The sequence below is a fragment of the Sinocyclocheilus grahami genome, unplaced genomic scaffold (assembly GCF_001515645.1).
Source record: "Sinocyclocheilus grahami isolate Dianchi unplaced genomic scaffold, SAMN03320097.WGS_v1.1 scaffold34.1, whole genome shotgun sequence".
Taxonomy (NCBI): domain Eukaryota; kingdom Metazoa; phylum Chordata; class Actinopteri; order Cypriniformes; family Cyprinidae; genus Sinocyclocheilus; species Sinocyclocheilus grahami.
Window position 1 is genome coordinate 2,539,158 of NW_015505213.1, and position 71,619 is coordinate 2,610,776.

A 71,619-nucleotide genomic window follows, 5' to 3' on the forward strand; every position below is an offset into this window, starting at 1 on the left:
ATATCAAATTCACACTCAGACAAAATAGTCAATTCACTAAATACCTTATTTTATTTATATGCCTTAATATGATCGAAATAATTGTTCAAATGGTATTTAAGATAATTCCTCGTAATTTGTATCTTAACTGACATTACTTTGCTTTAAACGGGATTTTCTTGTTTACAGGGTGTTTTCAATTTTCGGGTGTTACACATTATCAACGCCTTATTTTTATTTTTTATTTTTTTTATTTTTTTTGTCTGGATCGTGGAAACGTTGTGCTCTTCATTTTTTAGGAGGTTCCATTTCTGAACGTTCATTTGGAATCTTTGTTTCGTCGTCTATATATACCCTGTAGAACCGAATGTGTGTTTACACAGCACATTCACAGATTCGGTTTTAGGGGAGTATATGAACGATGCAAAAACGTCTGCTTTCTATATAAAACCACACTGCATTTGCTAAATGCATAAACGACTCAACCACTTTTTGTCTTTTTTTTATTATTCTGTTTCGTTTAGTAGCTACTTGAATTAATGCACACTGTATGCAAAAAAAAAAAAAAAAACCGGTGCAGATTAAAATAGCTATTTTTGCCTTTCAAATATTTAGCTATTACGGTTAGGTTTTGTGATGCAAAATATGTTGTGATTTTGTCTAACATCCAGTAATATCCTAAATAATTAGAATATTACCAAGTCTTTAATGTGTGTTTGTATTGCATTTTGTTTCTTCAGCTCTCCTTTCTTCCCTTCCTTCCTTTTAGAGAGCAGGGTAAGATGCCCCGACCTGCTCATGCCTGGAAAAAAAAATATAGCAACACAATAAAATACGTGCACTTTCTGTACTGATAAGCTGAAATGTGACTTGCATATGTGTGTCAATGTTCTAAATGTATAATGAGCTGCAATAAAAAGAAAGTGTATAAATGTGTCAGTTTTGTTTCCAAATAAATACAATACAATAACATCAACAAAATATTACAATTCATTATCTCTGTTCTCATATCAACAGAGATATTAGCTAATAGCACTAATATTAGCTAATACCATAGGCCTACGTATAGTTTTAGGTTTAATGCGTCTATTTAAAAAAGATGAATATAGGCTAGACATATTGATTTTACAAGATTTAAAGTGCCCCTATTATGAATTTTTGAACATTACCTTTCATGCAGTGTGTTACACAGCTCTAAAGGAATGAAAACATCCTGCAAAATTTTAAATCTGAAAGTGCACCGTGTATAAAGTTATTGTATCTCAAAAGAAAGAGTTGACTCTGAATCACTGAAAAGAGTCGTTTTTGAAACCAATCCCAAGCCGTTTCATGTTGACGTCAACATGAAACATTAGCATATTGCCCGCCCACTTGTTGGTCTTTTCTCGTTGGTCTGAATGAAAATGCAAATTCATTCTTTGCCACTAGATGCAGCTTTTGGAGTTAAAATAGCGGCTTCCCCGGTAACGCTGTACACAAAGCAGCACTAAACACTGCTTTATCAGGCATTACAGGCATGATGAAATGAAAATGAGACCAATCGGACCAATCACCGCAGATCAGCATCACGCAAAGGAGAGGTTTGGAAAAATTAATCCTCGAGTGAATCGTTTGGGAGTCCTTGAGCAAGTAAGGTAAAAATAAATGCATATTATAAGACAATGAAAATGTTTTATGACCTTGCATGCATGTCAACCTGTTGTTGGGTACTCCCAAAAACAAATTAACTTTTATATAAACCCATAATAGGGGCACTTTAACATATTAACAAAGAGTATACATATTAACATAGATTATTAATACTATATTTATATTGATGAGCTGTAATAAATAGTGTCAATATCTGTACTTATTAGGATAATAATAGCCTAACATTTGAACAATTGAGATGCGGCTCACACACAGTGCAAGGCGTGCGCACATGATTTAGGCTACTGTCCGCGCCCAGTTCTAATGGCACCATAATGACCACTTGCAGACACCTGCTCCTCCACTATAAAATAAATCAGCACATAAATAACTATAAAATATATAGTGCCGGAATCAGTTGTATTGTGGTTATAACAAACTAAAATTAAAAAAAAGGGAAAAGAAAATGTTCTAAGAATAATGTTGCAAAAAGTAGCTTCTGCAGTGAAATGCCGCTTTCATATTACGCGATCGGAAGTGGAGGAACGTGATATTATGCCTGGAGTCAGTAATTAGGAAAGCTCAAAGTAATAAAGAAAGTGTAATTGCTGTATTTACCGATATTGAAAAGGTATATGATATGCTGTGGAGAAGGACGGACTTCTTATTAAACTTAATACATTAGGAATAAGTGGCAAGATGTATAATTTGGTATTAGATTTCCTGAATAGAAGAATAATAGAAGTTAAAGTAGGCACAGAATATTCTAGCACATAAATAACTATAAAATATATAGTGCCGGAATCAGTTGTATTGTGGTTATAACAAACTAAAATTAAAAAAAAAGGGAAAAGAAAATGTTCTAAGAATAATGTTGCAAAAAGTAGCTTCTGCAGTGAAATGCCGCTTTCATATTACGCGATCGGAAGTGGAGGAACGTGATATTATGCCTGGAGTCAGTAATTAGGAAAGCTCAAAGTAATAAAGAAAGTGTAATTGCTGTATTTACCGATATTGAAAAGGTATATGATATGCTGTGGAGAAGGACGGACTTCTTATTAAACTTAATACATTAGGAATAAGAGGCAAGATGTATAATTTGGTATTAGATTTCCTGAATAGAAGAATAACAGAAGTTAAAGTAGGCACAGAATATTCAAATAGATATACAGTGGAAAATGGTATCCCACAAGGCAGTGTATGTAGTCCAATATTATTTAATATTATGATTAATGCCATATTTGATCAGGTTGAAGGAAACATACGCAAGTCACTTTATGCAGATAATAGAGCACTCTGGGTTAGAGGTCGGAATATAGAATATTTAAGAAGGAAATGCAATATGAAATGTAGAACAGTGGACAAATAAATGGGGATTTAAATGATCAATCTCAAAATCACAAGTTATATGCTTTTCTAAACGTCCTAAAACAGTATTACTTAAACTATATGGGCAAGATCTTGAACAGGTTAAGGTTGTAAGATTCTTGGGAGTGTTTTTTGATGAGAAGTTGACCTGGTGTCAGCATATTGATAAAGTTAGGAATAAATGTAAAAAGGTTAATAATGTTTTAAGATGTCTATCAGGACAAAACTGGGGAGCAAGCAGGGGATCGCTCATTAACATCTATCAGGCTCTTTTAAGAGCAGCTAAGATTATGGTTGCCTAGCATATTATGTCAGCATCAGAATCAAACCTTAAAAACTTGATGTGGAACAGGCACTTCAGATTTGTACTAGAGCGTTTAAATCATCACCAGTATCTGCATTACAAGTTGAGACAGGAGAGATGCCTTTACGTATTAGGATGTTCAAGATCATGCTGGCGTATTGGATAAATCTACAAGGGCATAGCGGAGTAGGCTATCCCACAAAGGCCGTCTTACAAGATTGTTCAGAACATAGTAGAGCTAATTATTACAGTTTTGGATGGATAGGAAATGCAAAAGCACAAAACGCAAGCCTCAGCCAGCTATAAGTAAGCCCCATTGTGGCACTATCAACTGTACCACCTTGGAAATTCATAAAGCCATAAGCTGTCAACAAATGTTAAAAGAGAAATCTAAAATAATGCCACAGAGGATAATAATTCAAAACTATATGGACCTTTATCAAGACAAACTATTCATATTTACAAATGCATCAAAGCAGACAGAGACAGGCCGTATACTGGGGCTACTTTCTTCATTTCGAATTATGAAATAGCAGTTAAAAAAGAGCAGCCGATCATTTATTGGTGTACACAGTAGAGCTTTTAGCAATTTTATTGGCATTACAGTAGTTGGAAGGAAATAAACAGAACCAAAATGTAATCATAACTTCTGACAGCTTATCTAGTATTCAGTCTGGGAAAACATCATGTAGACAAGATATCATATACCAGAACTTGAACTTGCTTTTAATAGGCCTACTGTATGATAAAGGGCTGGATGTTTCCTTCCTTTGGGTTCCTGCTCATGTAGGGGTGGAAGGAAATGAGATTGTAGATATTCTGGCAAGAGGATCCATAAAGCATGAAACAGTTGATATACAAATACCGTTATGTAGAACAGAAATCAAAACCATTTTCAAGGGACATACAAACAAAAAATGGCAAGAATACTGGGACATAGAAACTGATACTGGACGACATCTGAATAACATACAAAAACACGTAGGCATAAGTACACTGTAAAAAATGACCGTGAATTTAACGGTAAAAGACTGTAAAAATGCTAGAGTTAAAACCTGTTAAATGGTTAACGGTAAATTCCCCTACTATATACAGTGAAAAACTGTATTAAACATTACATGTATTGGACATTAATTTTACGGTAGTATTTTTTGGAAGTGGAAAAAGACAGTATAATTTACAGTGAATAACCGTAAATTGACATTCCCAGAATTCCTTACGTTACATTTCAAATTTGATGTTTTTTGTTGAAATAACTATGTTTCTTCTTGTTTTTTTCTTATCAGTTTTGTATATTAGGTTTGTGTGTTACACCTAATGTTGTTAAATGAATGTTTATTGCATTAATTCAGTTTCATGTGTGTTACCATGATGGTGTTTAGTGTTTGTGTGAATAACACTGTGCACCTTCTATACATGTTATTAATTAAAAGCTGCTTGTGATGGGCTTTGCTTCATCGTGTGACTTTCTCATCACCACCTGCATTTGGTATTACAATTATTAGTGTATTACAAAGGTACAAAACAGATTTCAGTACTTCAATCGGTTGGTATATTAACATTATATCAGTTAATGAAATTACGGTATTTATCTGTAAATTTAAGTTAAAACCGTAAAACCAAAAATGTTGCTACCGCATTTTTTACGGTAAAATTCTGGCAACCACAGCTGCCGTTTTTTTACTGTAAATTTTACGGATTTTTTTTTACAGTGTAGTATTAAGCAGAGCAGGTATCCGAAAGATAATTACACGTCTTAGAATAGGTCATGCTGGTTTAAATTTTACATGACAGAGCCCCCACTTGCCTTTGCAACCACTGCAACACACAAGAGACATTAAAACATATTTTATTAGATTGTAAAAGGCAGAAGAAAGAAGTCAGTTAGAAACACAAGTTGGAAAACAAAACATGAAAACATGGAAATCTGCTAGAAAAAACAATGTCTAGGAAAATACATAGTATCCTAATGAATTACTTGAAAAATACTGGGATACGTGAAAGAATTTAATAGAAATATATAGGTAAAAAATAAATGATCGTTTCCTTCCTTTCTATCAAGCTACTGCCCACACTCCAGTCCAATAGGTGGCGGTAAATACACCTTTAAGTTGGTTTGCCAACCACCAATAAAATTAAAAGAAGAAGAAGAAGGAGGAGGACCGTGATTGGCTAGAAAGCAGGAAAAACTCCAGAGTGACGTCACTACACTGGGACAGGAGCTTGCTTTGCCCTTGTGTGGGAAATGAATGCCATTTCAGTTTTTCGATCAGTTGTTGTGCTTAGATTAAAGTAGATTTCCTCTGCGCCGCCATGTCTCTTGCTGCAGAGGCTATGTTGTTAAATGAATGTTTATTGCATTAATTCAGTTTCATGTGTGTTACCATGATGGTGTTTAGTGTTTGTGTGAATAACACTGTGCACCTTCTATACATGTTATTAATTAAAAGCTGCTTGTGATGGGCTTTGCTTCATCGTGTGACTTTCTCATCACCACCTGCATTTGGTATTACAATTATTAGTGTATTACAAAGGTACAAAACAGATTTCAGTACTTCAATCGGTTGGTATATTAACATTATATCAGTTAATGAAATTACGGTATTTATCTGTAAATTTAAGTTAAAACCGTAAAACCAAAAATGTTGCTACCGCATTTTTTACGGTAAAATTCTGGCAACCACAGCTGCCGTTTTTTTACTGTAAATTTTTTTTACAGTGTAGTATTAAGCAGAGCAGGTATCCGAAAGATAATTACACGTCTTAGAATAGGTCATGCTGGTTTAAATTTTACATGACAGAGCCCCCACTTGCCTTTGCAACCACTGCAACACACAAGAGACATTAAAACATATTTTATTAGATTGTAAAAGGCAGAAGAAAGAAGTCAGTTAGAAACACAAGTTGGAAAACAAAACATGAAAACATGGAAATCTGCTAGAAAAAACAATGTCTAGGAAAATACATAGTATCCTAATGAATTACTTGAAAAATACTGGGATACGTGAAAGAATTTAATAGAAATATATAGGTAAAAAATAAATGATCGTTTCCTTCCTTTCTATCAAGCTACTGCCCACACTCCAGTCCAATAGGTGGCGGTAAATACACCTTTAAGTTGGTTTGCCAACCACCAATAAAATTAAAAGAAGAAGAAGAAGGAGGAGGACCGTGATTGGCTAGAAAGCAGGAAAAACTCCAGAGTGACGTCACTACACTGGGACAGGAGCTTGCTTTGCCCTTGTGTGGGAAATGAATGCCATTTCAGTTTTTCGATCAGTTGTTGTGCTTAGATTAAAGTAGATTTCCTCTGCGCCGCCATGTCTCTTGCTGCAGAGGCTTTCGTCTCTCAGATTGCAGGTAATATTTTGGCTTGTGTGTAATGCAGCGAGTCCATATGGCTGTGTTAGTGTTTTGTGCTAGAGCTGGGCAGGTCAAGATGATAATAATCGGTATTTACCTTCAACACAGTCATTTCATTTCTCTGCATATTAGTAGAGTTAAGCCACTGCTTCTGTTTACGAGTCTTTTATTTGAGATGTTAGCAGATACAGTTCTTTTGTTTTCAGTGCTACTGTCAGGGTCAAAGATAAAGAAACCCATTAAATGTTTATTAATGTAATGTAAGCCCACATAGAGCGTAGATAGATATTTTAGGGTCAGAGTTTCTAAAAAATGGAAAGATACAGTATTATTTGTGAGATTTCATATCATGTCATTTTCTATTGCAGCTGCTGAGCCATGGCCTGAAAATGCAACTCTGTACCAACCTCTTAAGGGTAACCGATAAAAAAAAAAAAGAAGCTGTTTAGTAGTTATACACTTAGAATGAACTCTTTGCAACTGCAAAAGATGTCAAATGAAACACACATTAATATTCTTTTCTGGTTTTTTTTGCAGAGGATCAAATCTTGCTGTCAGATTCTGCATCCTCTCTGGCCGTTCAGGTGAAAAGTAGTGCCTTAATCACTTTGTCAATTTACACACTCACCAATTCACATTGCAACTTGAAGCCCACATATATATTTTTGTTAGTGAAGTTATTCTTGTTTTGCAGACTTTTCTGAGGATGTGTGGCCTGCCAGTGCTGGTGTCCTGCCGTGCCAATGCTGAATACATGTCACCTTCAGGTGAGCAACCAAACTCTTTACTTTACAGGCACTCATTTTCAGGTTTTTCTTTTATTTTTTTAATGCTTTACTTAGTCTTATCTTATGTTGGAAGGGTGGTGGTTAAGAGCTTCGGGCTTTGTCAGGATGAATGTATTAGTTAGAGTTTGTTTATATGTCTTGAAATGTCTCTTCTTCTCCTCTGTTCATTAGGGAAGGTTCCTTTCATCCACGTTGGAAATCAAGTTGTGTCAGAATTGGGGCTGATTGTTCAGTTCACAAAGGCAAAGGTATCACTCTCACTCTAAAAACTAATTCCACATGAATCCTACAATATTTGACTGTTGCTGTCCATAGGGTCATTCTCTGAGTGATTGGTTGGATGATGTCCAGAGGGCAGAGATGAAGGCTTACATGGAGTTGGTCAATAACATGCTGCTGACTGCAGAGGTACAGACCTGCACGCGTCGGTATGCAAAACCTTTCAAAAGTTTGGGGTCGGTACAATTTTGTTTTGAAGTATTTATGCTCACCAATGCTGCTTTTAGTTGGTTCAAATACAGTAAAAAGGTAATATTATGAAGTATGTTTTACAAAAACAACTCTGTTTGAATATATTTTAAAATATAATTTATTTGATATAAAAAACAATTTATTCCTGTGATGGTAAAGCTGAACATTTAACAGCCATTACTCCAGTCTTCAGTGTCAATTATCCTTTAGAAATCCTTCGAATGTACTATTAATATATTACTCTAATATACTAATATAATATAAAATACTATTATTATTATTACTAATATTATGTTGTTGTTGTGCTGCTTATGTTGTTGTGCTGCTTTCATTTATTTGAAATGGAATGTTACTTTGTAACAATTGTATATTTTGATCAATATGATGCATCCATGCTCAATAAAAGAAGATTAATTCATTAAAAAAAAAAAAAACACTTGCTGACCCCTAACCTTTGAATGGTAGCCATATGCACAAAATCTGATTGATACATTTGTATAAAAAAAGCTCAATTTCCAGCACATTTTGTATCTTTGCTTGTGGATTTCTCTAATTATATGTATTTTATCTTTACATAAATATTTTAAAAGTGATAAACTGTGCAGACTAGTGAAACTTTACCTGTTCTTTCTAGTTGTATATCCAGTGGTGTGATGACTATACTGCTACAGAGGTATGTGTCACGTGCAAGGATGTTCCCAAATCATATATAATATATCATATTAACAAAGATGACATCAGTGGCACTAAATGTCAGCATATAGATAGATAGATATATAAATATATAACATCATGTTAGATTTTTAATGGGAGTGTGTGTTTAGATCTCTAGGCCACGATACAGTAGTCCCTATTCTTGGCCCCTCAATCACATTCTGGCCTATCAGAAGCAGTGGGAGGTACAGAGGAAGATGACTGCGATTGGATGGTCTGGAAAGAGTCTGGAGCAGGTATTTTTTGTGTGCACATATATTAATTCAGTGTAATTCACTGTCCCAAGTCAGTTTGTGTGTTTTTCTTTCATCAATGTGCGGTACATAAAGTTTCGTGCGGATTTCCTCTTCTCAGGTGTATGAAGATGTGAGTCAGTGCTGTCAGGCCTTGTCACAGCGATTGGGAACACAGCCCTACTTTTTCAACAAACAGTACGTTTTGTGCACATACACTACAATACCAGAAGTTGAGCATCAGTGAGTTCTGAATGTCTGTACACATATAGACATGTAACATAACTCTGTTTTCATATGCTGTCTTCACTAATTGTTGTACTTTCAATGTCACAGGCCAACTGAACTAGATGCTCTAGTGTTTGGTCATCTTTTCACCATACTCACCACACAACTGACCAACGACGAGCTTGCCGAAAAGGTTAAATCCTACACCAACCTGCTTTCCTTCTGCCATCGTATTGAACAGGCTTACTTTAAGGAGCACGACCGAGAGAGCCAGTCGGGGTCCTTGCACCATTCCAAAGGCTCACTACCCTGAGCACCTCAATTTGCCCAACATTTCTCACTCCTCTGATCTGAAGTGATTGATCTGGCTGAAATGATTGATGTCTTTAATGTCCTATGTGCATTAAAAGATTGTTAGTTCTGTTGAGGCTAAACCATCTTTATAGATCAGTAGGATGGAGAAAGGGCCATTAAATCAAAGTTTGTGAATATTTCAAGTGTTCCCAACACAATTCCAAACTACTTCTTTGCCTGTTCACAATGCCATACCAGGAACCTGCCTGCTGCAACAGTAGAATTAGATCTCTTATATAAAAATGTAGTTGACGTAAATCTTTTTTTCCACTGTGTGATGCCTTTGTCTAAAATTATGTGTACATGGAAAGTGCCTACACTATGAAGTATAATAAACTTCAAGTTTAGACTCAAGTTTCTGTGTTAATGAGGAATTCTGTTCATAGGAAGTTCAAACGTGTTATAATATGTAAGATATGTTATTTAAACATTTTAATGTAGAGGCAGTCCTTTGATGCAGCTAAACACTAGCATAATGTTGCTGTGTTCTTTGAAATTTTTGTGAGAAAAAAATTATTCTGATTATTTTATTCTGCAGTTTACAAAGAGGTATGATATTATTTTGCAACCTCCACATTTATATATATTTCGTATAAACTTTTTGGAGTCACAAATGTTTTACTTGTATTAAAAATATAACATGTATATCAATGGATTGCGTATTATTCATATGCCCACTGAGATTTTATTGGAAATGTGCATAGGCTGTACATGGTAATCTAAAATATTTACACTACTGTTTAAAGGTTTGGGGTCACTAAGTTTCTTTGAAAGATATTAATTTTTATTCAGCAAGGATGCATTAAACTGATGAAAAGTTACATGAAAGGGATTTACCTAAGATTTCTATTTCAAATAGAAGCTTTTTATTCATCAAAGAATCCTGAAAATATACTGTATATATCACAGTGTCCACAAAAATATTAAACAGCACTTAATATTTAAGCTTTGAAAATAAGAAGGAATGCTTTTTGAGCAGCAAATCAGCATATTAGAATGATTTCTGAAGGATCATGTGACAGAAAATTCAGCACTGCCATCCCAGGAATAAATCATGTTTATTTTTAAATTTGAAAACGGATATTTCAAATTGTAATGATATTGCACAATATTACTGTTTTATTGTAGTTTTGAGTAAATAAATGGAACATGCATTGAAAAAGAATATATTGAATTTAACACAAAATGTGTTCTAAAGTGATTGGGACCATTTTATCACTTGGGGGGAAAAAGTATTAAAGGTGCTGTAAGTGATATTTGCCATTTTGCTGACTTCTGCCAGATTTGGCCATTGAATCAGACCGCTCCCTCTCTCCAAAAGCACATTCTCCTCTCACTGAGGGGTGTCTCACTTGTTATTTTATGAAACAGGACAGTGGTCACAAGCACACTCAATGCAGTCACTATCCTAGCAGAGGATCCACTCTCAGAAAAAAAGGTACAACAGCTGTCACTGGGGCGGTACCTTTTCAAAAGTTACACTTTTGGACCTTTTAGGTACTAATATGTACCTTTAAGGTACCATTATGGACTCTTTTGGTACAAAGGTGTGCCTTTTGAAAAGGTACCGCCCCAGTGACAACTTTTGTACCTTTTTTTCTGAGAGTGGATTGTGTGAGCTGTGGGTTACATGTGAGACAAGGCCATGCTAGAGACAATTGTGATATGTCAGAATGCCATTTTACGATAGTGGGGACATTACCTTCATGCTATTCCATGAAAAATCTAAACATTAACTCATCATATCGCAAATAAGCACACACCTCAAATGAATTACTATTGCTTTAACGTTTTTAATATTACTGATTAGATACTTGGTTATAATCCCTTATCTGGTATTAATGTTTACCTAAATATACCTAACAGATTGATTTGACAACTAGATACTTTTATGAAATTGTGTTTGTGCAAATATAATTGCCACTCACTTCACAGCCAAGACAAAACCTCTTTTCTTCTTTAATTTATAAAGCACATTTAAAATAAACAGGTTGAATCATACTGTAGTTACAATTTGGAAATAATACATGAGTAAATATATTAAAATATAGATCTAATCTTGTATGGAAGCTACCAACAACAGTTTAGGCAGCTGTCAATTATGTTAACTTTTAATCTTTTTTACACTTCATTTAAACCATCATTAAATGCTCACTATATCTTTCTAAGGTAGAAAGGCAACTCTATTAAGAATGTGCTGACTTATTTGTGATTTAATAAATTCAGTGGCTTTATAATTACCATACAGCCTCTTACAACTTACGGTTACCCAAATTTAATGTAACTTTGTCTGTAAACTTGCAAGAAAGAAAATTTATTCCATAATGAAACGCCAACCATGCACCAGTTCAGGCATGTCTGTGTGTGTCTTCCTGCATTGTGTACATAAGTACCTGTAAGTCAGGCAGTGACAACAGTTCACTAAAAGCCTGCTCTTGAGAAGGAGGCTTCTTAGACTTCTGAGAGAATAGCAGTGCAGACAGCAGAGGATTCTGGGTAACAGGTGAACGCTGAGTAAACTCAGTAGAATGCAATGTCTCTGAGAAGGGCACAGCCTAAAACATGGTGAAAATAGCTCTGTAAGCAACACGAAACAATAGAGAGTGTGTGGGTGTGCACACAGGTGTTCATTTGAGAGATTTATTAATATTAGGGATGCACACTGTTAATTTGTTTACATGTGTAGTTAATAAAATGGTCACCTGGGAGTTCACAGATGAAGGACTAGGCAAAAACTCTCCAGTTTCCTTGTCTAGTTTCTGTATCCTTTGCATTATCCTTTTAAGCTCTCTTTCTCTTGCTCTCATGATCTCCTCCTCTCTCTGCCGAAGACATCCATCAAAGACGTCTCGCTTCACCCCCAAATCGACATCCTGCCTCCATAAAATATCAATCAAATCCTAAACAGAAAGACATCATGTAAAACAGACAATTGACCATGTTTGTATGTGGCTGTGCACACTGGTATTACAATAAGAGCATGTTTGCATAAACTTTCAGTGAACTCTCACAATATCAGTCATGTTTTTGTGGCCGATTTGCATTCACATTCATTTGCTTGGCAGGTGCCTTCTTACCAAATACACCTGTAAACATTTCAGGTTGGTGTAGCATGGTATAACAATAAACACTATCAGGGCGGATCATTTTATTTTATGAATACAGTGAAACATGCTTTAATATCACCTTATCAGAACCAATGCACAAAACCAATTAAACTGAACAACATATTAGACAACTTATAAGCAAACTTCAGAGAAGGCCACCTAAAATGATAAAAAAGCAAAAACAACAAAAAATCAAAGAAAACTTGCATTTTTAAAAAGAATGTACAAGAAACTAACTTATTAAAAAATATATTTCTTTTAACTTAACCAGTAAATTACGAATGACTGAAAAAGTTAAGGGGCCTTTGAATATAGTTGTGGACAATGTGGGGCCTTGGAGTCAAAAAGGTTGAGAATCATTGATGTAAGATCACTTGTAATTACTTCTTTTGATATAATAAAAAGGTAATCAGTGCATTTATGAGCCCTGGTTGTATGGTCAGATGTTGTGCTGCCACTGAGGGAGTCTGAAATATGACACTAGACCAATAAAGTGCTTTGTGTCTCTGCTTTGTTTTCTACTTAAAGTAAATGTCAGTGACATCTACGGTGCACACTACAGATGTGGAACTGAAAATAGAAACATTTCAGTTCAGGTAAGTTCAATTCAGTTCAGATTAGATCAGTTCACATCAGACAAGTTAATTTCAGTGCAGATCAGATCAGTTCAGACAAGGGGTAAATGTTTGGCTGGTTGGCATGAATCCAGTTATGGCTTAGGCGTTGTGGACAATGTGGGGCCTTGGAGTCAAAAAGGTTGAGAATCATTGATGTAAGATCACTTGTAATTACTTCTTTTGATATGATAAAAAGGTAATCAGTGCATTTATGAGCCCTGGTTGTATGGTCAGATGTTGTGCTGCCACTGAGGGAGTCTGAAATATGACACTAGACCAATAAAGTGCTTTGTGTCTCTGCTTTGTTTTCTACTTAAAGTAAATGTCAGTGACATCTACGGTGCACACTACAGATGTGGAACTGAAAATAGAAACATTTCAGTTCAGGTAAGTTCAATTCAGTTCAGATTAGATCAGTTCACATCAGACAAGTTAATTTCAGTGCAGATCAGATCAGTTCAGACAAGGGGTAAATGTTTGGCTGGTTGGCATGAATCCAGTTATGGCTTAGGTGATTGGCTCAAAAAAAAAAAAAACCTGAATGAGCCCATGAGCAGAGATGGCAGAATCCAAACTGCGTACTTATGGGAGTAAAGCAGAACAACTGCTATTGAGATGAATGGGAATGCAGATAGCTTTCTTCAGGTACAACAGACCTTTGAGTTCAGTTCAGATCAATTAATTTCAGGTTAATTTAGAGTTTAATTTAAAGTTTTACTATCCAATACTGCAAAAAATATTTTAAATGTATACTTAATGTTGCTTATATGAAATACATTTTTGAAATTGATTTTATTGATATATTTAGTAACCTTCATATATCAAAATACATATCAAATTGTATTTCAGAAGCAATAGTAGCCTATGTTTAGGCTAAATACATGTTTGTGGAGTAGCCTACTGGATATCAAAATTAGATTTATGATGATTTAATAATGTTTAATTTTTGTATATAGCCTAGTGTATATATTCTTTGATTTTTATGTAAATGATATATGTTCACATGTGTTATAGACAATGTGAAAGTTTTAATGCTTTTTAAAAATGAAATGTATTTTCAAAAATATACAGAAAATGACCTCTCTCTCTCTCTCTCTCTCTCTCTCTCTCTCTCTCTCTATATATATATATATATATATATATACAGTATATATGTGTGTGTGTTGAAAATATATTTAGCCAATAATGACTCACAATATATTTGAAACATATTTTAGCAAATATATTTTTGGCTATTTTGAAATGTATTTAAAAAAAATTAAAATATATAGATTTTTGGGGTTGTTCAAAATAAATGTTGTTTCCCCCAGTGAGCAAACAAAATGTTACAGTGGCAAAGAAAAAAACAAAGTTGTTTAGTTCTAACATACTGTCATTTTTATGTACTGGTCTTCTCAGAGAATCACACACTAGGGAACAACAGGAGTCAGCTTGCCATTTACTGTGGTTTAAAGTCTAATTTGTAACCTATTCAACCTATTCATTAGTCATTTTAATTCATTATCAGTGATAAGATTTTGCCATTGGTGTTTACAAGGTGAGCTATTGAGCTGTGCACATTGTGATTAAAAATGTTTTCAAGCATATTTGACCATTTTCAGACCCTATAATCAGCATATGTCCATTCCAGCTTTGCTGTTTCCGTGTAAAAAGCGTGTGTGTTAACCTGAAGGCCATGACACTGCGGTCTTCTGAGTGAGCACACTTTATATGCTGGTACACAAACAAAACTTCTAAGCGGTGGTCACAGCATTTATAATGGAGTCAGTCATAAAGACCTTGAACTTGTTGCCCTCTCACTGAAGTCACGCAAGTAAATAAATGCTCTAGCTTACGTAGGAGGTTGTGAATTTACTTCACTGAGCAACCAAGTGAAAACAATTAATCAGATAATACAAAAAAATCAAGAATAACTGGGAGAAAGAAGGTATAAAGGTAAGCTGAGTGAAAGGTGAATACACACGCCTACAGCTGGGTGTGTGATGATGCAACTGTGTTAAAGTGTAGACAGGCTGATAGATCTTTGTGTGCATAAAAGAGAACTGATTTATGAATTAACTCTTCTCATTGGGGTAAATGGCAACCCACCCTGAAACAGTAGTGCAGTCTTGGGTGTGTCTGGATCAGGTGCACAAAGTGAAATGTTTATTTAACCAACCCAGTTACTTGAATTCATGACAGATGAGACTAATTTAATGTGGGTGGCCTCCCCCAATGTTACAGAGACCTTGGGCCCAAAGCTTTTCTGACTGTCCTCCACTCCCCACTTACAGCCCAATATTCAAATACAAAAAAGGATTCTTTTGCAATTCAAAAATACGCTCTAATTGCTTTTTTAAGAATATATATCTAATGTGCATATACATTTATTATATCGGCACATCAATATACACGGTCCCTATGCTAGACCTTCAAAATAACTTCACTACTTATTATGATAATACACTACAAATGGGGGTTGAAGTTGTTACACACTTTGGGGTTGTATTTAAAAAAAAATGTTTTAAAAGAAGTCGGACGCATTTATTTGATTTAAAAATATTTTTGTGAAAAATTATTACAGTTTAAAGTAACTTAATTTTTTTACAATTATATTTTAAAATGTATATATACATAATACATATATACACAGTACACATACATATATTATGTAAACAAAAACTTTTATTTTGGATGCGATTAATCGCTTGACAGCACTAATATATATATACACACACACACACACACACACACTGTCATTCAAATGTTTGGGACTGTAAGATTTTTTGTCTCTTATGCTCAACAAGGCTGTATCTATTTGATTAAAAATACAGAAAAACATTAATATTGTGAAATATTATTGAAATTTCTAATATTGATTTCCTATTTTAATATACTTTCAAATATAATTTATATCTGTGATGCAGTGATGAATTTTTATCAGCCATTACTCCAGCCTTCGGTGTCACATGATCCTTCAGAAATCATTCTAACATGCTGATTTATTATTAATGTTGAAACTGTTGTGCTACTTAATAATTTTTTGGAACCTGCGATACTTTTTCTTCGATTCTTGGATGAATAAAAAGTGAACAAAAACACCATTTATTCAAAATAAAAACATTTTCATCAAAATATAAGTCATCACATCCTCGCAGAATAAAATAATTAATTCTTAAAAAAAAGAAAGAAAAATGTACTGACCCCAAACTTTTGAATTGTGTACAGGTATATTGTAACACAAAATGTCTATTTTTAATAAACACTGTTCTTTTTTACTTTTATTCATCAAAGAATCCTTAGGATTCTATAGGACCATGTGACACTGAAGACTGGAGTAATGATGCTGAAAATTCAGCTTTGCATCACAGGAATAAATGATCTTTTAAAGTGTATTAAAATAGAAAACTCTTATTTTAAATTGCAATAATATTTCACAGAATTATAGTTTTTTTCTGTATTTCTGATCAAATAGATACAGCCTGGATGAGCTTCAGAAACGTCTTTAAAAAACATTAAAAAACGTTCTGATCCCATACTTTTGAACTGCAGGGTATATACACACACTGCTTCAAGATGATGACAGTAAAGATAACAAAAATAATAATACAAATAAATAAAGTCCAAACTGCATGTATAAAAAATCCCACAAAACAGTAATGTTTGATGGCTTTCTTTTATTTCTTTTGAACACTGCAACGCTTTAGTAAGTTTATCATTCTTAATAGCCTAGTCCTGTCCTTTCTTATTTTAATTTTTACCTGCATACATTTCGCAGGTAACTTTTAAGATCTCAGCAATTCTACAATAAGGCTGCTATTACACAAAAACATTATTACACAACTTCAAAAAAACAAATGAGCCCTTTTCCATCAGTTGCCCCAAATTTCATGGATGTATATATGGATTGAACCCAGTCCATGTTGTAAAGTTTGACAAAAAAACATATTTGGTTTCTTATCAAAGTACTGTTTTCTTAAACTTACCTCGTGTTGAAACTGAGCTGAAGGGTCGTCCATGTCTTTCAGTTGATGTTGAACGATTTGTCTGATGGAGGTCTAATACAAGTGTCAGCAAAGCATATTTCTGAATCAAATCTAACGACACGCGTGTGTAACTAACACCCCAAATACAGACGGGACTCGCCCACAATCTCCATCAGCCAATCAAACAGCAGATAACAAATTCAGGAACCATCCATCAGCCAATTAAACAGCAGAACACAAATATTATCATTGACCCGCCTACTAGAAAGCATCGACCAATAACAGCTTTCAACTCAACTAGACATGCCTTCATCACTTTACAACATACAGCCTTCTTTCCTCCTCAATAATCATGTTGATGAAACAGTTTGATCTCGAGAAAGATAACGAAAAAGCAAAGTTTAACTTCTTAAAACGTGAAATAAAGGCATAATAACTGCTGGTTTTCTTTTCGGAGTCTAGGCTACGTAAAAATATAATTTAATACAAGTTTAATGGCCAAGTGAGGTGTTTTTATTTTTATAATTGCTTTTTGTTGGAATATATTCATGTCTCGCTTCCCTGTTTCTGTATGTTTCTACAAGTTTTGTAATAAAAAAGCAAAAAAAAAGCAAAAAATAAAAAATAAAAATGGCCAAGTGAGGCCATTATGAGGATTTTGTTTTGATGAAATGTTCCCAACATTAAACATGCACAGTGTACAACGTAATAGGCTACATTATCAAATGAAATGCACATAATGTATTTAAACACAGCTTCAGATGAATCATGCATTGTCCGTCTTTCAAGAATGTCTTCCCCCTCAGTTTTCAACACGCCACGAAATGTGACAGGTAGCTGTGATTAGCGCCATGCCCACTCTCGACCTATGCCAAGGGTTCGAGCTCAGAGAAGATCTCTGATGAGCGCGTTCATGAGCACCCTACACGTTCACGTCTGGCAGCTCCACGTCGACATTCCTTTAGAGAGAGAGAGAGAGAGAGAGAGAGAGAGTCCAGCAATGCATTCAGTCTGCTTCAGCCAGGAGAGAGAGAGAGAAAGGGTCCAGCAATGCATTCAGTCTGCTTCAGCCAGGAGAGAGAGAGAGAAAGGGTCCAGCAATGCATTCAGACTGCTTCAGCCAGGAGAGCCACCGGTCAGCCGTGAGGTAAGCAGACACTTTACAGTCCAGAATGAAACTTTCATTAGTGGCTTTGGCCTCTGGTTTATGTTTTTGGAGGTGATGCATTAAACTCAGAAAAGCGTGCGCACTAAATTATACAGCTTTAGGCAGATCTTAAAGTGATGCCAAGCTTGAACTGTTTCACAGAGTAATTTGAGAAGTTTTGGATACAAAACCTGAGCAGAGAACCTGTGCAAAAACATGGATGACTGTTGTTTTAAACAACAGCTCTCAGCTCTTTACAAATTCACATGTAGGCTAGTATGTACTACATTGTTGATTCTTAAATATGCTTCTGAAAACGGAATTGGTGAATTGTTATAGCCTACATTGGGAGGAAAAAGTATATGTGTATGTTTTCATATATTGCACATATATACTTTTTTTTTCTTGTTTCAACATGCCAAAATAAACCTTTGCGGGTTGTATAAAATAAGACCTCCTATTACAGACTGTGTCAAATTAGGATTCTCCTAAATATTGTTGCAACAGTTTGAAGTTAATGCATGGAGACACGTCAGCTCATTCTAGAGAGTGGGCATAAATTCTAACACGTGTTTTACTTCCCAGGAACCTCAGGAGCTGATTGGTCCTCAGTGGGTAACCTTCTCAAGGCAACTGCCAGCGAACTGACTGAAGCCCAAATGATTGCAGTAAATGTTTGATACATTTTAAAGACAAATCTAGAATTCAAAAAGACTTATAGGCTTCATCTTCCAAAAGTTGCATACCCACACAAATTAGTATGAACATATGGACACGCTTATACAGAGAAACACACACATTCAACCGTGGCTCCTCGGGGAAAGTTCTGTGGTCCACTCTGGCTGTGTGAGTGTGTGGTCAGTGCATTACAGAACTTTGCTTTAGAAGCTCCACCCAACAAATCTCAATTGATCCCCGAGAAAATAAAGGCTTGGTTTTACGAGTTTCATGACTGGTTTAAGTGTATACTTTAACATAGATCAATATGCTTTTTTGTTAACATAATTTTCAGTATTTCAGATGTTGACATCAAATTGACTTTTTAACTGAATCCTTCCTAATTTAGAAATTATATAAAAATATTAACAGCTTAAAGAACAGTACACTCTAAAAAATGCTGGGTTGTTTCAACCCAATGTTGGGTCAAATATGGACTAACCCAACTGTTGGGTTAAATTTTGGTTACATTTTTAAATGAGCTTTTTAACCCAACAGTTGGGTTAGTCCATATTTGACCCAAGATTGGGTTGAAACAACCCAGCATTTTTTAGAGTGTATACCACAGAAGACATGCAGTCAACAATGAATGATATGTATTTATGATGATATCATCATAATTCAAATTACTGCCATGGTTAACAGCTTGCAGATTTGGGAACTTACTCAATCTTAAAAGTGTTTTGTTTTTCTTATTTACCCTGTCAAGCATATTTCACAAGTGTGAAAGCATGCAATTTTGTTTTCTTTGCTTGTAATATTCTGTTGGAACTCAAAATGGTTTATATTACTAAGTGTTCCTGGAACTAAAATGGTTTACGTAAATGTATATTTTGCGAAAGCCAGGCAGTCAGTCTCACAAATATACTGTCATTTGGTGAATTCATGGCACATAATGTATATAAAGAGGCTAACTTCTCACAGTTTTTAAGTGTATTGCATCAGAGAGACTAATCTGCTGACTATTCTGAATGTTATCCTTGAAGCCCATAAGTAAAATAAAGTGTTGCAGTTGTTAAGTTGTTAAAAAGTACAAATATTTCATGTAGTCTCTTAATTAACAAAGAATAATAACATCTTTATTAGCCAATCTGCATGCGAGTTTTGTAACTGTAACTCTTCTATTTTTCCCCCTGCATTTTTACACAAGAAAGAAAGAAAATGAAATATAGCTGACTGCTGCTCTCTAGTGTAGTTCTGTGGCAGCACCGTCCTCTGATCCCTCCCAGCTCATGTCTTATTCATATTCCTTATCTCAGTTCCTGTATCAGACACATTCACCTTGAGAATGTTGATGTAACTGACACAAAAGGGATAATAAATGTTTGCTTTATATGTTTATTACACTATTACACACACATTCACTAGACTATCCCTGTGTCCACAGCCTGCTCATAGATCGTATGTCAAACAAGAGAAGTGAAACGATGCTGTTGTGACCCAACACTTGCTCCATCTTCGATATACAAGATCTTTTTTTTAATGCTTTATTGTCAACAAGTAGCAAGTACAGTGCCATATCTCACTATATAACAAAAACATTACACATGACTCAACAAGAAGGAACAAGGAAAAAGAAAATGAAAGGAAAAAAATAAAAATAAATACAATAAAATAAATAAATAAAAGGGTACATAACAAGTTTACAGACAAATACATATTATACCGATATACAAGATCTGGCAGGGGTTCCTCTCAATGACAAACACAGACGGGCAGTGTACTTGCCCTATTTATGTCAAAGGCATAAATCAACAAGACATTCTAGTCGTAAAGCTTTAAATAAACAGGATTTAACAAATATATCCATATTAAATGTCACAGCATCGAAATTACATCTACCATAAACAAAAATGTTAATATATTTCATTGGCATATTGCAAAGCCATGGATTTCCAAATGTTTATTCAAACAACATTAATACAGAATATAGACCAATTTTAGACATAATGTCTTGCGTGTTTCAACAAACATGCATGTTGATTGTGCAACCTTTACGTTCAATTAAAAAGAGTGTTACAAAATGTCGTTGCGTAACTTTCGGTGTCCTGTAGGTGGCGGCAATTTCACTTGAAATGACACTGCTGATGACATTGAAACCGTTGCCGTTTTAATGACTCGGGCAAGTTTATTACATTTCTGTAATCTTCCAAATATATTAGGAACTTTCACATAAAAGTTTTTGTAGACCGGTGCACTTTCTGAGGGATCTCTGTTCGGACTTTGCTCTCTGATGAGTACTGGACGTATCTACGTTTAATGATCAAGTTCAATCAAAGCTGAGGCTGATAAGGTCTGTTAGGCCAGAGTCGCTACGCAATTACTTTATATGAGATCTTCCAAACTTTACCGATAACTTTTGTCTGAGATTTACTGGTGAAGCTATACCCTGCTGACCTTTGAACCCAGTTCACATATGACAATTAACCAACCAGTACAAGCTAAAGATGAAATCAGGTGTCTGTGCTTATATCCATGAATGATAGTTCTCAAGAATGATAGTAAATCCGTAATTTGGATGTAATGAATCTGAAAAACAGAGCACATAAAGCAATCTGAGTGCACTTAAGTGGTATTCAATTTGCAGTAATATCATTTTGTGTAATAATAATAATGTTATAATAACGTTATAATTAATCACTTATGGCAGCACGACAGAATTTCCTGACATGAAAGCTTCAGTATTGCTTGGAGGAACAATGCTTCCATTATCTTAAAGCCAAGAGCACCATTTATACTGAATTATGGCCATGATTTAAAAAAGAAGAAAAAAACAAAAAAGTACAACCTCCCTCAGCAGGAAAAGCAATTTCTAGGAAAATTCCAGGCAAATCATAATGAAAATATTCTTACTGCATCTTTTTTACCAAAAAATGGTCAGAATTTCTCGGAGGAAGAAGAGTATACCTCATGCTTTATACACTGTATTTAAAGGTCTCAAGTACATTGTCATCCGACTTCTCCTAAAGGGTCTGCTTGGTACATTGAGAACTGAAAGTCAAAAGGTAAAACTGAAGAAATTGTGAGCTATCGCTAAAGTGCACAAACAGAAACATCAGCAGGCAAATGCATTAGAACATGAATAGACGTGACAAAAATGCAGTTTTCACCGTTTTATTTGACAGATCAAATCCATCTGATACAATTAGTCGCCAATAAGCATGCTGCTTGTTCAGTCACTCATTGTGATCCAAATACTTTAAGGGTTCAGTACAATTTAATAATTTAATGTACAACAGCTCTTGTGAAACCAGGGGCCACAGATTTCATTCACTAAGTGGATAAACTTGGGATATTCAGTAACTCTGACTCATTTTTAAATTACTTGGATAAACAAAGAAGTGGAAATCTTCCCTGCTAAAATGAACTGGCATTAGATGCATGCCACATGTTAGAATGAATAATCCTGGCCACTTGATCTGTCACATTATTTGAATAGATATCGTTAAAGACATTCAAAGCCAAACAACAAACAATTAATTTAAATATTGCAGTCTCCTCGCTCTCCAACTGTATTATGATGTGGCTGACTTTAAGTATGCAATAAGGTCTGCCCTCTCGCCCTTCTTCTTGATCCCAGCAAAGATCATCTTTGTGCCTGGAATGTACTTCTTGGGATTCTCCAAATATTCCATCAAGGTGTCTTCACTCCAGACAATGCCTGTAAAGAGAAAGATGTGTTATATATTGTCATTACATCATATTGTGAACAGCAAACAAACTGTAACATCATCAGTAAGCCTTACCTTTGCTCTTATTGGCATCTGTGTAGGAATATCCCACTGCCTGACCGGTCTTGCGTCCAAAAAGACCCCAAAGATTTGGCCCCACTTTGTGCTTGCCTCCGTTTTCAACTGTGTGGCACTGGGCGCACTTCTGGACGAAAACCTTCTTTCCCTTATCAACGTCACCCATATTTACCTAGAAGTAAAGGAGAGGTGAAAACACTGCAGAAAGGCGTTTGAAGGGTGCGAGGTTTAAAGCACAGCGGACAGATCATCAGAAGGTCATTCAAGGATGGAGCATCTACATGCTTAAGCCATAAGCTTCAAGACATAAATCGACCAAATCAAGGTCTAAGAAAGCTTATAAGGTCAGTTCACCACCAATAGAGAAGTAAAGCATCGTTTCTTGGTTCCTAGGTAGATGGATTATGTTTCTCATGACATCCAATCTCTGTAAACTCGTATCTGTAAACATCTCGGCATTATGCTGTTCATCCGAGGATAACCTTAAATCGCCTTCATTAAAAGAAGCCTTAATCACTGAAGTATAGCTCGTTAGAACTAGCTTACCATTAATGAGAAGCTCGTGTGACAAAATCCTAAATTAACTTATCAACTGACTCTCAGATAAGCTATACATTTCTGAAGAACACAGCCGAAGTCGTAAACGGGCGTCAGATCCAAGTTGCGGACATCTGGCTAGCTTCCCATAACGTTCCCATTCACATTTCCCATTAATTACTGAATGTTTATTGCGGCTCAATTACCAAAAACGAGCCTTCCTGCTGTTACAATTACAAAAATACAGAGATTGTTATTAAACCCTATACATTCCTTCTTTGCCATACACTTGTTCTTGAAGAGTACCGGTAAGCTTACGCAACCTTACACCACCCTTCCTTAGAACCGCTTCAAAATCCTCCATTTCGTTTAAATACCACATCTGCGATCATCAACGAGGCGGACGCGATCGGTTTAATGGGGCTGATAATATTACCTTTCAGGCCGTGTCAGGAAGCTCCTTATCTTGCGAATGCGGTACTCTGTTCGTGCCGGTCGGCGGACCGATTCTGTATCAGGGCGAAAAAGAAAGGTCACTTCATTTTAGAGGCGCGAGAGGGCGCCTGTATTCGACGTCACAGTCATGCGCTGAGTGAGCCGTCACGTGTCTCTTCCCGACGAATCTGCTCGCGCTCTCGCAGCTGTTCTCCTGAAGAGCCATCTATGGAGTTGTGACAGTCAGTCAGTGCCTATAATCGGTTGACGTGTAAATGAGACGGATGGAGAAAACATGGCTTCTCGTCAAACTTACATTGTCAGAACTTATTCTCAGAAAATATTTTATTTTATACAGATTTTTTAAACGTCCTATATAATGATTCGTTAATTAATGAGAAACTATCTAAATTCGTTAAAAGGTGTGGTTACCCTGATAACAAGATTAATGAGCGTTTTTTATATCAGCATACAGTATACTGTTAATTAACACATTATATTTATGTTACGCATTGAAACAAGCCTCAAAGGTAGGCATTACTCAAGTGTAAGCCCTTTGTTTTAGGCAAGGGGAGGGAAGACAGTGGTTGCGCCCGTATTATCCGCCTTGCGTCTCATTAGGGGAAAATAACAAACACAAACACCTGTGCTGCATTTCTAATGGAATCAATAAAGGTATGAGGTCTGTTGTTGTTGTTGTTGTTGTTGTTGTTGGGGGGGGGATTTGGTATGCGAGTGCTATTGAGCTTCTTGCCGAGACTACCGTGCCGGGACGTGGGTTGGATGTTTCGCTGTGATGTGTGCGAAGCGATTGGGATTGAGTTTGTAGCTTTGGGTTTCCCTAACTAAAGTTCGGCGGCCGCTGGTTGTTTACCCAAACGCTGTACCCCATGTCAGGTATCGGGTAAGAAGGCTAGCAGCCCATTATCTGCCTTTATGATTTACTAAATTGTGTGTATCTATGAAGTGTCTTATTCGCCGGGGAGTCCTGGTTTAATGCGATTGATTAATTGTTACCGGTCCCCCAGGCTTGTATGTGTGTTTGTAATTGTGTGTGTATAGGGGGTATTAGGGCAGGTTATTATCTTTCATGTGCCATTGTTCATGTTGTTTTATATTGACGACGGCTTAGTAGTTAGCCAGAGTGGTTTTGGCATGTAGTGAGTGCCCTGTTGGGTTTTATTGAAGTGTGTGTGATTTAACTGATGCACTTATGGATTTTTGTACCTTTTGGTGTTTGCTGTGTGTGTGGAACCTTATGTTGGCCAATCAAATTGTACCTGTATTGGCAGGGACTCCACCCCCTTATATAGGGAGAGCCCGGGGGAAAAGGGGTGCGTGTTTTACACAGTTCACTGAATTGTTAAGCTCATGCAGTCTATGATAAATAAACGCCTAATCGTTAAATAACATTGTTGTTCCCTCTCGTGACATGGTGTCAGAAGTGGATGTTGCACCCACGACCAAGTTCGCCTTATTTTGAGTGGTATAATGTCCAAGTTCAACGCACCAGAGGCTTTCGACTTCGCACAGGCTGCGACCTGGCCTGCATGGATCCAGCGGTTCTCCCGGTTTCGCATTGCAACAAAGCTGAACAAGGAAAGTGGTGAAGTACAAGTCAATTCCCTGCTTTATGCAATGGGTAAAGATGCCGAAGCAATATTCGGATCGTTCACGTTTGCCGAAGCATCGCATGCAAATAATTATGAGACTGTTGTTGGCAAATTTAATGAACATTTCATTCCCCGGAGGAACGTCATACATGAGAGGGCCTGTTTTCATCAGCGCACACAGCGGTCGGGAGAGACTGTTGAGGCTTTTGTGAGATGTCTCTATGAATTGGCTGAATACTGTAAGTTCGGCATGAGCAAAGAGGAACAAATAAGGGACAGAGTCGTCATAGGGATTGCAGATCGTGACGTTTCCCAAAGGTTACAAATGGAACCTGAACTGACTTTGGACAAAGCGATCCAGATCGCGCGGCAGTCTGAGCTCATTAAGACCAAAAATGCGAGCGGTGGAGCGGCTGCTGAAGTGAGCAAGGTACAGCACGGACACCGGAAAGGCACGAAGCGCTTTACGAGACCACCAAATAAGGAAAAGGGTGGTGAGAGGAAACAAGCCATAGACTGCACTCGTTGTAATTGCACACACATAGAGAATAATTGCCCTGCACATACTAAGCGATGCAGGATATGCAATAAACTGGGACATTTTGCCATTGCATGTAAAATGAAAAATGTCAAAGAGCCGGTAGTGTGTGGCACAGAGACTAGTGATGCATTTTTCCTCGGGTCTGTGATGAATGAGTATGCTTCTGAGGACAGGTGGTGCGTTACTCTACCTATACAGGGCAGATCAGTCAAGTTCAAAATTGATACTGGGGCCGACATCACCATCATGTCTCGCTGTACATATGAGAGCTTACAAGGGCACCCTCCACTGGACAAAACCAGTATAAATGTGAGAAGTCCTGGGGGAAAAGTGAGCTGTATGGGAAAATTCCTAGCACATACTGAAAGTAAAGGGAAATTCTTTGAATTTTGTGTTTTTGTTGTAGATAGGCCATTTGCTAACAATTTGCTCAGTCGAAGCACTGCTTGTAAAATGGGTCTAGTACAGAGGGTGGATGAAATCACGGACTACAATGATGTCTATGGAGACATTGGCTTGCTCAAATGTGAACCAGTGAAAATTGAACTTAAGTCAGATGCCACTCCTTATAGTCTGGCCAGCCCTCGCAGAATTCCCTTTCCCCTGTTGCCTAAGGTAGAACAGGAGCTCAAGCGCATGCAGTCCTTAGGAATAATCTCTGAAGTCACTGAACCAACAGAATGGTGCGCCCCAATGTTGCCCGTAGTAAAAAATAATGGTTCTGTCTGGATTGGTGTTGACCTCAAGCGTTTGAATCAGGCTGTAAAACGTGAGCGCTTTATTCTCCTAACATTAGAGGATGCTGCCCCCAAACTCTCAGGAGCCTGTGTTTTTTCTGTAATAGTAATCAACGACACACACACAGCTTGAAGCGACAGACTGGTCCAGTAAATACTTTTGGAAATTTCTTTTTGAACTTTTCTTCAGTTAATTCGACTGCATCAATCCGTTCAACAAGCTGTAATGCCTCAGTAGCTGGCAGGCCCAATAGGGGTCTGGAAAGTGAATCAATTACAAAAACAGTTTGAGAGGTCGAGATGTCTTTGCTTTCCAATTTGCACATTACCTGTCCTTCCACTAGTAGCCGTTTATTATTGGGCCCGCACAGTTTTTTCTTTGATTCCATCAAAGGTCCGTCCCTCCTGTAGTCATATAGTTTTGTGGGGATGGCTGTGACCGCAGCGCCGGTATCAATTTTGAATGAAATGTTTTCCACATTTAGAGTTATGTCTGTATACCATCCTGTGTTGTGGTCTTTTACTTCACCTAAATAAAGGGAGTCCTCCTGTATATCTTGCTGTTCGAACACTTCCTGCACCTGTTGCCTGGAACGACAAACTACTGCAAAATGCCCCCTTCTGTGGCAGTTACGGCATTCAGCATCCTTAGCTGGACATTCTTTCCAACCATGAGAGGGGATTCTGCCACATCTTGAACATTTACTCATGTTTGGTACATTCTCTGTCTGTTTCGTCTCATATCCTGCTTGTTGTTTGCTGTTATACGTTGTCTGTTTTCTTTTTACTGGTCCTGAAACTGCATCCACTTCACTTTGCTCATCAGTCTGTGAAGAACTGCCCCGCATAATAGCCTGCTGCTGTTTTACCATCTCGTTCTGTTTCACCTTACCGACAGCTCTGCTTAACGTCAAGTCTGAGTCCAGCTGGAGTTTTTCTGAAAGAGACCTGTCTCTTATTCCCACGACAATGCGATCACGTATTAATTCGTCTTTTAAAGGTCCAAAATTACAATGTTCTGCAAGCTTATGGACGGCCGTTATAAAGCTATCAGCTGACTCGCCGGGTTCTTGTTTGCGCATATTAAACTTGGCTCTCTCAAAAATGACGTTATGCTTTCCCACAAAATGGTTATTGAAACAGTTTTCAACTGCAGTGTAGCTGAGCTTTTCATCTGCCGTTAAAGTGGAAGCATTCAAAATATCCTCCGCTTCATCACCCATAAAGTAAATAAGAGTATTGACCTGGAATTCGTCATCTCTTTTGTTCAGTCCCGACGCGACACGGTATCTCTGGAAACGTCTGATCCATTTCGGCCACTCTTTGCCGTCAGCACAGTCAAATTTGTCAGGAGCGCTGACATGAAAACTCTCCGTGTGTGCGTGCGCTGGTGTTTCATTCTCGGACATGATGTAAACAATACAAAGTTCGTTGCAATCCGATAAACATTTCTCGTTCGTCAGATGAGTCTTGGGCGTGTACTCACAGTGTCCATTTATCACATTATGAAATCTTCTGACACCATGTAATAGTAATCAACGACACACACACAGCTTGAAGCGACAGACTGTTTACTTAACTTCCTCCCCCCCCCCACCTTTTTCTATGGGTCCCCTTTTGGGACATCTACTACATTTTCTACTCTGGACGCATCCTTAGGGTTTTGGCAAATCCCTTTGGACCCAAGCTGCATGAAGTTGACCACATTCATAACTCCAGTAGGACGGTTCTGTTTTAATAGACTACCGTTTGGGGTAACTTCAGCACCTGAAATTTTCCAAAGAGAAATGAGCAGACTTCTAACTGGACACAAAGGCACTGTAGTTGTCATGGATGACATACTTGTTTACAGCAAGGACCAAAACGAGCATGACGAGAATCTTGAGGCTGTTCTGAGAACCATCAGAGAGTCAGGTCTGAAATTGAACCGTGATAAATGTCACTTTAACAAATCTGAGCTGCAGTATTTTGGCCACACAATCGGTCATGAAGGAATCAAGCCTGATGCAACCAAGGTGAAGGCAATCACTGATATGCCTAGTCCCACTAATGTGACAGAGCTTAGGCAAATTCTGGGAACAATTAATTATTTAGGAAAATTTGTGCCAGAGCTTTCCACGGAGCTCCAGCCAGTCACAGCTCTGCTGAAGAAGGATGCAATCTGGCTTTGGACAGAAGTCCACGAGCAGGCTCTGAACAAAGTAAAGTGCAAGTTAGCCACAGCTCCCACTCTCGCATATTACGACCCTGCGAAACCAATAGTCAGTGCTGATGCGAGTAGTTTTGGGTTAGGAGCTGCCTTGCTCCAAGTTCACGGTGATGCAGCACGTGCCGTCGCATTCTGTTCCAGAACCTTGACTGAAGCGGAGTGCAGATACTCCCAAATCGAAAAGGAGTGCCTGGCTGGGGTGTGGGCATGCGAGCGGTTTGTCCGCTACCTTCAAGGCTTGGATGAATTTTGCCTGCAAACAGACCACAAACCTTTGGTCCCACTCATTAACTCCTATGATATCGATCGTGCCCCATTACGATGTCAGCGGTTACTGATGCGCCTCATGCGCTTCAATGTAAAAGCAGTGCATGTCCCCGGTAAATGTTTGGTGGTGGCAGACACACTTTCTCGGAATACTCTGAGAGGGCACTGCCACTCAGAGATGGAGGATGAGGTGAAGGCATATGTTGAAGCAGCCGTCACAATCAAAGCTCGATGCAATTAGAGAGGCCACAGAGGAAGATGCAGATCTTCAGGCAGTGATGAGCTTTCTCAACAAGGGTTGGCTAAAGCACATACCCTTCCAGCTGAGCGGCCATTATACCGCTAAAGATTCCTTGTCTGTTGTCAATGGGCTGCTCCTGTATGAGGACAGGATTGTCATTCCTGAGTCGATGAAGGAGGAGGTGTTAAGCCGAAGCCATGAAGGCCTCTCCAAGTGTCGTCAGAGAGCAAATATGTCAGTTTGGTGGCCTGCAATAGGCAATGACATTACCAGGAGGGTCTCAATGTGCACCTTTTGTAGGGCCCACAAACACACACAAAGGAAAGAACCTTTAATCACTACCCCCTTACCTGCTGGTCCCTGGTGCAAAATTGCAGCAGATTTATGCGCGTTGAGTGGTAAAACTTACTTGATAGTCGTAGACTATTACTCGCGTGACATCGAAATAGCCCATCTTCAAACACCATCCAGCTTCCAAGTTATCAGCAGACTGAAAACCATGTTTGTAAGATGGGGAATTCCCAGGGAGCTCGTATCAGACAATGGCACACAGTTCACCTCTGCTGAATTTCATCAGTTCAGTACAGAGTACGATTTTCATCACACAACCTCAAGTCCTCATTTCCCCCAAGCCAATGGAGCTGCAGAGAGAGCAGTTCAAACTGCAAAACAGATTCTCAGCCAACCTGACCCTCATATGGCACTGATGTGCTACCGGGCGACACCCATTGCTGCAACTGGACTAAGCCCAGCCCAGATAATGACAGGTCGACTAATTAGAACCAACCTGCCCATGCTTGAACCCATTGATTACAAAGCAGTCGAGTGGAAGGATAAGGCTGCAAAGGAATCCTACAAGTTCTTCTATGATCGGAGACACTCTGCTCGTGTTTTACCAGAACTCCAACCTGGGGAGAAAGTTCTTGTTAAACTGGACAGTGAGAAAGGCTGGAAAACACTAGCTGTGGTGCTGAACAAAACATCTGAACCAAGATCTTACATGGTGCAAACACAGAATGGAGCTGTCCTACGCAGGAACCGTAAACATCTGCAAGTGATGCCATTGCAACCAGATGCCACTGGGTGCAGTGAACCTCAAGGAGGGAGGAATTCAGGCCCTCATGGTGCAGAAACTGAACGTTTAAAAACTCCTGTGGTTGCTCCTGCTGCACCTGTGAAAGCACCACCAGTCATAACTTCAAGTGGAAGAGTTGTGAAAACACCAGCTCGTTACTTAGACTAAAATCAGCTTACAGAGACTCATTGGGGTGTTGTTTTGTTCTATTGTTCTTGTTTGGGAAAACAAAAAGAGGGGAGAGGAAGAGAAAGATTAAGAAGAAAATGACAAGAAATTTTATATGTTGTTAATTTCTTTAATTGGTAAAAGGGAAAAAAAGAAAACACAAAACAACCACAGTTATGTAGTTTCATTGTGTTGCACTTGGTTATTATGTTAAAAGAAAATATAATGTTCTTTTTCAAAAGGGAGGGAGATGTGTGGAACCTTATGTTGGCCAATCAAATTGTACCTGAATTGGCAGGGACTCCACCCCCTTATATAGGGAGAGCCCGGGGGAAAAGGGGTGTGTGTTTTACGCAGTTCACTGAATTGTTAAGCTCATGCAGTCTATGATAAATAAATGCCTAATCGTTAAATAACATTGTTGTTCCCTCTCGTGACACTGTGTAATGAAATTGCATATAATTGGCAGCACATTACTTAATTTTAAGGTGTTTAAACCCTCTGCTGAATACTTTTCTGCTTGTTGACTGCTTACTTATTCTAGGTAACTTTTGATTAATCAAATACACTATTAATCATATGTGACACCCATCTTAACCTGCTGATTTGCCCTTTTGAGGTTTTAATATGATTTGTATTATTGTATAAGAATAAAAGCTATATCTGTATTTATTAAGGTTGTGTGCTTGAGTCTCCTTGGCTATTGATGCTCAAATAATTTATCTTGTCTAGGCAGGAACCTGTTGGTCTCTTCTTTTACTCCTTTGACTTTCATTGGAGTGTTACAACTTGGCGTAGTTTGGCAGTCTGGACATTGGGCAATAGCAGGGAAGATGTCAACTACACAATCTGCGCAGTTACCATCTACATCTAGCGAGCAGCAGCAGGGAACAGATAGTGCTCCTAACATATCTCAGAGTCAAGCAACAAATGCAAACATGGTTATGTTTCCTTTTATGATGGGAACACCATGGTGTCAAAAGTTTAATGGAGAACAGGGGACTCAGGCAAATAACTTTAATGTCTGCGTATCATACCAGTCCTCAATGTTTAATATATATCCTTATTCTGAGGCGCAGAAAGTTTCAGCTTTAGTAAGTAATTTGGATGGAGAAGCAAAGAGGGAAGTGTTAGCTTTGCCAGCAGCACAGCGTGCAACATCCGAACAGATATTAGCGTTTTTGAAAGTATTTATGGAGACATGGCTCCCCTTGCAACCCTTCGTTCCCAGTTCTTTATCCGTAAGCAAAGGACGGATGAGAACGTTAGACAGTATGCTCTGGCACTTCAGGAATTGAGTAATCAATTGGAAAATAGGGGGGATGGAACCATTAGGGGTAACATCTTAAGGGATCAATTTATTTTAGGACTTTTGGATGTAGGATTGCGTAGGGAACTTCGGGGTATGGTTAGAGCAGCACCAGACAGTTCTTTTGTAGAGGTCAAACAGGAAGCCATTCTACGAGTAGATGAGTTTGGGGAGGTGCGGCAGGCCGTAGCTGCAACAGTACAGTTAAAACCAGCCCCAGATAAAGCAAAATTGGTTGAGGAAATTAAACAGGAGGTTTTCTTGCAGTTAAAAGGAGAAATAAAGGAAATGGTGGCTGGAATGATTAACGAAGTTCGTGAAGGAGTACAGAATTTATTGCCTAACAGTGAAAGTGCAAGACTTAGGTATGAGTCCAGGGGAGGATGAAAAAGTTCAGACCAATTTGACCATCAGGGTAGACCTATCTGTCGGCACTGCAAACAAGTTGGGCATATTGAAAGACGTTGTAGGTGGGTGGAAGGCGCTCAAGGGCCTTTAAACTTGTAGAACCAACTATGCAGGCCCAAACAGTGGGAATGTTAGGTAGTGGCTAGTCAGAAAAGAAAGATCATTTAGTAGGACAATGTCCAGTGGTGGATGTGGTGATACAAGACAATGTCCAGTGGTGGATGTGGTGATTCCATATATTGGGTATATTGAGGTGGATTTCATTATATGCGGCAAAGTAATACCAAAAAGGGGAGTGCTTATTGTTAGAGACTCGAATGGGTCATCATATCCAGGATTGATTGGAATGAACGTAATTAAAGAGTGTGGGAAAATTGTAATGACACAGTCTGGAGATGGTTGTTTAGGTGTAGAAAGTGAAGTACAAGTCAAGGTGTGGAACCAAATGTTTTCTGTGTGTGAGGACTTGTTAAACTTTGTTGATGAGTCTGGACAGATAAGCACTATTCACTGGCCGCAGGGAAAAGGAAAAATAATACCAGCACAGTCAGAGGTGGTGATCGAGGTATGCGCATGTGTTCGGCCTGATAGAAAGGATTATGTGGGCTTGGTAGAATCATGTCAAGATGATGTATTGCCGGGCCAGTTATTGGTAGCCCGATCATTGAGTGCAGTTTCAAATGGTAGTGTTATGGTCAGAATCTTAAACCTTTCTCCAGTTCCGGTGACGCTTTTTCAGCGTTGTCGGTTAGGTCAGATTTCTGATGTTGAGTTGTGTCCAAGGGTGCAGGGAAACGTAGAATTAAGACCATTGGATAATGAGACTGTGGAGGTGGGGGTGAGACAAAATAGTGTGCAGGATGCAAAACAAGAACACTTGCCCTGGCCTGTGGCTGTTTCTTTAGATCCACTGCAATTTAGCTCCAAACAACAAGAAATTATCTCTGAATTGTTATCTAAGCATCAAAAGGTTTTCTCAGAACATGATGAGGATTATGGGCATACTGATAGGGTTTTACGTGTAATACCAAGAGGTGATGCAGCCCCAATTAGAGATCGTTATAATAGGATTCCACCAAAATTGTATCAAGAAGTAAGGGGACTTTTAAATAACATGCTTGAAAATGGTATTATTAAGGAGAGCTATAGTGGGCAGCACCTGTGGTGCTTGTCAGAAAGAAGGACGGCACCCTTCGTTTCTGCGTAGACTACAGGCGGCTGAATAGTGTTACTCATAAATATTCATACCCTTTGCCTAGAATTGAGGAGTCACTGGCTTCACTGAAAAAATCTAGAGTGTTTTCAACGCTAGATCTAGCACATGGGTATTGGCAGGTGGGTGTGCACCCAGCTGACAAAGAGAAGACCACTTTTGTGACGCCGATGGGGCTATATGAATTTAATCGGATGCCGATGGGGTTATGCAATGCCCCAGGAACTTTTCAGAGACTGGTCGGGAGCTGCCTGGGGGATCAACATTTTGAAACATTATTGTTCTATTTGGATGATTTCATAGTTTTTCCCCCTCCTTTGAGGCCCACATTGCCCATCTAGATTTGGTCTTCAGTCGTCTGGGGGACTTTGGCCTAAAGGTCAAACTCAGTAAGTGTTCACTTTTCCAGAGTCAAGTTCATTATTTGGGCCATGTGATTGCAGAAGGAGGGGTGTCACCAGACCCAGAGAAGTTGCGGGCAGTGGAGGCCTGGCTAACCCCTCAAAATATTACTCAGTTGCGTGCTTTTTTGGGCCTGGCAGGGTTTTATAGACGTTTTATAAAAGACTTTGCCCAGATTGCAGCACCATTGAACTCCATGTTGTGGGGGACATCAAAGCGACGTACTCGACCAGCCACAGGAAAAATAAATGGGTGGGCATGGGGAATGGAACTGAAGGAGAGTCTCCTACAAGCACTCCCATTGGCATATGCTGATTTTGAATTGCCATTTTTGTTGTACACTGATGCCAGCCAGACAGGGTTGGGAGCAGTATTGGCCCAGGTCCAAGAGGGGAAGGAGAGAGTCTTTTCCTACGCACGTAGAAGTCTCCGACCAACGAAAAGGAATGATAAAAATTACAGCTCAATCAAACTGGAACTTCTGGCTTTAAAATGGGCTGTAGTGGAAAAGTTTAGGGAATATCTTGCTGTGTCTCCCTTTACGGTTGCACAGATAACAATCCTTTGGCTCATCTGAATACAGCAAATCTGGGTGCAGTGGAGCAACGATGGGAGGCCCAGCTTGTGGGATTCCAGTTTGAGGTGCGTTATAGACCGGGGCGGACAAATGGAAATGCTGATGCCCTCTCCAGGTGGCCTGTGAGTGAGACTCCGGCCGGGCCCACAGAGGATGGAGCAGTCCCATGTGGTGAGATCGGATATGTTGCACCTGAAGTCGTCCGGGCCTGTGTCCATGCCTTTGTTCCAGTCACTGAGGACCTGGAGGAGGGTCACAAGTTCGAGACAGTGGTACATACAGATCAAGGAGACAGAGTTGGTCCCAGTCTGTTGGCCGAGTGGAGGAGGGCACAGCGGACTGATCCAGCGGTATCACAATTGTGGATCTATATGGACAGAGAGAGAGGGCCCTCTCCGAGAGAGAGAGAGCAGCGGAAGATCGGTCTACTCAAGTGTTGTTGCGACAGTGGGCCCGCCTCTGTGAGGATCCGGGACTGCTGCGCAGGGAGGTATGTGATCCAAAGACATTTGATAAATGGAAGCAAATAGTGGTGCCGCAGTGTCTGCAGTCGCAAGTCCTGGAATGGGTGCATGACCACACAGGACACCTGGGGCGGAAAAGACTCTGGGTTTGGCCCATCGACGTTTCTTTTGGCCAGGGCTGGTACGAGGAGTGGAGAAGTGGTGCCTTCAGTGTGTTCGATGCAACCTGCACAAGACTCCTGCAAATAAAGTGAGTGCCCCTCTTGTATCTATACAATCAGAATACCCTCTTCAGGTAGTTTCTGTTGATTTTTTGTCACTGGAGACTGCACGCAGCGGGATGTGTAATATCTTAGTTATGATGGACCACTTCACTCGTTATGCAGTTGCAGTGCCCACTACGGACCAGACGGCTGTGACTACTGCAAGGGTGTTGTGGAAATATTTTATACAGTCATTTGGAGGGTTTGATCAGTTGTACTCCGACCAGGGCCCAAATTTTGAATCAAGGGTCATTAAAGAGCTATGCTCATTGTATAATATCAGTAAGTCTCATACGACTCCCTATCACCCATCAGGAAATGGACAATGTGAACGTTTTAATCGGACACTGTTGAGTATGTTGGGCACTTTAAAGGATGATCAGAAAGACGATTGGGACCAGTATGTGGCAGAATTGGTACAAGCCTACAATAATACCCCTCACCCTTCTACAGGCTATACCCCGTATTTTTTAATGTTTGGCCGTCATGCAAAATTGCCGATTGACATTATGCTGGGCCGGGGAGATGGATTTTTGGGGACAGTTGACAGCTGGGTTCATCACCATCATAAAAGATTAGTGGCTGCCTATAATCAAGCCCAAAAACAAATTCAGAAGGCTCAATTTCATCAAAAGAAGGGGTTTGATCGTAAAGTTAAAGGGGAACCTTTGTTGATGGGGCAGAGAGTTATGGTCCTAAATAAGAGGGCCAGGGGACGGGGTAAATTGGATGATAAATGGGAACGAAATGTGTATGTTGTCAGGTCACAACCTAATCTTGATTTACCCGTTTATGTTGTTAAGAAGGAAGGGGTTGATGGTGAGGAGAGGGTGTTGCATCGCAATATGTTAAGCCCATGTAAATTTGATATAGCCTTGCCCTTAGAAGAGAAAAGTGTTGAGGTTTTACCTTCTGATTCTAACATTAATCCTGTGAACTGTAATTGCTGTATGTATCCTTGGGTGGGAGGCTGTTTTACAGGTCCACCGGCACCCCTACAGAGGGATGGAGGAGTGACCTCTCATATGGACATTGTTGAGACATTACAGACTGCATCGAGGGAATGTCCCTCTAGCCCACCTGTTTCACAGACTGAGTATTTGAAGCGGTCTACGCGGGCCACAAAGGGCCTGTTGCCTCTACGTTATAGGATGTGAGGTATTTGGGAATGTGTGGACACATTTTGAGTAGGGGGGGTGGATGTAAGCCCTTCGTTTTAGGCAAGGTGAGGGGCGACAGTGGTTGTGCCCGTATTATCCGCCTTGCGTCTCATTAGGGGAAAATAACAAACACAAACACCTGTGCTGCATTTCTAATGGAATCAATAAAGGTATGAGGTCTGTTGTTGTTGGGGGGGGGGGATTTGGTATGCGAGTGCTGCTGAGCTTCTTGCCGAGACTACCGTGCCGGGACGTGGGTTGGATGTTTCTCCGCGATGTGTGTGAAGCGATTAGGAGGGATAGTTTGTAGCTCTGGGTTTCCCTAACTAAAGTTCGGCGGCCGCTGGTTGTTTTCCCGAACGCTGTACCCCATGTCCGGTAGCGGGTAAGAAGGCCAGCAGCCCATTATCTGCCTTTATGATTTACTAAATTGTGTGTATCTATGAAGTGTCTTATTCGCCGGGGAGTTCTGGTTTAATGCGATTAATTAATTGTTACCGGTCCCCCAGCGATTGTATGTGTGTTTGTGAGTGTGTGTGTGTGTATAGGGGGTATTAGGGCAGGTTATTATCTTTCATGTGCCATTGTTCATGTTATTTTATATTGACGACGGCTTAGTAGTTAGCCAGAGTGGTTTTGGCATGTAGTGAGTGCCCTGTTGGGGTGTATTGAAGTGTGTGTGATTTAACTGATGCACTTATGGATTTTTGTACCTTTTGGTGTTTGCTGTGTAATGAAACTGCGTATAATTGGCAGCACATTATTTAATTTTAAGGTGTTTAAACCCTCTGCTGAATACTTTTCTGCTTGTTGACTGGTTACTTATTCTAGGTAACTTTTGATTAATCAAATACACTATTAATCATATGTGACACCCATCTTAACCTGCTGCTTTGCCCTTTTGAGGTTTTAATATGATTTGTATTATTGTATAAGAATAAAAGCTATATCTGTATTTATTAAGGTTGTGTGCTTGAGTCTCCTTGGCTATTGATGCCCAAATAATATATCTTGTCCAAGCAGGAGGCTGTTGGTCTCTCCTTTTACTCCTTTGACTTTCATTGGAGTGTTACACAAGCACACCATATGCGCCTTCTCTGAACACATGTAGCCTATAATGTGACTCTGACGTTGCGTCACATGAGCGTTTGTCTGCATGACAGGAGTTTCATTACATTCTTTTTTTCTTCCTAAATTTGCATTATTTTTTTTTTTTTTACAATCATGGTTTCTTTGAATTTATTGACATTTTTGCTTTTATTGTCAATTTGTGTGTGAATTGTCACTAAATAAAAAAAAAAAATTGTAATGAGTTTGTTTCATTACATTGCAGCACGTATCCATTCACACGATTCTTGTTCGCGGGAAAATGTGCAGAAGTGTGTGTCCAGAAGACTTGATTTTCAAGTTATCTGGGGTTATGGTTACATAAGTAACCCGAGACGTTTTCCCCGTCAACACCTGAAGCCGACAGGTGACTCACAAACGAGAGCTTATAATTACGGTGGTTGCTTTACACTCACGTGACTGAGAGGAATGACAATGACCGGTCTTGCACAATATATCATAACTGTACAACATCTCGTAAACAAAGCTTCTTGAAAACGTGCCTGCTTTTCAAATGAAAATACACATCTGTGCAGTTTTATCAAACAGATCCTCGCCTGCCATACAACTTCTGTTAAAACGACCTACTAACATTCCAAATGACCTTTATTTGATTTGTTTTAAACTCAAATATTCTATACTCAGTCTGTTTCTGGCAATTCCCTAAATTCCTTTTATCTCCCTGTCCCCACTGCAGTCTGATGACAGTCAGCATGAAATGGAATTCACTCTGTGAATTATCTAAACGCTTATTGTGTATAATTCATCCCTTTTAATTTTACTGACCTTTTTGACCTTGTAATGTTCAATCAAAATGTCATAACTGGACCTTTCATGTGAAAACGGCAGACTTCTATGTTACAGCCCCAATGTAACCTACAGAACACGCCTGATTTGTCATTGTGACTCTGACTAACAAGTTAAGACTGCTCTGAGCTAGTATCAGAGGCGTTCCTGATGCGATGTGACTTTGGTTGTATGCAGTATGGGAAATAACACTTGTCATAAGCTAAATGTGATATTTAAAAAAAAAAATTATTAGTATTTATTTATTTGCAGTATATTGTTTTATATAGCATTCTAATTGAGGAAAGACACTCAATTTAGTTGAGCTTAACACAAACACAAACAAGCTCCAGCATTTTAAAGTTGCCATTTAGATGCAGCTGAATTTAGAATGCTGGGATACATTCATACCAAAAACACCAAAAGGCCCTCGTGAAAAATGAGCACACTTATTCATACATTTAAAAAGAGTACTTTTACGAAATATAATTTAAAAGAATATACTTAAATGTAATGTTTTTGGACACTTCAATTTATGCCATTTACAATGAAAAGAAAGTGTTTTATAGTTTAAATTTGTTACAGGCAATTAGTTGAATTTAAGAATGTACTTAAAACTTTAGTGTACATTTATTGTACACTAAAAAAAATACTTAAATGTCATTTCTATTGAAATGTGTATTGAAGAGCTTTGGTGTTGCCGACTTTGCGTCTAAAATATTGAAATGTGTATGCAATGTATTGAAATATATTTGTAAATACACATTAGTGCATTTAAAAATAATACCTTTAAATCTAATTCTAAATGACACAGTTAAAATTATAATCAAGTACTTTACATGTGCTTTAGTATTTTAGTAAACACTTCAAAATAAGTATTCTTTAATGCATGACAAAAGATTAAAACATTAAAATGTACTTTAAAGTTAAACTTTGAACTTGAACTGAAGTATGTAAAAAAAAAAGTCATGAATTTGCTCTCTTTAAACACATTTAAGTGGCCTTTTATTTGATTATTATTAAATTTTCTGCATGTACAGATGAACACACTGACCCAACACAAACCAAAAGGAAAGCCATGAAATGTAATACCCAACCTGAAAAATTCAAATGGTTTAAAACTCTTCTAACGCCATTATTCCCCTCAACTAAACTCACACAAATGCTATCCCAGATCTTTGCGCCGATCCTTTACTTTGAACTGCTACACCACTGCAAGCCTCAGAATTCAATTCAATGCTGCCCTTCAAGGCAACAAACCAATTGTGGACTGTTCTGATAGCAACGGACAAAAATCCTTGCTTTTGAAGCCATGTTCTTTTTCATATTCAGCACGTTGTCTCTCCTAACTAGCCGTCATTACAGGGTTATCACCTCTACTGTTGGCCAGTTCATAAATAGCTCTAGGGAGACCTAATGTAATATCAATCTATTAATAAAACAACATCTGAGATCTAGGTGTTGATTCTGTTCTCAAAGACTGTGAAAGAATGGCTGTGAGAAGCGCTGTGAATGTATGTTCTCGCATGACCTTTAGGTATTTAGCCTATTAACCAATACAATTTTTGTCCATATTTTTTTTCTGGCCTCAAGAATAAAAAAGGCTTAAAAACTTCCCACATTGTTTAAAATATGAATGTTAGGTTTTACATAATTACAAGTTTTGCTCTCAGGCTCAAGAAACTCCAACTGTAGATTTGGGTGACTGCGTCCTTCCCATATTATTCCTTGGTATTCCTTGCTGAACTTCCTCTACCTCCAACACATTTTATTGTTTCCTGTGCTGTCCCTTACTCTCAAATGTTGCTGACATCTACTGCTCAAATGTAGAACTGTATCGTAATATGCTCAAATGGTTGCCAGCGTCAAAATTATTTTATGCAAGAGTGCGCTCTAGTGGCTAAATGTTGGAACTGCGGCAAAGAGTGTAACGACATAATGGCATGATTCAATGTTTTTTTTTTAAAGCAACAGTTATATTTTGCAACTTATGTTTCATTAAGTAATAGATTATTATTTCTTTCTTTCTTTATTTTTTGCAGTGCTACATCAATTCAAAACTTTGAATGTCAGAGCTAAAAATAGTCACTTGTGAAGGTTCCTGCGCTACCATCAGCCAATCAGCATGCAGTCATGTCCAGTGTTGGAATTGACTGGGGGCTGGGGGGGTTCCCGGACCTCCCATAAGCATTAAGGGACCCCCCATAATGCCCAAAAAAATATACTTGGGCGGGGTCCCCTGGTTTTTCAATAAAACTTTAAGGTAACACTTTATTTCGATAGTCCACTTTAGACATTCTATTAACAGTAAGTAACTTTGCAACTACATGTCAACTAGCAGTTAGAAGAATATTAGTAGACTATTTGCTTAATATCTTCTAACACTTTCTTTGTCAACTTATTCTACTAACCCTAAACCTACCCTAACAGTCTACTCTGAGAGTTAGTAGACATGTAGTTGCAAATTAATGAGAATTAGTTGACATGTAGTTGACATGTAGTTACAAAGTTACTTATAGTTAATAGAATGTCTAAAGTGGACTATCGAAATAAAGTGTAACCAACTTTAATGCTTAAAATGAAGTTTTGATTGCTGTATTAAATTTAGACCTGCTCATGTTACATATTTTTATTTGTAAGCATTGCTCATTATAACCAATCACACACGATTGACTGTTGAGCTTAGGAATGCAGTAGCCAATCAGAGGCGTTCAGATTAGTCATGGCTGAAACCCCAGAGTTTTGTTCAGACTGAAACTTGCGAATTCCCTCATCATAAGCAACAAAGTGCCGATGTATTCATTTATCATACCGTGTATGGACAGCTTCATTGATTATAAGAGGAGTTATGAGTGCTTAAACACTAGCTAGACTGAATGCTCATTTAGAGTGTGTACTGCATGATTCAGTATAATAAAATGCATTTAGAATGCTCCCAAAATTCAACATATGGGAGCAGAAAATGTATATATTTATATAATTTCATATAGTTGATCAATATTACACGACGAGTGCCATTTTTTCTCAAAAATCACAAATGTGATATTTATTTTATACAACAATTTAATAAATAAGAAGTTAATATAAGAGACTTAAGTTTTAGACACCATATCTCACATATTTCACATTTTTAAGTACCTTTATATATATATATTTTTAAACAATTTCAAATATCAGTATTAGGGGGACCCCCCAAGAGCTTTGACACAATTCGAACACTGGTCATCTCAACATTGCCATGTCATTTTCCTGCAAATCTACAGTGATTAGTCACATGGCATTAACAACTTTGCTTAAAGGAGTCATATGATGCGATTTCTAATTTTCCTTTCTCTTCGGAGTGTTACAAGCTCTTGGTGCATAAAGCAGATCTGTAAAGTTGCAAAAACTAAAGTCTCAAATCCAAAGAGATATTCCTTATAAACTTTAAGAGTCAGCCACACCTACCTAAAACGGCTCGTTCTAACACCCCCCCCCCCCCCCCCCCACCACCCCCCCCCCACCCCGGGGTCGTCACATGTGGTTACCGCAGGCATCACAATATGGTAAGGGACGTAACATTTCCGTCACATGCTTGAGGAAATCGGCACTGGATAGCTGGCCAATCAGAGCACACCTCGCTTTTCAGACCAATGAGCTTTGTAAAAATCGACGCATTTCAGAAAGGCGGGGCATAGAGGAGAAACAATAATGTACAGTATGTGGAAAATAATGTGTTTTTTTTTTACTTTAAACCGCATAAACGCATTTCATTACACCAAATACACCAAATAATGTTCTTTTTAGCAGCATCATATGACCCCTTTAAAAAAACAGTATGCCCATGAGCAAAGATACAATATTTAAAATTTTCCACTTGTTTAAAAGTGCCGGCATAGTCTTGTTGAAGTTACTTGGGTGTTAAAGTATTACGTAAAGGTGAATGGTTCCCTTAGTCACAATATTAACCTAACATTAAGCAGTAAGACACCAGCATCTACCCAGCTGGGGCTGGTTGCATAAAAGGTTTAGACTAGTCCTAAAAGTTAGTCATCTAATACTGGTCATACTTTTTAAAATTAGATTATAATTTTAATTAGAAATAGATTATTCTCAGCTGAACCAAAAAAAGACTGCTTACCCCTTTGCTAACTACTAGTTGGTCAGACTAGTTTTTAAGACTGCTTAACATAGAGGATAATGCAACTGGCCCCAGATGAAAAGAAAAGGCAATTTGGATGGCAGTCCTTTTATAAGATAATGCTGAGAATAAAGCAAGACAAACACATTTGGTAAAATTACAACTATTGATAAATATTTCTTCTTTCTTTTTTTCCAAGAAGGTGCAATGGCACTTCCTCAACTTGAGATCCCCTTGCTCATGGGTATTCAGTTCATACTGTTGTTGAGACCAGTCCTAAGCCCTTCACTAATGACAATCCAAACCCAAATTGTGCAAATGTAATATATCTACTATAATATCATAACATTTTTGTGAAAATAACCTTGATCCCTTGGCACTTATACTGTATAGCTTAAACAGTGCCAGCAGAGCACACAACTCCCAATATTCTCAATATTCAGCTGCAATACAAAGCTGTCACTGGGGCAGTACCCTTTCAAAAGGTACTAATTTGTAGGATTGCACTTTGGGTACTAATATGTACCATTTTGGGGTAACTAAAGTGCAAAGACGTACCTCCGTCTGTCAGTGGATCAACAACTTCCTGACAGACAGGCAGCCTGATTCTGATTCTGATTCTTTTAGCTTTTGTACCTGACCCAGTGACAGCTTTGTAGCTCTTTTGTTCTTCAGTAACTTTGTTCTTAAGTAAAGTGTTTTTGTGGGTTGCATATGTAATTTAAACCAATTTTTGGCCCGTATCTAAAAATGAATAAATGAAAACTGAATTGAGCTGTATGTTGCTTTTCTGCAAGCAGGGCATTTTAAGTGTAACACAGACTCACCACAACCACATAGTACCATGTGACCACAGACGATGAGTCCTCTTTACAAACTAGTAAGTTGGGTGAGAAACCAAAGAAGGTAATAGTTCACAATTTCCTGCAAGTGAACAATGTTCTATGTTTGCATTCTGTGTTTGTAGTTTCTAAATCTATTTCTCCTGTTCAGTTTTTAGCTTAGCGTTACATATATTTTGCACGCAACTGAAGTGGGTGAAACTATTTTGTTGTGCACATGTTTCTAACACTCAAAACTCAAGTCAGTTATTTTAAGAAAATTTTATTTATTCAGTTTTATAACATCTCAGACAGAGTAAAGAAACTTAGTGGATAGTTAGCCTTAAAGAGGTCTCATTTTTGAAAGCACGTGTAATATACAGTATATTGATATTGAGAACAAGATATTGAACACAAAATGGCTACATCATATAACAAAGAGTGATAGACATTTCTCAAAGAGCAATCAAAAACAAGAAGTGAAAAGCTTATTGTTACAAAGCAGGAAATTTGCAGTATGTCAGTATATGGCACCATACAGTCCTCCACAGGCACATTGATCTGAATGGAGCTTATGAAGTGATTTACCACTATGTAACAGAAGTAAATTGGCAAAACTTTATTGGGGAGAAGGCGGGTAAGTTACTAGCCTGGCGTATTAAGCAGTTACAAACTGAAAGAGCCATAAATTCCATACAGATAAAGGAGGGTGAGATAACATTTGATCAAACTGAGATAAATGAGATATTTAGGAACTACTATCAGACTCTTTATAGCTCTGAATATTCGGAGAGTGCCGCAGAGAGACAAAAAGCTTTCCTGGATACTTTGGACTTTAAGTCCACAGATTTGGGTTTCATGGTATCCCTTGAAGATGACCTAAAGTCTGAGGAGCTGTTTGAGGCCATTATCAATATGAAAGGAGGGAAGACCCCAGGGCCTGATGGCATATCAATAGAGTTATTTAAAATTTTCCATCATAAATCAATTCGCCCCCTTTTGGATATGTACCAGGAATCCCTGAATAATGGGGATTTGCCTCCCTCTCTGAATACTGCGGTGATCACGCTGCTCTTAAAACCTGGCAAGATGCCAACTAATTGTGGTTCATATAGACCAATTTCTCTCCTGAATAATGACTTAAAGATTCTTTGCAAGGTGCTAGCAAAGAGATTAGAAATACATTTGCCCAAGCTTGTTCACATGGATCAAAACGGCTTTGTTTGGGGGAGGCCAGGTTTGCATAATATTTGTAGAGTATTAAATATATTACATGAGAAATCTAATATTTGCGATAATGCACTACTCTCATTTGACGCTGAAAAAGCGTTTGACAGGATTGAGTGGCAGTTCCTGTTCAAAACTATGGAAAGAATGGGGTTTGGGGATAAGTTTATGAAATGTGTCCGGATCCTGTATGCTAACTCTTCAGCGGAGATATTAACAAATGGAACAATATCTGCCCCTTTCAGGCTTTACAGGGGAACACACCAGGGCTGCCCGCTCTCTCCCTTGCTTTTCACCTTTGCGATCGAACCATTGGCTATGGCAATTCGTAATCATACACATATTTCGGGTATTACAATTGGCTCCTCAGAACACCACATTTCATTGTACGCAGATTATATAATTATATTCTCTTCCAACCTAAAACAGTCTATCCCAGCATTGCTAAATTTGATTGAAATGTTTGGAGAATTCTCAGGATATAAAATTAATAATTCTAAATCTGTGTTGCTGTTCCTCCATAAGGCAGAAAGGCTTCTCCCCCCAGTTCAGTCACCCTTTACAATCTCACAAGAAGGTTTTACTTACCTTGGGATTAAAATTACACCAACCGTAAATGAAATTGTATCAGCAAATTATAAGCCCATATCAGATTCTATAACTGGTCTGCCTAACAGATGGACAAAACTCGACATTTCATTAATTGGCCGTGTTAATATATTAAAAATGTCAATCTTACCCAAATTGTTATATCTCTTCCAATCCATCCCCCTCCCTCCACATTCCTCTTTTTTTGTCCTAATGAAAAAAACTTTCACAAACTTCATTTGGAACAACAAGCGCCCTCGTCTCAGGCTCTCCTTGCTGTACTTGCCTTATGATAGAGGAGGGTTAAACTTACCAAACTTAAAATGGTACTACTGGGCAGCTCAAATTAGAGCAGCAATGTTTTATTTTGAGAAAGATTATCCTCCGACCTGGGTATCCATAGAGGCTCACTCTATTCCAATTCCTTTGAATTTATATTTGTATTCAGCTGATGCTAAGAAGTTAATTAAAGGTACTAAAAATCCATATACCAGAAATACTATAACAGAATGGTTTGAGGCTCTTGTTCATCTAGGTGAATTACCACAACTCTCGCACTTTTCACCAGTTTTTGGTAATGAAAATTTCCATTCTGGCAGAGCCGATCCAGGTTTTAAAATCTGGTCAATTCAAGGTATTAGTAAGGTCTCTGATCTCTATAATGAAGGAAACTTTATGTCCTTTGAAGAAATTAGGACAAGGTTTGGAATTCCGCAAAAGCACTTTTTCAAATATTTGCAATTACGTAGCTTTATTCTATCAAGGCAAGGCCAAAGTTTGGTTGAGCCTTCTCTTTCTACTTTGGAAAATATTACACTTAACTGTTTTAAAGGTAGAGGTCAGGTATCTGTGTTATATAAACAGTTTGTGGCCAAATCTAAAGAATCATTTAATGACAGACTTCAAGCTGCTGTTTTTTTTAAGGTTATTGAGTTATTGTTGAGTTCATTTTTGTATTATTATAGATATATATCTTTTTAAATTTGATTTATTTATATATATATATTTTTAATTCAGTTATAATGAAAAATGTAACTGTTGTCTTAACCTGTATGACAATCTTTGAAAATTAAATTGTTGTTAAAAAAAAAAAATTGGCAAAACTTTTGATGTCGTTCTGGAATCTGTTCTTCAACAGATAGGAGCATTCAGGGTGAAAACGTCGTTGTGGTTTCAGTGTCCAGGCCGACAGAGGATCTTCGTTTACCGCAGTGGGTGTACATGAGGTGGCTCTTACTGATACATCCCAAGTCTTTCATTAGCTTCAGGAGATCATTGCGAAACTTTACCCCAATGAAGGCATACAGGAAGGGGTTTACGCAACAGCGCAAGAAGGCCACGGCTCTGGTCACATCCAAAGCTTAAAGACGACCCTTGTCCTTGTTGCAATCCGTTGTTTCCTGAGTGGTCACTCCCATGACTACATTGTAGGGTAGTTGACTGAACACAAAGACAGATACCACTGCAATGATGACCTTGAAGGCTTTATTCCTCTCAAAGTTCTTGGCTTGTATGAGGGTCTTGATGATACAGATGTAACAGAACCCCATGACAACTGCTGTAAGTATAAAACCCAGGACCATCTGACTTACCAGCATCCTAATGTGGTAGTCTTCATAGTTGTTGCCATTTGCCATACAGGTGCCATTGATGTTGACTTCAGAGAACACCATGCCAGGTATCGATGAGCTTTGTAAAAATCGACGCGTTTCAGAAAGGCGGGGCATAGAGGAGAAACAATAATGTACAGTATGTGGAAAATAATGTGGTTTTTTAACCTTAAACCACATAAACACATTTCATTACACCAAATACACCAAATAATGTTCTTTTTAGCAACATCATATGACCCCTTTAAAAAAACAGTATGCCCATGAGCAAAGATACAATATTTAAAATTTTCCACTTGTTTAAAAGTGCCGGCGTAGTCTTGTTGAAGTTACTTGGGGTTAAAGTATTACGTAAAGGTGAATGGTTCCCTTAGTCACAATATTAACCTAACATTAAGCAGTAAGACACCAGCATCTACCCAGCTGGGGCTGGTTGCATAAAAGTTTTAGACTAGTCCTAAAAGTTAGTCATCTAATACTGGTCATACTTTTTAAAAATTTAGTTACATAAAAAAATGATTATTCTCAGCTGAACCAAAAAAAGACTGCTTACCCCTTTGCTAACTACTAGTTGGTCAGACTAGTTTTTAAGACACTGCTTAACATAGAGGATAATGCAAGATGAAAAGAAGGCAATTTGGATGTCAGTCCTTTTATAAGATAATGCTGAGAATAAAGCAAGACAAACACATTTGGTAAAATTACAACTATTGATAAATATTTCTACTTTCTTTTTTTCCAAGAAGATGCGATGACACTTCCTCAACAAACCCAAATTGTGCAAATGTAATATATCTACTATAATATCATAAAACTTTTGTGAAAATAACCTTGATCCCTTGGCACTTATACTGTATAGCTTAAACAGTGCCAGCAGAGCACACAACTCCCAATATTCTCAATATTCAGCTGCAATACAAAGCTGTCACTGGGGGAGTACCCTTTCAAAAGGTACTAATTTGTAGGATTGCACTTTGGGTACTAATATGTATTTTTAAAGTGCTAATATGTACCATTTCGGGCTAACTAAAGTGCAAAGACGTACCTTTTAGCTTTTGTACCTGACCCAGCGACAGCTTTGTACCTCTTTTGTTCTTCAGTAACTTTGTTCTTAAGTAAAGTGTTTTTGTAGGTTGCATATGTAATTTAAACCAATTTTTGGCCAGTATCTAAAAATGAACAAATGAAAACTGAATTGAGCTGTATGTTGCTTCTCCGCAAGCAGGGCATTTTAAGTGTAACACGGACTCACCACAACCACATAGTACCATGTGACCACAGACGATGAGTCCTCTTTACAAACTAGTAAGTTGGGTGAGAAACCAAAAAAGGTAATAGTTCACAATTTCGTGCAAGTGAACAATGTTCTATGTTTGCATTCTGTGTTTGTAGTTTCTAAATCTATTTCTCCTGTTCAGTTTTTAGCTTAGCGTTACATATATTTTGCACGCAACTGAAGTGGGTGAAACTATTTTGTTGTGCACATGTTTCTAACACTCAAAACTCAAGTCAGTTATTTTAGGAAATGTTTATTTATTCAGTTTGATAACATTTCAGACAGAGTAAAGAAACTTAGTGGATAGTTAGCCTTAAAGATGTCTAATTTTTGAAAGCACGTGTAATATACAGTATATTGATATTGAGAACAAGATATTGAACACAAAATGGCTACATCATATAACAAAGAGTGATAGACATTTCTCAAAGAGCAATCATAAACAAGAAGGGAAAAGCTTATTGTTACAAAGCAGAAAGTTTTTGTACAATAAGTCGCTAGTAACACTGCACAGCAAAATTTGCAGTATGTCAGTATATGGCACCATACAGTCCTCCACAGGCACATTGATCTGAATGGAGCTTATGAAGCGATTTACCACTATGTAACAAAGTATAAAAAAAACTTTTGAGTCTTCATAGTTGTTGCCATTTGCCGTACAGGTGCCATTGATGTTGACTTCAGAGAACACCATGTCAGGTATCGATGAGCTTTGTAAAAATCGCCGCGTTTCAGAAAGGCGGGGCATAGAGGAGAAACAATAATGTACAGTATGTGGAAAATAATGTGTTTTTTTAACCTTAAACCACATAAACACATTTCATTACACCAAATACACAAAATAATGTTCTTTTTAGCAACAGTATGCCCATGAGCAAAGATACAATATTTAAAATTTTCCAAAAGTGCCGGCGTAGTCTTGTTGAAGTTATTTGGGGTTAAAGTATTACGTAAAGTTGAAAGGTTCCCTTAGTCACAATATTAATCTAACATTAAGCAGTAAGACACCAGATGTCGTTCTGGAATCTGTACTTCAACAGATAGGAGCATTCAGGGTGAAAACGTCGTTGTGGTTTCGGTGTCCAGGCCGACAGAGGATCTTCGTTTACCGCAGTGGGTGTACATGAGGTGGCTCTTACTGATACATCCCAAGTCTTTCAGTAGCTTCAGGAGATCATTGCGAAACTTTACCCCAACGAAGGCGTACAGGAAGGGGTTTACGCAACAGCGCAAGAAGGCCACGGCTCTGGTCACATCCAAAGCGTAAAGACGACCCTTGTCCTTGTTGCAATCCGTTGTTTCCTGAGTGGTCACTCCCATGACTACATTGTAGGGTAGTTGACTGAACACAAAGACAGATACCACTGCAATGATGACCTTGAAGGCTTTATTCCTCTCAAAGTTCTTGGCTTGGATGAGGGTCTTGATGATACAGAAGTAACAGAACCCCATGACAACCGCTGGAAGTATAAAACCCAGGACCATCTGACTTACCAGCATCCTAATGCGGTAGTCTTCATAGTTGTTGCCATTTGCCGTACAGGTGCCATTAATGTTGACTTCAGAGAACACCATGTCAGGTACCGAAAAGATCACCGCCATCACCCAAGTAACCAGAGAAGACACCTGTCCGTAAAAGACCGCACTGGAGCGACAGCGGTGAGCAGAGACGGCCTTTGTTATGGAGAAATAGCGATCTACGCTGATACAGGTGAGAAGGAACATGCCGCTGAAGAAGCTGACCTTGTAGATGGTGAACATGGCCTTGCATGGATACAGACCCAAATGCCACTTGCTCATGAAACTAGCTGCCCAGAAGGGGAGAGAAATTGCAAACAGCAGGTCAGCCATGGCTAGATTGAGCAGGTAGACGTCAGTCATCGTCTTCAGCCTCTTGAAGTAAAGGTAGGTTAGGATGACCAGAAAGTTTCCCACAAGGGCCAGGAGGCAGATGATGGTGTAGATGGTGGGCAGGAACCAGGCACGGAAGGAACGGTTGGAGCCTCTATCGCACATTAATTCAAGATCGCTGTAATCCACCGTCTCTGTGGAATACTCATTCTCTGTTTTGTCTTCCATGTGGTATTCAGCAGTCACATTGGACCAGCTTATCTGAAATAAAGGTAATGCAGATGCTTCACAAAAACCATGGAAAAAGGTATCATTATCATCAGTCTAAATCTGTACATGATTCCTGTTTTACGATTAACTGTGTAAGTGTTTGAAAAACCCATTCTGCTATACAAAGGTGGATTTGAAACTAGGTGTGCAGACAAACAAACAGTCCTCCGGAAGTATAATGAATAATTCTCACAAAAATGGAAATTCTGGCATCTTGCAATAAGGTTCTGTTTGTTATACATTAGTTGACATGAACTGATAATGAAATAAAGTCTTCTAAAGCATTTATTAATCTTATTTAATGTTATTTTCAACATCTACTAAAACATAAAAGTTGTATCTGTTGATATTATTTAATGGACCTGAGCTAACATGAACTAACAATTAACAACTAAGATTAATGAATACTGTAACAAGTGTATTGTCATCGCAAGATAATGTTAATTTAAGCATTAACCAACGTTAACTAATGGAAACTTATTGTAAATTGTTACCAATTTACTTGTTTCTGTAGCATACAAAAGATGTCAGCCTCAGTCACCACTCATGTTCACTGCGCGCAAAACGTGCAATGAAAATGAATGGTGACTGATTTTTTCATTCACCCTCAAATCTCCTTCTGTGTTCCACAAAAGCATGTCAGTCATACAGGTTTAAAACTATGAGTAGAGCAAGTAAATAATGACAGAATTTTAATTTTTGGGTGAACTATATTCTCTGAATTTAGAGGTTAAATGAAAGTTGAGTGCAGTTTGTTTAATTCATGAATTACCTTTATTTGGCACGACCATATCAGCAGCAAAGGGGAAAAAACTGTCAATAAAAAATGCAATGTGTCAGAAAGTACACAAAATAATAGATTTCATTAAGTAAAAGGTTAAAAGAAAAAAATAGAACTACACTAAAAGACCCTTTCTCTTCTTTGACCAAATCCTGTAAATTTTTATAGATTTGTAAAGCTATTTGATACATTTAACAGCGTTATTCAACAGGTTAATTCTTTAGGCTTACCGGTAAACGCATGCATGATTTAAGACTTTCTCTTTGAATGTTTCGCCAGGACTGCTAACAACACAGTGAATACGAGAGCTTTGCATCTGCTGTGTTAAAAAGGTGAAGCACCACTTTTAACTTTGAAGCCAAGACCAGAGGAAAGGGTTTTCACCACAGCCTGCACTGTGTTTCATGAAAAACAACTTCATTTCTTACCTTTGTACAACCATATACTTGTCCTCAACCATAAATTCATCCAATTTTAAATACTTTCCTGCTGTTCATTAAATTAAACCAACCAGTAATAATTAAAAAACAAATTATCTATTTGCAATCTTTACTGTCTGCATATAATTTCTGCTTTAATTTCTTAAACATTGTGAGTTTAAACAAAATAGTCATTTACTAGACACAGATACACCGCCCATGGTAAAACGGCCTTTATACAATGTGACCCAGTAGATAGGGTATCAATTTAGATGCTATACCTTTATTATGATGACTCAGATATATGATCAGATATGCTCTGATTATTCTGTTATATTTTACAGTGTATTTCAAGTTCTGTCAAAATCCTGAACACAAGTGCCGACTACAAATAAGGCAGACTATAAAGGAACAACAACAACAACAATTCATTTAACTTGCTTTTCCCCCACTTCTGGTTCTTTAAATTTCCTTGTCCTCAATCACTGTCAGACCCCCCACCCCTCCATCAAGTTTCAACTCTGCACAGGTATACGCACTGCTGCACGTGTGCAGCTGTGGGTTTGTGTGTAACATTGCTGCCAGGAAAAGAGGCCTAAGCAGGAAGACGTGTTTCGGCCACAACTCAGGTGATTTGCGTGGTGAAAGAACTGTTGCAGTTAGCTCACACAAATGGTGAATAAACCTCACTGGTACAATCACCTGTACACTTACCTCTTTATACAGAAACCACTGGTGTTTGTGGGGATTTTTTTGGGTTATTGACTGATAAGTGGCCTCAAGATTGAATTATATATATATATATATATATATATACTGTATATGAATGCAGTGGATTAAAAAAATATGTCAGTCAAGATAATCTGGGTAAAGGCAAGACCATTTGTATTCTTTAAATGCAGGTCATAGACTGTTTGTAGCTATCAAGCTTTACATTTCATCAAAGAAAGATCAAATAGAAAGAAAGAAAGAAAGAAAGAAAGAAAGAAAGAGATTAAATCCCCCCACCCCAAAATCAGAAAGGAAAACAACACCAATGAAAGTTCCCTTTTCTCAAACCACCTCTAGTAAAAAACAAACCGATGCACGCTGATACACAGAAAGTTTGCCAAAGTGCACGCAAGCGTGTGCACTTTAAAACAGTAGCCTATGATCACTGTTAGATATAGCTCTATATCTGTATGTCACTGTAATTCATAGAAGCTTGAGAGAAATAGTTGACGGTGGTTTTAATAAAAACAGTAAGATATAACTTATCTAAACAGCAATACATTATTTTGTCGGCACTTGTGTTCAGGATTTTGACAGAACTTGAAATACACTGTAAAACAAAACAGAATAATCAGAGCAATGCAGAGCAGTCCGAGCATGATACTTTACACACACAAAAAAAGCTTTTTAACATCAAATAAACTAATTATATCTCTTTTAGTGGATTATATCTGAGTCATCATAATAAAGGTATAGCATCTTGTCAAATGGTGAGAAACCTAAGAAACCCAAGAAACCCAAGAAACCCAAGACAAATTTGCTGATTGTAGGGTAACTTGTAAAACCAAAGAAATATCAAGAAGGTCTACACCTTTTTAGGTATTTACTTGCTATTACAATAAAGAAGTATTTCTTATTTGCAAATTACATATAAAGAGTTTATTTGCAAAAACAGATAACGCCGATTTTTAAAATGTTCAAAAATCATGTTTTTGTTATGTTATCATGATTTTAATGTGTTTTATTGTGTTAGTTAGCTGTATTTTAAAGTATTTTTTTACCTAATCAAAATAACCCAACTGCAGTTTGATTGAGATTAATTGGAATGCACAATGAAAAAACATAATTTTTGAAAATTGTTAAAAACAGAGTTATCTGTTTTTGCAAATGAACTCTTCATATGCATTATAGAATTCCAGTATTTAAACTATTATTGAGTGTGAGTTGAGGCAACGCTTGCATAGTTGCTCTTGTTTAGGGCCAGCATCTCTATTATTTTAGCAAAAGCACGTTAAAGTTAAATGCTTCAGTATTTGCAACGGAATATTTTGACTGAATTGTATACATTGAATATTGCATACAACATTTTAATCAGAAGAACAGCCAAGCGATGCAATACACTCCTCAATGTTGTACCATGGATGTAAGCACAAATTATCTTTTCTATTTTCATTTCAAAGCAAGTTCTTGGCTATTCACTAGACATATTCTGTGAAATATAGTAGATTCTAGAGTTTGGGTTTTCATAATTAACAGCTAGACAACCTTAAGTGACCTCGGACCGTTAGTCAAACTACTCACTGGTGTGTAAAGGAAGCCGGGCTAAGCTTGTCTGCACTCTGACATACGCCCTGTTTCCCTCACCGGTGTGTTCGTCTCATAATGAATTGTTTATGTACATGGATATAATTGTAAAATTTCCCTTTAGACATGATGTGTTCTAACTCTTCTGGGAAGTGTCTTAGTCATGCTTAATCACGTTTTTTACTCATGAAACTCCCACTCAAATTCTCTGCTTTAAACTTTTAGGAAGTTGCATGGAAAACAAAACTTTGCAGACCTTCCAGAAACTGACATCAAGCCTAAAATAATCTTCCACTTTAAAAAAGGGTAAGAAACAAAATACAGTTTGCCAAAGTGCACACAAGTGTGTGCCCTTTAAAACAGTAGCCTATGATCACTGTTAGATATAGCTCTATATCTGTATGCCACTGTAATTCACAGAAGCTTGAGGGAAATAGTTGACGGTGGTTTTAATAAAAACAGTAAGATATAACTTATCAAAATAACAATACATTATTTTGGTATGTCAAATGGTGAGAAACCTAAGAAACCAAGACCACTTTGCTGATTTCAGGGTAACTTAAAACTAAAGAAATATCAAGAAGATCTACACCTTTTTTAGGTATTTACTAGCTATTACAATAAAGAAGTATTTCAAACCCTTGCAGATCTACCAGAAATTGACATCAAGCCTAAAATAAGCTCCTCCTTTAAAGAAATGTAAGAAAAAAAGTACAATTATAAAACATATCGCTGCCTAGAAAAAGCCCCTGCAGCTCAAACAAGAATGTAGAAGTCTTGAAATTCCACTTAAAAATGTTCTACTCAAAGTCAATTTAGTTGATTTTAATTATCTTTTCAATGAGATGGTGGTAAGATAGCAAGCAACTATACAGCTAACCTAGAGAGTAGAAATAAGATCACTGATAACATTGTGGTTAAGCACAAAAATTTACGACGGAAATCATTTTGGGTTGGAACAAGAATCACATTTCAAACAGATAAATTCAGTCATCTAACCACAGTGTTTTTGTAATGTAAAGTTGCTACCATGCCATTCGCCATCGGATTCCATTGTCCTTTTAAATGGTCAAAGACAAGTTTTTAAGCAGTTTCACATTAGTCAGCTTCCATTAGTCAACTACTCATGAAACCGAATAATGATGTCATCATTTCTTTTCATTTCTTCAGGCACATTAACACACTATTCTAGCAACACACACACACACACTTTGGGTTTCCAGATTTTATGGGGACATTCCATAGACGTTTTATACTGTACAAACTGTATTTTCTATCCCCTTATCCTAACCCTGCCCATAAACCTATCCCTGTGTTCCCAGTGTTTTTGTAACGTAAAGTTGCTACCATGCCATTCGCCATCGGATTCCATTGTCCTTTTAAATGGTCAAAGACAAGTTTTTAAGCAGTTTCACATTAGTCAGCTTCCATTAGTCAACTACTCATGAAACCGAATAATGATGTCATCATTTCTTTTCATTTCTTCAGGCACATTAACACACTATTCTAGCAACACACACACACACACTTTGGGTTTCCAGATTTTATGGGGACATTCCATAGACGTTTTATACTGTACAAACTGTATTTTCTATCCCCTTATCCTAACCCTGCCCATAAACCTATCCCTACTTGCATTTTTTAGAAAGTCCCAAGGTCAGAAATGACTGGTATTCTTGTGGGGACATTTGGTCTCCATAACATGGGGAATACCAGGTACAAACAACACACACACTGAGATAGCAGGTGTCTAAAACATCTTGTACATATAAAAGCTTTCATTCATCTTTTTATTAGTGTTCAAGATAAGTCAAACCAACTATAAATGTCAAAAGATATTACAGATCATGAAAATAGGCAAGGAGTATAATCATATGGATGTACGATAATTCTATTTAAAATAGACGTTTTTGTTTTATGATATATTTTTAAGGACATTCAGATGGTTATCAATATGTAACTACACATGTCTTATTCATATATAAGGCAAAATTAAACAGATACCACATTTATCCATTCACTATTATCATTTTTATGATTCTTGTCTGCAAAATGGACTACAATGTCCTAAAACAGCATGCACTTGCTAAAAAATAATACAGATATATAATGTAAGTATTGTGACAGGATGTTTGGAAAATGTGGTTACTGCAATGTTCTGGTTTCTTGTAACTTTTTTTCACTGCTTTTCTCCAGAATGTGATGGAAAGACAAACATCCTTCTAAATGTCCTTGTTGTTTATCAACTTGTACATTCTTCAGATTTAGTTAACAGTAAATTCAGCTCTTTTTGATTTTGTTGGTACACTATGATGTTGTCAGACAGTTTTATCTAAAGCACTGAATTCAGACACCAGTTCTCTTACGGAAGTGATGAATTAGATTAGCAGTTGTGATAACCATTGATTAACTGTGTCCAGCTAGAGTCGCTCGCTTGGAGAACCCAAAAATCATTCAAGAACACGGTTGTAAAGGCAGACTGTCGGTACTGAAATCCAGTGACATGTTCACTAGACAAACCCAGGTCCTTCTCTGGAAGTGGCCAGAGAGGAAGTTGCTGAACAATCTCTAAAAAGTGTAGATGAGGTGAACTGTGTTGATGAGAACACCACCGGCGCTAATGCTAATTTAGCCACCACTGCTGACCATACTGGCCGAAATATCTCCGCTTACATCCAAGCCGAGCTTTTGCAGGTCCAAGCCCATACTGGCCAGCGCCTGGAGCAGAGTCATCTCCTGTTGCGTGGCCTGGTCAATCAGGGCTGGACAGGTTGGGTTGCACTGTGGCCACTGGCAGTTATCGATGAGATGAAAGGGACAGCCTTTCAGAGGCGTTTTGCTGTTCTTATTAGCCTCCTGAAGACTTCTGTCCCAGCACTGCAGAGCACGAGAGAGTGACGTCCCCTTGATCTGGAAATCCATCCAATTACTGAAAGAGCACAAAATCAAAATAGACCTTTACTTTCTGAATGGATGTTCATTAATTGTCCTGTATAATTCAGAAGTAGGTTCTGACAGGAAGTCTCAATCACTTAAAAAAGTGGTGAAGTGCATAAGTGCAGAAAGAACGCAAAAAATGTGGTTTAGTGTTCCAGTTAAAGATCTGGGTTGGTAACAGAAATAAATAATGCAGCTTTGGAAAACATAAGCGATGAAAAGATTTTCAGCATCCCCATATTATTAAATAATGTTCTCCTTTAAGGAAATGTAAGAAATTAAGTATAATTACAGAACATAACTCTAAAAACAACTGCAATTCAAACAAGAATGTAGAAGTCTTGAAATTCCCTTCCATTAGGTTCTGCTCAGTAAGTAAATTTAGTTTTTTAAGTGAGATTGTGGTGTGATTGAAAGCAACAATACAGCTAACCTAGAGAGTAGAAATAAGATATCTGATAAGATTGTGGTTAAGCACAAAAATGTATGACATAAATCATTCTGGGTTGGAACAAGAATCACAATATTACTGTTTTACTCTCTTTGATATAAATAATGTAGCTGTGGTGAACATAAGAGACTTCTTTTAAAACTATTAATAATAAATAAATAAATAAAGAAACAAACAAACAAATAAATAAATAAATAAATCCTAATTACTCCAAACGTTTAACTGGTAGTATATATATGTATAACTTACAGATTTTCTTGAAACTTCTGGAATCACAAAATGAATTGTGGTGAATTAATTTACCTGTATTCTGTTAATATATCAACTAAATTACATAATTAACAGAAACTGAGAGTGTGGATATAGGTAAATTAATTCACCACAATTCTGTATGTGATTTCAGAAGTTTCAAGAATTGTATGTTTTTGGGGAAAATGCATATATATATATATATATATATATATATATATATATATTAGCATTTTAATAAAGTTATATCATTTATAAATAAATGGCAATATAATCAGCAGTAGTCTAATCAGTCTCCCACAATTCTTTTCAGAAGTTTCAAAAATTGTATGTTTTTGGGGAAAACGCATATATATATATATATATATATATATATATATATATATTAGCATTTTAATAAAGTTAGATCATTTATAAATAAATGGCAATATAATCAGCAGTAGTCTAATCAGTCTCTTTATAAACAGCTACAGCTCTGCTGTAAGTTTGACCTCATCATGTGTTTCGCCATGGTTGTGTTTCACCTCACAAATCACCTGCCCCACTGCTCTCTCAGCTGAGCTCATACAGCGGGCCATTAATTAAGTGTGAAACCATGAGGTGGCATTTTGGTGACACTTAGAATGCATCATGATGGACGAGTGCTCAAATGCAGGCGTATGAGCTCACCCATGAGGAGTGTGTCTCAGGGTGCCTGCGTGTCCTTACCTTTTGGTAATCAAAGTGTGGGAAAGACAGGAGGGGGCGAACACGGCCCTAAAACAACATACAGCAGAACATATAAATTATATAAATTTATATATAAAAATACTTTTCATGCCATGATCTTGATGTGATTGTTCAACTATTAGTAACTATTTAGGTAGTTTAAATTATATACTAGTATAATATGCCAGTAATGCACTCACGTAACATCTTTGAGAGAGTTTTTAAACTCTTTTCCCAGGTTCTGCATGTAGGTCCACTGCTGCTCTGAGAGCGATTGCCCGCCCATATAAATGTTCTCCACTCGTAACTGTTCCTCATCAAACAACCACTGCACTACGAACAATGGAGCTAAAACGGGACATATCCTCTGTTATTTTAAGAAGTAAGTCTTATTAACATTAACCACTTCTGTAAAGACGTTTTCATTCATATCAAACAGATGGCACACCCTCACCGGTTATGTATGAGTACAGTTTGTGTCCAAAAAAGCATTGCCATTCCTCGCCTCTTTTATACTGCTGCTTGCACTTTTCTGGAACAACACCACTCCACAACCTAAAAGAGACATAATATCACCAAAACCTGATATCAATGAAGCAGCACATTTTGAGAATTAATTTATGTCTACAGGAAAAATGTGTAGGATGAGTTATACACTGATATGTAAAAATACCAAATCCTAAGTTTAAGCAATAGTAACATTGAAGCTGGCTTTAAAAAGAAAACACACATAATGTTTTGAAACTTTTTTTATCCCTTGTGATTTTTAATGTATTGAATGCGCACTTGTAGTGTAGATCAAATCTCAAAAGTACATTTTGAAAAATCTGTTCTTACAGATGAAATATAGGGCCAATTAGTAAACTTAAAGATATACACATCCACAACTTTGTTTGTTTACAGACCTTAAGTACACTTTAACAAATGCACTTTATAATAATGTTGAATTAAAAGGGTTACTTTAAAGTACATTTTACTTTTATCATGTTATAAAAAAGCCTATTTTTTTATAAAATAAAAAAGTTATTATTTTGATATACTAACCTTATTAAAGCACACATAAAGTACTTGATTAGAATTTCAAATACAGTGTGTAATTCAATATTACATTTACATTTACATTTAGTCATTTAGCAGACGCTTTTATACTTTAACATTTAAAGTTAATATTTACATTTTAAACTTCATAATTTCAAATGTGTAATTACAAATATATTTCAATACAAATGACATAGAAATTACATTAAAATATATTTTAGATTAAGGTATATACCATAAATGCTTGTCATTACATTCAGCAGTACACTTAAACCATATTTCAACTACAGTTGAAATAATTCTGAAGTTAAATATAAAGTACTGAAGTCCTATTTAAATGGGTCACTTTACCGAATTCCTTTTTTTATGGCATCCACAGGGGTGCAGGAGGCACTGTCTGGACAATCAGGAGCTTTTTGCTGTTTACTCTCCAGAAACCAGCCTGAGTCGACAAGGCCACGCACTTGAGCATCAGCCCCCAACTGCTCCAGAAGACTGGACACCTTATCAATGTTCAGCAGCACACCTGTTCCCCCAGCACTAATGAAAAGAAAAAATAACTGCAGTAAATCCAGTCCCAAAATATTACCTCAGCCCCCAAAATCTAGCTTGTCAAATCAGTGAACTACAAATATTGTTCTGAATAGCAAATGGCTTCAAGAAATGCTTTGGGATAACCAACAAAACATGTTGCTAACATTGGAGGAATCCTCAGAACTTATTTTGCCTCCTTGGCAGGCCATATAGAGATATTATGTCATTGTCCATAGCATTACAGGCTGCAGTAAACATTTTTTATGGTAGACAACAGGATGTGCTGAAAATAGTGCTTCGGTCAGTGTTGAGGTAAAACTCAAGGGGTGGTCCATGGATGGGAATAGGATTTCATGGTACTCCGGATGGCTCTGTTTCAATTGTTCATAGCATCTTGTTTTTAGATCTCAATATGCAGCAACAGGTGTAATGGGTCTCTAATGTTGTCTTTGTTTACGAGGGAATTAAAATCTAATTATGGGATTTATAATAGCTATGGTTCTTGGATTGTGGAAACAAATAGCAGAAAAAGTTTTTATTTCAGGCTAGTCATTGAGGAAAACTCATTGTACCTAAGGATTAATACTATTAAGTAATCTCTCTATTACGATAAATGTAGCCCATCATTTGAGAAACATGTAAAAAAAAATAGATACAAACCAATGTCATAAGTATTTTTGTTCAAACTAAAACAATTTGGTAACACAGCCAGAGACCTCACCTTGTTCCTGCCAACATCACAACTTTGGCTTGTTTCAGTCCTTTTGGGGCAAGATCTTTGATCACTTCCCGAATGATTTGAGATCCCAGGAAAGCATATTCTGTGGTGGAATAAATAATTAATTTTGGAAACAAAAAATGTTAATAGTCTCACAAAAATTATCTCTGAAAATTGTACCCATTTCTTTTGCCTGTTTGGACTTTAATGCTGCTTTGTTACCACTCCACACATCACTTGAACAATAGGGAACAAACCTGTTCACATCAGATAAGATACATAAGTAAGTTAGATGTCAATTATAAAGCTTATATAAATATCACTCTTGAATTTTTCAAGTACTTACACAATATTGGCATTATACCAGTGAGGATTGTCATCAACTTGTGTTGACAGTAAACCACTTCCTGCAAATAATCAGGTTGTTTTCAGTAAGAATCACAGAAGTATGGCTTGCAAGACTAGCTAGAAGAAAGCAAGATGTGTTGTTGTGAGTCCGGTTAATATCAGCCTACCTTTGCGTGTCTGTGGCCAGTCAGCTGAGCTCATAAGTCGGGGGATAGTTTTGTATCTGGAATCGCAGGTCTCTTTGTTGTAGCAGCACCAGCCACCTAAAAGAGAACAATTGGTATTAATCTCACATTATCCTTCTTTAGTGCAGATTTCAAAAGCGTACACAGCTTGGACTGTATTGGCACAAATTTATAGTGTTTACCTTGCTCAAACAACAACTTGCAGTTGAGAAGACACAGCTTTTGTTACTATATTAGTTTAAAATTTGTTTGAATTAGTCGAGTCACAAAACAGCACAGTGTACAATGAATCTGTGACAGCTTGTTATTTTTTCGACAGGAGTTACATTAAGTATTATTACAATTGCATGTAAAGTAAGTTTGCTAGACTTTCCCCCCTCCATTTAAAGTTGCTTCCTCTTGGCAAGACTTTCCAAGTAAAGAGAGAGACATTGCATGCTTTATGTGTTTACACCTTGTTCTCCCTCTTGCATTGTTTAATTTTGTCATGTCTAATTCAACATTGCATGTTACTTTTCTTGACCAGTGACACTATATATGTTCTCAACATACTGGTGAACCAACATGATGTGACATGCTCCAAAAAAGCAAGAAAAATGACATGTCTAAGAAGATGACCAGTCGTCAAAATAACGCTGAGCACTGCATTTAAGCCTGCTGACCTCTCTTGACAAAATTAACTTAATTTTAAATACTCACCTTCCAAAAATATCAGCCATCTCTTACTTCCTTTGAACTCCTTTAGGTAAAACCTGGAGGCCACAAATAAATATAGATGGTCTAGGGGACATAGCCATATGAGGACATTTACAAAACTGTCAAAGGACCGATATTTAACTTAACATTGCAACACTGCAACGATTTTGTACATTTATGATTTGGAAGATGTTCTTTTTTCCCAAAGTGACATTGAATGTTTAGTGCTCATATTACCAGTAACTGTATCCTCTGGGAATCAAACCCATGATCATGTTGCTCTACAAATTGCCAAGTTTATGCACCTCTGGCTAGCAGTGAGGATGTCAGTGCTGTGTCTTACCCAGCAGCAGTACCATCATTGCATGTCACTAATGTGTTCTTAAGAAAGTGCAGCTTCATTTCATCAACAGGCTTGTTGACAGATGCACTTTGTTGGGCGGTGCCACGACCTCCAGTGTTAGTTTCTTTACTGGAATCACCAGCACCTGCTAGTGCAGGGTTTGGGTCATCTTCAGGGCCATGCTGGGTTGTCTCTTTAGCCTGGCTGTTAGGCTTCTTTGCAGGTTTTCCACCTGACTTGGCATTGCGATTGTTGTTCTGACAAGAAATGACTCCCAGCAGAAGCAGGAACATGACATGACACAGAATATTCATATCAAATCCGACAGGACCTCCCTAAAAAGGCCAAATGGAACAGTCTGCAATGAAACTCCAAAAACGATTTAAAGCAACACCTTCATTTTTATCATGAAAGGCCCATGTTTTGAAAAGACACTGTTTTAAATTTGTTTAATGATTTAATCTGTCACCACCAGTGAAATTAGAAGTGATCAACTTTAAGTGATCAACACTCACCCCTTAAAGCAACTGGTCCTGGTCCCCCGGGCGTCTTGGAGAGCAAAAATCCTCAGGCAATGCGGGAAAGGTGGTTTTCAAATTGATGCTATGCTGGCGTCCTGAACAGATCTTGGTCTTTGGTTGTGGTCTGTGCTAGATTTTATAGTGCCACCATATGGACTGCATTTCTCAACATCCCCTTTGAGCTGGTGCCAGTTCTGGGCTGCAACCAATGACACACCAAACCTGGACGTCTAATGGCGAGGAGAAAAGATAACATGCGCTCTCCCAACCATATTTCAAAAACATCCCCTCCCCACCTAACTTAGTCTCACAACAAGCCCTCCAGCCCTCCCCTAGACTGTGCTCGACTTTGATTTAAACACCTACATGGTTGAAATACCTGCATAACCCTGCAGCTACATGGCATGTGGCTCTAGGTCATTGGAGCAGACCTCTCCCTGTTCACTCTAATAGGGAGAAACTCTTCACTCACTTGAATAATAATCCTATGAAAACTCTATGAGATAATCCAATGAAATGAATCCTTCAGAAAACGTAAAGTCTTCTCAAATTAAAGAAATGGAAGCAAGCGAATTGTTCACAGATTTATGAAGTATCTGCTGATTGATCGCACAGGGTTGCCTTACATAAAGCAACAGCTGATAGACTGATGCTGTCATTATCAACTCTGCTTATCAATCACGGTGAAATCTATATGTAAATGAATGATGTTATGGAAAGTTTGCTACATCTTTGGCATAAGAGACATGTCTTTGCGTCTAACCTTTGGTATAGGAGACCTGTCTTTGAGTCTGACCAACTAAAGCGCTTCCATCTAAGTACAGGCACTGTCCAGGGCCTCTTTTTTAGACATGAGAATTTTCTACAAACATTATTGTAAGTGTCAAGTGGTAATATGAGAGAAATGTATCCGGAAATTGCTGCATATAACTGGCACTCAACAAGAATAAAGATTAAAACTATATGAATTCATTCAGTAACAATTTTATAAAATTACAACAAGCATGCTACAATTGCAGCAAAATGCTACTATTTTCAAAGCAGTGAAAACCAGATAAACAGTAAGGAACCAAATGCCAACATTTTGCATCTAGAATATCGCTACAAAAAAATAAGAAGACCTATAAATTCAGATATAATTTACAAATTGCAAATACATATCAAGAACAGGGAGACAGAAGGCCGATCTGGGAAAGAAATCACAAGTCTGGCCCTCTTTAAGTCTCACCACTGAAATGTACACCATCCTTCCATGTCAATAGTCATGACTCTCTAACCATTAAGGTAGTCGTGGCCTAATGGTTAGAGAGTCGGACTCGTAACCCAAAGGTTGCAGGTTCGAGTCTCGTACTGGCAGGGGTTGTAGGTGGGGGGAGTGAATGTACAGCGCTCTCTTCCACCTTCAATACCACGACTGAGGTGCCTTTGAGCAAGGCACCGAACCCCCAACTGCTCCCCGGGCGCCGCAGCATAAATGACTGCCCACTGCTCCGGGTGTGTGTGTGTTCACTGCTGTGTGTGTGCACTTTGGATGGGATAAATGCAGAGCACTAATTCCAAGTATGGGTCACCATACTTGGCCACATGTCACTTCACTTTTCACTCTATAACATAACATGGTGAGCCTCAAGTAAAAGGTTAGTGGTGAGACGCACTGAGATACTCCACTTATCATCCAAGATTGTCCAAAAAAATTCCATGAAACAATAATAAAAAAGCCTTAGCTGAGATCAGATAATGAAAAGTCACACTCAGAATACTGACCAATCTGCACTCATTACCAAACACATTACCTGTTTCTTCATAAGAATTTCTTACAGGACAAGGACAGTTTTTTTCACACATATTATTGGTGTGTTATTTTATAATCTTATATCTGGTAGGTTTTTGGTAATCTTTGAGAACATTTACATTTGGACTTCTTAATATATAATAAAATATAATATAATATAATATAATATAACATAACATGACATAATATAATATAATAAACTATAATATAATAATAAAACGGTTGCTTAACCTTGACTTCTCATATAGGCACAAGTTTCAGACTCAAGATGTTTTTACCGTTCATTGTGTTGTAAGAGCCTAAGTCTTTCAAGTGTTGCCAGATGAGTGAAAATATTTTGACAAAAAATGTCTAAACAGCTAATCAAATGACATTTCTGAATTTGATCTACTGAGCTTAAAACATTCTTCATTCTTTCTGTATTTAGAAGCACGCACGCTGCCCCTGTCTTCCCAGAATTCATTGCAACAATCTGCAAAGCAGACCTCAAAATGCAGAAAAACAGAGAAAAAAAGGTGTAAATCCTTCAGCTTATTTTCCAATACAAGCCAGAATGTTTTGAAAAAAGCTTTTAGATGGCATTGCTTGTCTTTTTTGTCTTTGATATCTGCTTCAATAGATTCTTTCAATAGAAGCTGGCAAGATGTTGCAGATGTCTGTGGGTCTGAACCTGAAGCAACTCCGCTGCTCTGACCAGAAGTGACACAAAGAAGAGTAGATGCCCGTATATTGTTTCATTTAAAAAAAAAAAGAAAACCAATCCCATATCACTGGATAATCGTGTGGCCAGCAGAGAACTATAGGACTCGGTTTTGCTTGGAATGTGTTTTTCAAATGTACAGCCAAGGTCAGTTCCTGACATTGAGTGCTCGAGTGGTCTGAGCACTTTGTCTGTGTCTGTGTGTGTCATCACTGCACTTGAAGGCAGGCGAGTGCATTTCTCAGCTGACAGGCATCAAAGCATGCCGCACCTCCGAGAACTGTATAGATGTGATTTTCAGAGCACAGTAATGTGTAAAGGTCATGATCTTAAGGGATCATATCATCTAAACATCTAAGCTGAATGCTTGCGACTTAAACATCCACAATTTACACACCAGGCAGTTGTTCAATGCATGTAGATCCAAGTTCATCTGGAGCTGGAGCTTGAATTGAACCATGGGGAGGTTCAGGCTTTTTGATTGTCAGCAGTGCTCAAGTGCACTTTTATGAGATAGAAATATATATGCAAAGGTGCAGCTGATTTACACACTCACAGTGTAAGCCCTAAGACGAGTGATGATTTTTGCTGAGAACAGTTTTTGCGGTTATGGCTGTTTGTCATCAGCACTGACATCTCAGGCTTTGCTGGATTGGTGCAAAGTGTGAGACGCCCACTAAAGGGACGAGTGCTGAAGCAAGCATTATGCTAGTTGACATGTTAACCTTCTGTAAGCAGTCAACGGGATTTATGGTCTTGGCACGCTCCATGATGTAATAGCCATAGAAAACAAGTGGCACGATTTGAATTTTGAGGTTCCATGGCAAAAGTGTGACTCAAAGTCACTTTCATCATGCAAGAAATTTAAATCATGACTTCACACCCAAATGAGGTGTATTCGAGTCAATGGCTGTGTACGAATTCATGTACCTTTATGGTATGCACTGAATATGATGAAAAAATGAATTCTTGACTTCTGAAGAACATTGCAGGTGTGTAATAATACATTCCTGAACATTCTACACCTGCCATGTTGCATTGTTCTTTGACTTGTACTAACAACCGTGACAACAATTTTTGGAAACTTTATTTTAAGCTTTATTTTAAGGTGTCATTGTTGTTACAGTGTAATTATACATTTAAGTACAGAGTAATATTAATTAACTGTACTTCCTATATGGTTAGGGTTAGGATTAATGTTTGCCTTAGGGTTACTTGCATGTAATTATGCATAGTTTATTGTTATTATAATAGTAAGTGCATGTAACGTGTAAAAAGGACACCTTAAAATGAAGTGCTACCCAAATTTCTTGTGTTGTTGGCGATGTTAAGCAATGAGGACAGCATTAAGTAAGGTGGTTAGGTCAATAAATGTTAATAAAATCACTGTTTGCAAATACCATAGAAACTCCTTTCCTGTGTACCACAGCATTACATTTTGTTTAGGCTAATCTATCTAATTTTGTGTCTCTGAAAAATAGCGACGTATTTTGAGCTACTAGGGTTAGGATTAGTGTTTGCCTTAGGGTTACTTGCATGTAATTATGCATAATTTATTTTTATTATAATAGTAAGTGCATGTAACGTGTAAAAAGGACACCTTAAAATGAAGTGCTACCCAAATTTCTTGTGTTGTTGGCGATGTTAAGCAATGAGGACAGCATTAAGTAAGGTGGTTAGGTCAATAAATGTTAATAAAATCACTGTTTGCAAATACCATAGAAACTCCTTTCCTGTGTACCACAGCATTACATTTTGTTTAGGCTAATCTATCTAATTTTGTGTCTCTGAAAAATAGCGACGTATTTTGAGCTAACTGAGTGAAAACAATCCTTTTGAATTCATAGTGTTGTTATATATATATACATCAATCTTTTACTGGGAGTCTGCCTTTCCTGTCATCTTTTATTCTTTTATTCAATTACTTCAATAAATTGCCAAATAAAATGAGTACTGAGTATTTTATATTTTAATAAGAATGATATCCAAAGTAATTTGCTTAATCATTAAACTTGATCTAAATATGTTACAATTTAAAAGTAAATGCACATTGTTCTTACCAGGCGCATCTTCCCGTCTTACCATACACACTCAATGTCTGAAATGTGCAAACAAAGATACAGTCCAAACAGTGGAGAAAAAACAGCAGATTTTGGGCTTAAAGGGTTAGTTCACCCAAAAAAATTACAATTCTGTCATTAATTACTCACCCTCATGTCGTTCAAAACCCGTAAGACCTTCGTTCATCTTCGGAACTCAGCACCATCTTCTGCCATTCTGAAGATGAACGAAGGTCTTACGGGTTTGGAACGGCATGAGGGTGAGTAATTAATGACAGAATTGTAATTTTTGGGTGAACTAACTCTTTAAAGCAGAAGGAAAAAAGCTCTTATCCAAACATATTTACAGTCTACTTTTTACAGGGGCAGTTGCCTTGCGTATCCTAGGTTGAAGTGTATTGTTCAAGTGCACAGTGGTCATCATAGATTGCCCCCTGTGGGATTACCAGCCCAGATTGTATATTATCATAACTAAACGTATCTAAATTCTGAGCACTATTTGGGTCCATCTGTAAGAGTTTGTTAGTGACCACTAGTTGGGTCGTGTGGGGCCTCATCAAATGCTTGGGCAAATAGCTTGAAGAGCCGGCGCAAACTCATGACAGTCTGAGCAGCAGCATGGCCTTGAAGTCATGCTGGTGAAGCCACACTCCTGTCAAAGCCATTGATTAATGTTCCCAGGGGTCACGCCACCCTCTGGGACCTCACATAAGCTGCCCCATCTGATCAGAAACACAGCCGTTGGAGGTGCCAACACAAATGTAGGCTCCCCAAACAATGTCATGACTTACAGAGACAAACATTTATACATTCGTACATATGCTCACCTGTTTTAAACGCCAATGTTACACCCCTAATCATGCACTCATACTAATGCTTGGTGGCCTAGCTATATGCCAGTTTGGTTATCAGTTTAGACATGGAGATTTCTATTTAATATACTAAAAATTAGAATATACAGAAAATTATAATATTTGTGATTACAACAATAACAGTGATCTTATACTGTGGCCAGTTGCATAAAATGCTTAGACTAGTCTTACAAGTTAGTCATCTCATATTTTTCTTTAAGCATAACTTTATTATTATTTTTTTTAAAGATGGTTACATAAAATCATATATTGGTCTAATTTGAATCTGAAAAATAAGATATAGTCTTAACATCGAGGCTAAGTTCATGCAACTGGTCCCTGGCGGTATTGTTTTTTTTTCAGTACTTTTGGCCTATAAAAATCTGTATTTACTAGTTTGCACTTGAAAAATCTCAGAAAAACCACTAAGAATGATTAGAATGGAATAAAAACAGAATGTTTGAGCATTCCACATATAAAGAATTTAACCGTTTTGAGACAGTCATTGTATGGGCAAAAACATTCTTCAAAATATCTACTTTAGTGTTTTGTAAAAGAAAGAATATCATACAGGTTTGGAATGTTTAGGTGAGTAAATAATGGCAGAATTTGTGATTTGTTTTAGTGTGATGAACCAGAAATAGTTGAATATTAAGTTTAAAATTAGTTCAAATGTACCACATAACAGATAACTATGGTTTACTGTACAAAAATGAGCAGACAAACTCAAAATGTTTTATTAAAAGAGAGATGTGAGAAAGAGATGGTGTTTAACATTAGTCAGTGATTCACTGGATGCCTCTGGTGTTGCCAAGAAATGAAATGAGCTGCATCCGAAAGTTTTTATGATTTGTGTGGATTTATATTACCATTGTGCTCAAAATTTACAGCAATGATTTTTCACAGATACAGAAGCCATGTTTGGAATTTTTAAGTCTGTTCTTGACGTTGATCTCCTCAATATAAAAGTGGATTCCTCTGAGAGGTGATTTTAGGCAAAGCTCTTTTCCAGACACATACAGTTAGACGGGATCCAAAACACACACATTGCTTATGCATAAACATCAGTCTGACTTTATGAATGACAGCCAATGATCTAATGCATGTTTGCTCAAAAACTATTCTCGAATGTTTAAATACCTGCAAAAGGCTGGCCCTTATGTCACACTGTTAGCTGCTGAAATTTGATTGGCTGCTGGCAGACATGTTTTGTGGTTTATCAGAGTGATAGAACATGTTAGCATTTGCCCCAAAGTATACCAGTTTTCAACTTGATGGAACAAACGGTTGCAGAGTTCTGAGGGATTTTCAGTTGTAGCACACCCTATGGGTAGAATTTGACATGGCTTGTCATGCATCTTCAGAATGTCCTCTTATCTAGTTGTATTAAGGTTTCTTAAATTTTGACTATTTATAAGTCCATCAATTAAAATAGGTAAAACCCCAAGTTTTCATTGGCTTATATCTTTGCAATGCTTAGACATTTACATTCTTTTGATAACTTTGTCATTAAGATCTTTAGACGGTGTCTTCCAAATGTCATGCAAATCAGCCCAGGAGTAGATTTTTCTGAAAATGCAAAATGGCAGGAAAACATGTGTACATGGAAATGACGGTTCCAAAGTTTGATGTAAAACATAAATGCCCTTATTATAGCACCACTTAGTGTCAAACAGATCCTGTCAAGTTTGTGATTTATAGTCTCTGACTCTCATACACTTTTAGGGCAGAGAAGAAGAAGATCAGAACATTCATCATCAAACATCAGAAGTTACTATTATGTAGCCATCTGCCATGTTGGATGAAGTGATCATGCATTAAAAAAAACTCAACACACTAACAGCCTGTAAAGTGAGAGATTAATAGAGTCAAACATAAATGATAGAGTGATGTTATATTTATGATGGCAGAATGAAATGGTAAAGGCTATGGCACTGTGGGACATCATTGTAGGAAGCTTTATGGTTAAGTATTTGGGGTGCTGAAACAAAGTTTGATCATTCCCAAGTAGGTTTGAACCATGGACACTGGGAAAAGTTAATTACTGCAAATTAGCTGCTTTGTATGCTAAATATCCTGTGCTTTAAAAAAAGATCTACTCAAAAAGTTGAGTTCAGGCAGATAAAAATACATTTATAATCTATGACAAATGCGTAAATCTGGAAGACAGGCGTTGGGAATAAAAAAAACTTCCTCCTGGAGAAAAGTAAACGGTGGAATAATACTGTTTATTTCTTTTTTAACATCCATTTTTTATGTGTGTGTGTGAACACATCTGTGCATTGACTCAAAGTTTTGGTATTTTCTCTCTGTTCTCTTAAACAGTGAGATAATATAGTTGTCGGTTTTATGGTTTACTGTTATTAACACCTGCAGCTTGACCGGACTCATCACTCATGCTTTTATGTTATGGTAATTTAGTCACACAATCTGGATGCCAAATATGCAGTTCAATACTTGATGCTTTTTAAAAACATCTTACATCATGCAATGAAGCTGTCAGCACTATTAATCTAAAACAGAAATAAACCCCTGACTCAGGTGGGCTTTAAGATGTGCAAATTCTGCTGTCGTTCAGAAAATAGGTGGGCATAAATAAATAATATTCATTTATGTCTTAACAATATATGTCAAAAAAAGAGGGAAAAACAGCAGTAATGAGAAAAAAGATTGTTTATATTTTATTATCCATAATGAAATGAAAGGTAAATATAAAACCGTTAAAAACCGCCAAGTAAAAAAAAAAGATATCTAATAAAAAATACATATAAATGACAGGCATTATGTATGCATGCATGCATTTATGCCATTAATGTTCCTTAAATTAAATATATTAATTAATCTCTTGGCTTATATGGTAAGACTGTTAAATATTAATAGTCTAACAGTATAAGCCAAGAGATTAATTTAAATAATCACACATTGAACACATGAATGTGAAAAATGAACACATCTAATGCAGCAATGTGGCATCTCAGAAAGGTTTGACAGCTCTGAAATCTGACCAATTGTGTGCTTTGGACACATCTAATGCAGCAATGTGGCATCTCAGAAAGGTTTGACAGCTGTCATTTGCACAATGCATATTCTAAACAAAATCAAAGCACTGTTGTATAACCTCTTCTCAAACCTTTTGAAATTTATGAGCAACAGGATCTAAACTGGGGGACATGATTTATGATTTATGAACACACATCACTGTTTATATATGTGAACTAGAGTGCGGCTGTAGTTTGTCTCAGGGTGCTGTATGGATGGAAGGTGATGCCAGCCGAACACTGAAACATCTAATGCATTGTGAGGTGGAAAACTGGTTCATGGAAAAGAGATCTCTACTTATGTCTGTCTTCATATTCCTATACATCAAGTGATGGAACTTAGTAGTAGCAATGACAAGGTCATGGATTTTATTTTCAGGAATTATATTAACTGCAAAATTAAGTACTTGTTGGACAAATAAATGTGAACTTCTTCCACTGTCATCCACTATTCCTATTTCTTATCAATTCTGACAAATGTTCTCTGGAGGTCTGGCCTTCATAGATTTTCATAGAGCTATCCATTACATCTCTTGCATTAAAGCGATTTTTTTGTGCAGAACACAGAAGATATTTTGAAGAATTTTGTTAAGAAGTTTTGGTTCCCAATTGGCTTCCACTGTGTTTTTTGTCCATACAATGGAAGTTAATGGGAACCAAAACAGTTTAGCTACCAACATTTTTCAAAATATCTTCGTATATGTTTCACAGAATAAAGAAATGCATATAGAATGATATGAGGGCAGAATTTTCATATTTGTTGTGCAGAGTATCACTTTAAGTCATCTTGCATATTATGTCCACCAAGTGGCGCCATACAGACAACATGCATGATAGTATGCCTTTCATATTTCATTACTTGCAGTCATTTCAATCTTCAAGTCACTTTACTTGTAATTTATTATCAATATATACACTTTTGTCTTTGATGATGATGTCATGGTTTA

At 37.5% G+C, this 71,619-nt stretch overlaps 5 protein-coding genes across 6 annotated transcripts; 1 reads left to right on the forward strand and 4 right to left on the reverse strand.

The window, feature by feature from the left end:
- Positions 1 to 5,469: 5,469 nt before the first annotated feature.
- Positions 5,470 to 9,793, forward strand: LOC107581443 (metaxin-2-like). Of its 2 annotated transcripts, XM_016267003.1 has the most exons (11): positions 5,470 to 5,611; positions 6,619 to 6,640; positions 7,012 to 7,059; positions 7,181 to 7,227; positions 7,338 to 7,410; positions 7,603 to 7,679; positions 7,747 to 7,839; positions 8,537 to 8,575; positions 8,727 to 8,852; positions 8,971 to 9,047; positions 9,186 to 9,793. In XM_016267003.1, the coding sequence occupies exons 1-11, from the start codon at positions 5,594 to 5,596 to the stop codon at positions 9,388 to 9,390; spliced, it is 825 nt and encodes a 274-aa protein (XP_016122489.1). In that variant the 5' UTR covers positions 5,470 to 5,593; the 3' UTR covers positions 9,391 to 9,793. The 2 variants fall into 2 exon arrangements, with proteins under 2 accessions (XP_016122489.1, XP_016122488.1); XM_016267002.1 differs by lacking the exon at positions 5,470 to 5,611 and having other exon boundaries at positions 6,481 to 6,640; positions 9,186 to 9,792.
- On the reverse strand, positions 9,415 to 17,270 carry LOC107581428 (nuclear factor erythroid 2-related factor 2-like). The gene is made up of 4 exons (XM_016266986.1): positions 17,121 to 17,270; positions 12,134 to 12,331; positions 11,825 to 11,986; positions 9,415 to 9,471 (listed from the first exon to the last, which is right to left on the reverse strand). The coding sequence occupies exons 1-4, from the start codon at positions 17,151 to 17,153 to the stop codon at positions 9,415 to 9,417; spliced, it is 450 nt and encodes a 149-aa protein (XP_016122472.1). The 5' UTR covers positions 17,154 to 17,270.
- Positions 17,271 to 22,084: 4,814 nt separating this feature from the next.
- Positions 22,085 to 23,853, reverse strand: LOC107581377 (cytochrome c-like). Its single transcript, XM_016266934.1, has 3 exons — positions 23,707 to 23,853; positions 22,731 to 22,905; positions 22,085 to 22,645 (listed from the first exon to the last, which is right to left on the reverse strand). Exons 2-3 carry the CDS (start codon positions 22,897 to 22,899, stop codon positions 22,500 to 22,502), a joined length of 315 nt encoding a protein of 104 aa, XP_016122420.1. The 5' UTR covers positions 22,900 to 22,905; positions 23,707 to 23,853; the 3' UTR covers positions 22,085 to 22,499.
- A 24,883-nt stretch (positions 23,854 to 48,736) lies between these two features.
- LOC107581378 (C-C chemokine receptor type 7-like) lies at positions 48,737 to 51,095 on the reverse strand. Its single transcript, XM_016266935.1, has 3 exons — positions 51,020 to 51,095; positions 50,781 to 50,821; positions 48,737 to 49,999 (listed from the first exon to the last, which is right to left on the reverse strand). Exons 1-3 carry the CDS (start codon positions 51,033 to 51,035, stop codon positions 48,938 to 48,940), a joined length of 1,119 nt encoding a protein of 372 aa, XP_016122421.1. The 5' UTR covers positions 51,036 to 51,095; the 3' UTR covers positions 48,737 to 48,937.
- A 4,216-nt stretch (positions 51,096 to 55,311) lies between these two features.
- notum2 (notum pectinacetylesterase 2) lies at positions 55,312 to 62,365 on the reverse strand. Its single transcript, XM_016267004.1, has 12 exons — positions 62,226 to 62,365; positions 61,711 to 62,045; positions 61,371 to 61,423; positions 60,654 to 60,749; positions 60,485 to 60,545; positions 60,319 to 60,395; positions 60,142 to 60,241; positions 59,238 to 59,426; positions 58,303 to 58,403; positions 58,049 to 58,196; positions 57,849 to 57,896; positions 55,312 to 56,432 (listed from the first exon to the last, which is right to left on the reverse strand). The coding sequence occupies exons 2-12, from the start codon at positions 62,022 to 62,024 to the stop codon at positions 56,132 to 56,134; spliced, it is 1,488 nt and encodes a 495-aa protein (XP_016122490.1). The 5' UTR covers positions 62,025 to 62,045; positions 62,226 to 62,365; the 3' UTR covers positions 55,312 to 56,131.
- Positions 62,366 to 71,619: the final 9,254 nt, after the last annotated feature.

Bases quoted from the DNA above. Each gene is read 5' to 3' on its own strand.
- LOC107581443 (XM_016267003.1), top strand. The intron at 7,840-8,536 runs GTACAGACCTGC...TGTTCTTTCTAG, and splicing joins ACATGCTGCTGACTGCAGAG to TTGTATATCCAGTGGTGTGA. The intron at 9,048-9,185 runs GTACGTTTTGTG...TCAATGTCACAG, and splicing joins CCCTACTTTTTCAACAAACA to GCCAACTGAACTAGATGCTC.
- LOC107581378 (XM_016266935.1), bottom strand. The intron at 50,000-50,780 runs GTAATTCATGAA...CCTTTATTTCAG, and splicing joins TATGGTCGTGCCAAATAAAG to ATAAGCTGGTCCAATGTGAC.
- notum2 (XM_016267004.1), bottom strand. From the start codon at position 62,024: ATGAATATTCTGTGTCATGTCATGTTCCTGCTTCTGCTGGGAGTCATT. The intron at 59,427-60,141 runs GTGAGGTCTCTG...TCTTTTCATTAG, and splicing joins GTGATGTTGGCAGGAACAAG to TGCTGGGGGAACAGGTGTGC. The intron at 56,433-57,848 runs GTAAGGACACGC...GTGCTCTTTCAG, and splicing joins CACACTTTGATTACCAAAAG to TAATTGGATGGATTTCCAGA.
- LOC107581377 (XM_016266934.1), bottom strand. From the start codon at position 22,899: ATGGGTGACGTTGATAAGGGAAAGAAGGTTTTCGTCCAGAAGTGCGCC. The intron at 22,646-22,730 runs GTAAGGCTTACT...TTCTCTTTACAG, and splicing joins AGATGCCAATAAGAGCAAAG to GCATTGTCTGGAGTGAAGAC.
- LOC107581428 (XM_016266986.1), bottom strand. From the start codon at position 17,153: ATGGACGACCCTTCAGCTCAGTTTCAACACGAG. The intron at 12,332-17,120 runs GTAAGTTTAAGA...CTTTCTGTTTAG, and splicing joins CAGCTCAGTTTCAACACGAG to GATTTGATTGATATTTTATG. The intron at 11,987-12,133 runs GTGACCATTTTA...ACCATGTTTTAG, and splicing joins CTTCATCTGTGAACTCCCAG to GCTGTGCCCTTCTCAGAGAC.